This window comes from Acomys russatus, chromosome 10 (genome assembly GCF_903995435.1).
Source record: "Acomys russatus chromosome 10, mAcoRus1.1, whole genome shotgun sequence".
Taxonomy (NCBI): Eukaryota; Metazoa; Chordata; class Mammalia; order Rodentia; family Muridae; genus Acomys; species Acomys russatus.
In genome coordinates this window covers 7,890,361-7,956,935 of record NC_067146.1, presented here as the reverse complement: position 1 = coordinate 7,956,935, position 66,575 = coordinate 7,890,361, and the positions used below count along the sequence as shown (strand labels likewise).

At 44.4% G+C, this 66,575-nt stretch overlaps 1 protein-coding gene and 1 pseudogene across 1 annotated transcript; one reads left to right on the top strand and one right to left on the bottom strand.

The window, feature by feature from the left end:
* Positions 1 to 16,755: 16,755 nt before the first annotated feature.
* On the top strand, positions 16,756 to 45,098 carry Bpgm (bisphosphoglycerate mutase). Its single transcript, XM_051151755.1, has 3 exons — positions 16,756 to 16,898; positions 27,532 to 28,192; positions 44,417 to 45,098. The coding sequence occupies exons 2-3, from the start codon at positions 27,592 to 27,594 to the stop codon at positions 44,593 to 44,595; spliced, it is 780 nt and encodes a 259-aa protein (XP_051007712.1). The 5' UTR covers positions 16,756 to 16,898; positions 27,532 to 27,591; the 3' UTR covers positions 44,596 to 45,098.
* LOC127194781 (mitochondrial fission regulator 1-like) lies at positions 29,771 to 43,824 on the bottom strand (annotated as a pseudogene).
* Positions 45,099 to 66,575: the final 21,477 nt, after the last annotated feature.

Genomic DNA, 66,575 nt, shown 5'->3' with positions numbered 1-66,575 from the left:
GCACAGTTTTTTTTCAAATGTAAACATCAACCAAATATTGTTCCTTGAGTGACCTGGCAGCAGCACGAGCCATGAAGCTACCATAGAATAAGGAAATATCTCATGGTGCAGGTTCAGACCGGTGTAATTGCCTTTTCGTAACTTGGTAAGGCGCTTGAAGTCGCAGTAACTAAACTGCACCACGCCCAATCAACAATTAATCACAACGATAAGTGCCTTATAGTCACGTTTCTGGAAGTTTGTAACAAGCACGGTCAACGAGTTCCCTTACTCATCCCTAACGTCAATACAGCAGATGAGACTGAATTCTTTTCCCTCCATCGTAACACAGTGTGCTGTAGAGAGGGAGAGAGGGAGAGCAACTGAAACCACTTGTAGGCTTAAAAGAAATTACGGATTTTTTTTTTTTTTTTTTCAGAACCGACGACTCCAAGAGAAATGAAATATTTGCTTCAGGTTAACAGTGGGTTAGACCACAGTTCCACATGTTCCGATTTCTTTAGCTGGAGGCAGACTATGCTACAGTGTGTTATGAATCTGAAGTGCATGTTTCTTGAATAACTCAAGATAACTGTCTCTTGGTCAATTCACAGGTAACTGTACAAACACACCACTGTTCAGCAGGTTCCCAGAAGAACTACAGCACACACAGCGTTTGCTTACGTAGGAGTAGATTTTTGAGTTGCTTTGTTTTCAGTCTCACTTCTCATTTCCCTTACTCTTCCGCCAGCACATGTTTTACACCTGCGTTCTTCAAGCTGCAAACGTAACCTCCCATTGAACTATGACATCGGTTTCGTAACAGTTACAGTCAGCATGTTAAAGAATGAAGTTTGACATTAGAAAATACCAGGGATCCTGAGAAAGGAGTAAAGCTGGAAGTATCACAACACTTGCTCGCAAGTTCGCCTCCTTCCACCCTATGGGTTCTTGAGGTCAAGATCAAAGAAAACAATACCAATCCACTAACTTCTTAAGATTTCCAGGAAATGACAAGCTTCTTAAGAATAAAGGACCTCGCTTTGTGAGGTCCCATTTGTCAACTGTTAACGCCTTCATTTGCCGTAATCCCTATTCAGAAAGTCCTTTCCCACACCTACATCTTGTGGGGTGCTGCCTGCTTTCTTCAGGTGGATTTAGCAATTCAGGCATCAAATTGAGGTCAACTTTTGTGCAGGATGACAAATATAGGTCCAGTTTCATTCTTCGCTGTGAGAACATCCAGCTTTCTAGTACCATTTGTAGAAGATGCTATCTTTCCTCCAGTGTATGTCAAATGCCTAGAGGTTATACTTGCTGCCCTGGGTCCGCTTTTCCCCTTGGGGTATCCAAGCATCCTTGTGGACTGAAGCGAATGAAGCTTGGCCTGGACGAGTGGGTCAGGAGTGACAGCAGCCTCCTCTGGAGACAGCTTTCAGTGAATCAGCCCCTTTTTATTGGGGAGTGGAGCTATGTAAACCTTGGAGAGTGGGGAGGGGCTTTGGGATGAATATACCCTATTGACTGGGATGGAAGTGCTGGGTTCTTGTTGCACATGCACTTATAAAAATATAGGAAGTTTAACCTGAAACCTGGCCACCAGGCTATGTGACCACCTCAAGGGTGGCAGGGGAGGAGGTCATTAAGGTTTACATGTGCCAGGACATGCAGGCCCAGAGCATGGAAGAAGCAGTCCTACTCCTGCCAATGTGAGGATGAGATTTTCAGGGTTTGGACATGTCTTGACCTTCTTCTTGCTCCAGGCTGGAGCCCTGGGTTACACAGGTTTCCTGGTCCCACAGATGCTTATGCCTTGTACTCATGTTTGGGTCTTCTTCTATTTTGCTCCACTGGTCTACATGTCTGGTTTTTTTTTTTTTTTCACCAATACTATACTGTTTTTATTACTAAAGATCTGTAATGTAACTGAAGAATGGAATGGTGACCCTTCAAGTACTGTTCTCTTTGCTCAGGATTGCTCTGGCTACCTAGAGTTCTTTCTGGTTCCATGTGAGTTTGGGATTCTTTCTCTCTTTCTCTCTTTCTTTCTTTCTTTCTTTCTTTCTTTCTTTCTTTCTTTCTTCATGAAGACATTGTGGGTTGGGATTACATTGTATCTGTAAACTTGCCTTTGGAGGATTGGTAATTTTCACAATACTAATTTTACCAATTCATGAACATGGGAGGTCTTTTCATTTTCTCATGTCTTCCTCGATCTCTTTCTTTGGAGCTTGGAAGCTTTTATTGTAGAGGCATTTTTTACCCTCTTGCATAGGTCTACTCCAAGCCTGGTGGGAATGCAAACTGATGCAGTCACTCTGGAAATTGGTATGGAGACCCCAGAAGGAGCTAAAGGTAAACCTGCCATATGGCCTAGATGGCACCATTATTTGGCATCTGCCCAGAAGACGACCTATTTCACAGACACCTGCTCAACAATGTTCATTTCTGCTCTAGTCACAATAGCTGGGAAATGGAAGCAACTTAAATGTCCTGAAATGGATAATGAAAATGTGGACCATATGAATGGTGGGATACAACACACAAAAAATGAATCCATGAAGTTTGAAGGCAAATGGATGGGTATTATAATTGAGTGAGGCAACCCAGACCCAGAAATACAAATGTTGCATGTTCTCTCTTATCTGTGGTTCCTAGCTCCAAACCTTCAGATATGACTATATAGTCAGATAGCCACAGAAGCCAGGGAAATATAAAGAGACTGTGGTGGGAGAGTGAGAGGAGCCCATGCCACAGGTGGTATGAAAGGGATAATGGATTAGAGTGCTTTAATTAGGACAAGGAGAGAGAGGGCAACACGGAAGTAAAAAAAGGAGGAAGTGGTGACAGTTAACACTAAGGGTATTTGATGAAGCATTGAGGAATCATATTTTGTGTTTGCCTAGAATATATAAATATGTGTGTATGCATCTGTGTATGTGTGTCATGCCACTTGGGTTGACAATGCTTCCCACAAGAGCTACAGAGTATCTAATAAGAACCCCGTCACCTGGCATGAGAAACCTCCATTGTTGTTGTTGGCCAAGGTAGTCCAAGTAACTTCGAAAATAATATAGATTATTGCTGTTGCCCTTGGTAGCCTTTCAGAGGTTGAAGATAGGTTCCTATTGCCGAAGACACTGCACATTTTGGACACGGGACTTAGAAGATTAAAGCTGGGTATAACCCACAAGCTCCTGGAATCTAGCTTTTGTAGTACCAGAAGGTGCTTGCAAGATGCGCATGGAGGAAAGCAATCAATAGTTCAATGGGGCTGTGATGGCTATGGACCACAGCAACAACCATGGTGAGATAACCTGAAGATGCAAGAGTGGCATGAGCATCTGGCTGGTAACCAACAGTTGTCTAATTGGACTTAAGGCACAAAACTCAAAAGGAGGGAACTCATATCTAGTATTAGAAACATAGCATCTACCTGGGGCTGGTGAGATCATGGATCTTAGAGGATAACTTCCTGCTCCCACTTGGCTAGAACAGAGTACTGCATAACTGCCTTGTAAAACTTAACTTTATATCCAAAGTTAAGTGGAGCTCTCATCCTGCACCACAGAAACTCATTGCAGCAAATAAAGACCATTAGAGAAAACTGCAACTGATCAAAATGCAGAGTTCACCTGATCATGGGGAGCCTTGCCCCAACAGATACATCCATAGCATAACTTCTGCACTGAGGGTTCAGGGAACTGAAGGGGGGAGTGGCTCCAGAGAGATCGAAAGAGCCAGAGAACGAGGAAGTCAGCTGTGAAACTGCCTCCCATTAATGACAGAGAAGCCACGTTCATATCTCAACAATATGGTTGCCTAAAGAGACCGGAGTAGTGACAATACCAACACACTTGCTAACACAGAAGAGGAAAATCCCATGGAGGTCCCTCCTACCAGACAAAGAACTACAAGTAACTAATGACTTCCCTCCAGATGAGCCTCCTAACTGATTATACAGTACAAAGTAGTCAGCCCTGAAGTCAGGGGGGTATAAGGAACACCAATGGACCCAGCAGGTCCGAGATAGACAGAGACAGAGAGGGACAGAAAGAGACAGGGAGATAGAGACAGAGACAAAGTGAGACAGAAACCAAGAGAAGAAGAATTTAAAAAGAGGCCATCAATTTGAGAACGACTGGGATGGTATGAGAGGGGTTTAGGGAGGAGACATAGGAAGAGTTAGAGGGAGAAAAGGGAAGGAGACAGTGATGCAATTAGATTCTAATTAAAATAAAAAATAACTATAATTTTAAGCCAAACCAAACAAAAAGTATTCAGAATTTCTTTTTTCTTTTATGTTATCTTCCTTCCCTTCTCCCTTCCTCCTCTCTTTCTTCCTTCCTTCCTTTTTTCCTTTCTTCCTGTCTTTTTTTTTTTTTTAAACCTGTGACAGGGTCTCATGTAGTCTTGCCTGGACTGGAACTTGCTATGTACACTATGTTGACCTTTAACTCACAGAGATCCGTGTGCCTTTATTTCTTGAGCACTGGGATTACAGATGGGCACCAACATACCCAGCAGGGTTTATTTTCTTCATACTGACTTCATCAGAAGAAAAGCATCTCATTATTTGGGCCACCTCAAATTGCAATGCTCAAAATACTGTTAAGGGTCATGTAATTTTAGAAAATTTTAGACAATTTTAGAAAAAAAAAAAATTAAAACGCACCTCCAAAACTTGGGCTACAGTTTTAAGCTCATTATTCTGATGTCACACAGTGAGAATAATAAATTACTGGATTATTCCAAAGTCTCCTGTCTCCAGATTATGTTGTGTATTACCCCATAGAGACCACTGAATTAAGCCAATAAGAATTGTTTGAGTATGTGACACTGCGTGCCAAAACCACTATCCTGGACTTCATAGGCACTGCTCCCTTTCTTTCTTGTCACTTATGCATCGTTAAAAAACACACAGTGTTTTATTGCTGGACAATATAGCCTTTGTCTATTAAAACTTATACATCTGATATTTATCCACGTTGGTGTGCAGATACAGAGCTCATTGACTGAGCTAGAGCACTCTATTTCAGGATTATGCCATGCTTTCTTCATGTTTTCTCACTGATGGGCACCTGAATACTTTTTCAGTTTTGTGCTATTAAAGCTATATATGACTCCAATTGCACATAAGCAAAAACTGTCTCCACGGCACTCATGTCACCTGGGGTGAGGTGGCTAATTCACAGAGTGTGCATACCTACAACATTACTACCTATTGCAGATTCTCTTCCAGATCGGGCCCCACATCGTGGCTTCTGAGCACTGATTTGGAATCAAAAGAACCAGCAACCCTTGAAGAAACATTTGATTACAAGGCCAGAACAAAGAGCATACAAGAAACGCGTTGTGATGCCAAAACATAAGAAAACAATCCAAGAAGCAAAACCAAACAAAAACACAGGCCAACTCAAAGGACCATCTAGAAAAATGAGAGCAGTAAAATAAAGCATTCGGCCATAAACTGTAAAAGAAAATAAACACCCAAACCTAGAAAAACACAGCAACGAAATATTGAATTATAAGCCATAAAATAAAGTCATTTCCATGAGTTATCTGATAAAAAAAAAAGCTGATAAAAAAGGAAATAGGTAGGGCTTGGAAGTAGTCAGTGAAGTGCCTGCTGTGTGATTTTGGGTGGAGACGTATGGGCAGAAACAAAGTTCACATCATTTTATATAATTGTGAAGATGTTTATTAATTACAAAGAGAAAAACAATGCTTTTAAAGGAAAGAAACTTGGCAAGACCACAAGCACCAAGTGACTACAGCTGCGTGGGATGGCATCAACATCACAAACTGTGCTATGGTGTGACATAGGACCACGTCACAGCGCCCTCCGCTAACATACATAGCTTCAGTGACAAGAAAACATCAAACTCAGAACTGAGAGAAGTCTGGCAAAAATAATGTATACACTTCAAATGTATCAAGGCTGTGGGGGGAAAAATGAGAGGAACAAGTACAGGCTGCAGGGGACCAAGGACAACTAACCAACTAAATGCCAATGAGGTCCTGGATAAGATCTTGGCACACAGAAGGGCCTCCGTGGGAAGCCAGCGGCGAAACCTGAGCGAAGTTCTCAGGTAAGGCCAATTCCCTGGCCCTGAGCACTGCGGTAGGGTTCTGTAAGATATTAATGTTAAGAGACGCTAGGTGAAGACCACCTGTAAGTTCTCTCATACTCTTACTGGTTTTTTTTTTTTTTTTTTTCAGAGTATAAATTTAGTTTAAACCTCCCAATCGCTTTTACAGTTCTGAAGTTATAAAGATGATAGCTACATCGTGAGGGTAGGGATCAGAACAGCAGTTATTCCTGACGAGGCAGTTGGCTTACACAGCTCAAGGATGAGCACCACTGGGCCATGGCGGCTGCTGCTGCTGCTGCTGCTGCTGCTTCTCCTTTTCTTTGTGGGTTTTTGTTGTTGTTTGTTTATTTGTTTGTTTTGTTTTTGTTTTGGGGGACAGGGTTTCTCTGTGTAACCTTGGCTATTCTGGAATGAGCTCTGTAGACCAGGCTGGCCTCTAGCCCACAGGGATCTGCCTGCCTCTGCCTCTGCTTCTTAATACGCTCAGCGCACACAGCAAAGGAGGAGCCCAGATTACTGCTAACACCACTCATGAACATTCAATTCCAAAGAAGAGACTGGACTAGATACACGTCAGGTTTGCTCCTACTCTCCTAAACATAGACCAGAGAGCATTGGGAAGAAGAGTCAAAGGACTCTCATCTATAAAATCATTTGTATTATTATTTTTTAGGGAAGATTTTATACTATGGACCTCATTTGTTATTGATTACAGAGCTATTTATTTCTCCTTCAAGAGTCAGTTTTCATAAGTCACTGACAGTTCAGCTTCTGCTTACTTATTTATTATAATTTATTAATCTTACATCACTATTGTTATCCCCTTGCTCATATCTTCCCATGCCCACCCACCCTCCTTCTTCTGCCCTATTCCCTTCCCCTAGACCTCTGACTGGGGGGGGGGCATCCTCCCTCACCATATGACCACAGCCTATCAGGTCTCATCTAGATAGCCTGCATCCCCTTCCTCTGTGTGTCCTCAGGGCCTCCCTACCAAAGGGAAGTGATCAAATTGGGGGCACCAGAGTTCATGTCAGAGTCAGTCCCCGCTCTACCCACAACTGTGGACAATGAGCTGTCGATTGGCTAGATCTGAACGGAAGGTCCTTCGTTGGTGCATCAGTTTGTGCAGGCTCCCCTGGATCCAGATCCACTTCCAAGTATTTTATTGAGTATTTTGCATCAATGTTCATAAGAAAAATTGGTCTGAAATTCTCTTTCTTTGTTGGGTCTTTGTGTGGCTTAGGTATCAAGGTCACTGTGGCCTCATAGAAAGAGTTTGGTAATGTTCCTTCCATTTCTATTTTGTGGAATAGTTTGAAGAGAATTGGTATTAGCTCTTCTTTGAAGGTCTGATAGAATTCTGTACTGAAACCATCTGGCCCTTGGCTTTTTTGGTTGGGAGACTTTTGATGACTGCTTCTATTTCCACAGGAGATACAGGACTATTTAATTTGTTTACCTGATCTTGACTCAACTTTGGTAAGTGGAGTCTGTCAAGAAACTGTCCATTTCGTTCAGATTTTCAGATTTTGTGGCGGCGAGCAGCAGGGATTGATGAATGATGTGAAGGTACAATAGAAAGGGCACAGAAAAAGACATCAAAAGGAAGCCTGAAAAAAAAGATAAAATAAAAAAGAAAGCCTGGTTGGTTGGTAGTGACTTTTAATTCTAAAATAAGTGCTGGTGATAAGATACAAAGATTGATCCAAAGAAAAGGGGAAGAGGAGAGTTACAGACCAAGGAATACATGAAGAGAAAGCCTTACCAGGAAAGAGAACAGCCACTCATTCTAAATGGTTTTAACCAGTCTCTGAAGGATCCCTGAAAGGCTCACTGAAGCCCGAAGCCCCTGAGATTTACTGAAGAGCTACAGACATGTCTGTTGTCTGGCAAAAATATGTCTGCCACTAAATAATAAGACACTGGAAAACTTATCCTATGAAAAAGCAAATGGTGCATAAAGTACATCATTTAAATAGTTACATTATAGAGTGAATGCTGTGACTGGTAGAGATACATGATTCTGGTGAGACAGGAAGGAATAGAGATGAAACAAAGAGAGATCCTACCTCCCAGTTCTTTAAACTGAACAGGCATGATGGATCACAGCTGTAATCCCAGCACTTGGAAGTCTGAGGCAGGAAGATTGCCATGAGTTCCAGGCAGCCTGGCCTACACTGAGACCTTGTCACCAAAAAAGGAAAGGGAGAGCCAGACAGCCTAAAGAGAAAGAATAAAGTGCTGGAGGGAGGGATGACAAGGATTTATGTTTGTCCAGCACATATTTGTGTGTATGTGAGCCCAGAGATGTAATGTTTCACTCCATTGCTCTCTATCATTATATCGTCATCATCATCACCACCATCACCACCATCATCATCATCATCATCATGACGAGGTTTCTCACCATTCCTGGAGATCACTCACTCAACTAGGTTTTCTAGCCAATGAATTCCATAGATCTGTCTGACGTGGTTCCTTAGCCCTGAACTTACAGACACATATCACCACACCTGGCCTTTACAGGGGTTTTGGAAATCCAAATTCAGGCCTTCAGTTTGTATGGGAGGCACTTTACTGAGCGAGCCATCTTCCCAGCTTCAGTATTTTGTTTTAATGACAAACCCCCAAATGATGCATAATTTTAATATAAAAGGGACTGCTATGTACCTAATACCTAATCAAATACCTTCTATCTGATTCTGTTCATCATTTCAGGAAAAAATATAAATGGATATATCTTAAGCAGGCTCTTTGAGGCATGAAGTGGACTGACCACAGTAACTTTACATTTCAAAATTTGAAACCATGAATGAATACCTACCATATTGGGAATAGGGGTATTATTTCCAAAACTCTTCAATCTCATGTCATGAGATACTCACATCATCTTTACACAATGCCAATGAAAATGGTCAGTTATTGTGTGCGTTATGAATGGAAAGAAGACTGAATCTGGTCTCAGTCACATTTTATTGTCCAAACAAAAAACAAAAAACAAAAACAAAACAAAAACAAAAAACAGAAAACAAAACAACAAAAAAAGTAAACCAACTTACAAATCTGTCTAATTGAAAAGTTATGAAGCACAGTAGAATATTAGGACATGGTAAATTTCAGTTTTACATAATGTTCTCTAGTCTTAGTTAAAAGTATTATATAACTTTAAAGTAACCAAAATAATAACTAGGGATTAGTTCAATGAAGTGGGTTAAGAAACACGTTTCAGGGGTTGGGGAGATAGCCCAGTAGGCAGAGAGGTCGAGGCATGAGCGTCAGGACCCGAGTTCAGGTCCCCAGCACCACGTGAAGCTGGGCGTGGTGGCACACATCCGTAACCCTCATCCTCAGGCACGGACACGGGCAGAGCCTGGGAGCCTGCTGACTAACCAGTCTAGCAGGAATGGTGGACTCCAGGCACAGTGAGAGACCCTATTTAAAAGGATAAAAACCAAAAATAAAAATGGAGAAGCAATTGAGGAAGATACCCAGATGTCAACCTCTGCCCCCAGTATGCATGTCTGCACAGCAAGTGCAGGCCCCAACTACCACACACACCCTCTCCATGCACAACACCCTCTCCAACAGAAACAAACAAACAAACGATGTACGAAAGTACAGAGAAATATTGTTGTCTATATAGGTGAGAAAGTTAGTGCTTGGCAGGAAAGGGAAAGAGAAATGGGACCGTAAGTTGTGGGGATAACAGAGTCACGTTCTAAAGCAAGCACACCACAAGAAGCTACAGCCGCACTTGCTGCATTTTATGACACAGCAAATAGAAATCTGCTGGGCAGTGGACAGAATTACTCACTAGGTGCCCCTGGGAGAGAAAGGGAATTAGCAAATACTAGACACCTGTTATGTAGCGAATTCCTTAAATTACCCTAGGTTAACTTCCCAACAAGGCAAAGCTAAATTTTATTCCTGCTTCCCAAAAGAACCCTGAGGGTTAGAGGAGATAACTAACACATTCTCAACTAGGCAAAGGCAAGAATTTGTCCATATCTGTCTGGTGCTCCAAAGCCAGTGGTCACTACAAGTTTTTGAAGATGTAAATTACCCACTTCAAGTACACAATCATAAGTTTTGAAAAGTTTAACACAACATGTAGTCATCAGGATAATCCATCTTGGGAATACACCACCATTACCTATAAAGCTCCTCAGTGCCCATTTGTAGCTTATCTCTGTAACTTTGCCTTTTCTTAGTTTTATATAACTGGAATCATAAAACGTATTATCTCAAGGCTCTTGTATGTCACATAAATTTTTAAGAAATACAAGCAGCAGTAAAAGTTATGTCCTGTTTATTTTTTAAGAGTATTCAGCAACTCATTTATCATTTTGTAAGCAAAGGACTTGTTCTCTCCTATTCATTTTATGATGCATATCTTCAATAAACAAAAAGCATGGTTCTCAAAAATGCTGTTTCTAGTCCCATCAGCTCTATTAAACTTTTAAAGACAGAAAGATGACAGATAATACATTGAATTAAATATTTCCCTCCAGTTCACTGATAGTAAGTTATAAGGATAACTGATTAGAATATGTGTGTGAGTTTGTTGTGGGCGGGACTTCCTTGAACATCGAGCCAGACTGATTATTTATGCAGAGACTAAACTTACGTAGGGCCTTAATCCCTTCAAATGTAAGAGACACTAATGTAGTTGATTATTTCTGATTTGATGTGCTGCCTGAAATAGGGTCCTATACATTTCTGAAGGAAAACGCTAAATTTATGGAAAGCATTTGCAACAGCATTTTGTTAGATTTCTCTGCTCTTGTTTTGCTCGATATAATGCGTTTGGAGTAGAGAGCACAGGTCCTTCACTATGGGCCTTGAACAGATTTCTCCACAGGCAAGAATCTCTAGCATGGCATAGATGCACTGGCCTTCATGTATTTGCTTAGTGTTCCATTAGTAAAGTAGCCAGGCAGTGGGAGAGCACGCCTGTAATCCCAGCACTTGGGAGGCAGAGGCAGGTGGATCTCTGTGAGGTTGAGGCTAGCCTGGTCTACAAAGTGAGCCCAGGATAGCCAAGAGAAACTCTGAATAAACAAACAAAACAAACGAAGAAAGCAGGCCACTGGCCTTGTGGCTAGTTGCATCAGCTGTCAAGAATCAACATGGATCCCAGCAGCCTGAATTTTTGGGCACACCATCTTTCCTAGAGCCATCTGACTTTAAAGACTTTTCCTTTGCTCTCACTTCATAAGCAACATTTGTCTTAGAGTAACTTTCTTCTTGATTTTCCATGCCGTGGTTGCCAACATATCTGTTGTATCTGACACCGCACAGAGCAACCGTGTGGAAGAGAAGTCAGGGCACTCAGCCAGCATAGAGCCCAAACCTCACGTCAGCTTTTTGTTGTGGTGGTTGTTTTGTTTGTTTGTTTGTTGTAGGGGGAATTCAGGGTAGAGTTTCTTTGTGTAGCTTTGGCTATCTTAGACTCGCTTTGTAGACCAGGCTGGCTTCAAACTCACAGAGTTCTGCCAGGCGGGAGCTGCTGTGGCCAGCAGATGTCAGTTTTAAGTGAGCCTGAATGAACAGGCCTGGTGATGCATTAAGAACTATCACTGTTTCCTCCTGGGAAACTTACTAACAAATGAAACAGGTTATTCCCCAAATTTATTTTATAAAAATATCTGTGAGACTGTCGATAGAAACATAATGAGCTTTGTCTGCCTCATGCTGGAGTCATGGATCGGTAGGTAAAAGTTTCCTCTCAGAATACAATAGCACCAGGAGGTAGCAGAAACAGCTGTCCAAGCCAGTAGGGGGCAGTATGTTAGAATAGTGCTACCTGGCACCGCAAGCAGTCTCTCAAACGCTTACACCCAGAGAAAGAATATTTTGTGTTCAAAGAGCTTATTTAATTTTTAAATTTTATTTTTAAAAATTTTATTTTATGTGTGTGTTTGGCCTGCATGCATGGCTGCCTGGTGCCCATGGAGGTCAGGAGACGGCATCAGACCCCTTGGAAGTAGAATTATGGGAAGGGAGGAGGCCCTGGGTGGAGCTGGGGATTGAAGTCAGGACCTCTTTCAGAACCTGGTTCTGACCATGTGCTGTTAAGAGCTCAGCCATCTCTCCAGCGCCTAAAAGAGCTCTCTCGAGCTTCAGGGGATTTCATCCCAGGCTGACGTTTCCTGTCTGTTGTGATTTCTTATGGCACTCTAGACGTCTTTACAATGTGTATCTCACCATGAAACCCTCCAGCCCCTAAGGCTTCAGGGTTTCTTCCCTGACTGACATCTATGGCCCAGCACTTATTTTGACTCTGTAATCACATGCCTTTCTCTACGAGCTCAGTCCCTGAAACCTTATCTGCTAGGTCCAGCCATTTGCTGCCCTGGAAAGCCTCCAAGTGACACACAGCATTTATTTTTCTTAGAAGAAAGTGAGAAAACCAACCAGGTTGCTTTGGCAATACTTGTAAGAAATTATACTGGGTCATTTACCTTGAAACACCTTTTACAAAAAGATGTATTTTTATTTTATGTGTATGAGTGCTTGCCTGCATGTTTGTGTGTCGTGTAGGTAGCTAGTGTCTGCAGAGGCTTAAAATAATGTTAGATCCCCTGGAACTAGAATTATAGATAATCGTGAGCTCCTCGTGCAGGTGCTGGGAACCCAGTGAGAGTCCTCTGCAAGAGCAGCAAATGTTTTTCATCACTGAGCCATCTTTCTAGTGCCTGTGCCAGTGCCTGTACCTTTCAAAGCTAGAATTGGAGTTCATGCCATGCAAAGAAGACAGACATTATTGAAATAATATAATTCTTATGAGGCAATTACAATTTACTATGCCCATTATATAAGCAGATGAGAGAAAGACGTTAAACAAACTGTCCCAGATTACACAGTACAGAATAATAGTCCTTACTGGAAACCAGGCAGACTGGTTCCAGAAGGGCTCACAGCAGGCAAAGTGCATACCCTACAAGGCTGTGTATCTTTGAATCCACCATAACCCCTGTTCCCTAGTGGATCGCTATTAGGTCCCAGTAATAGGTCTGCCTTCGCTACTCATCCTGAGACAGGACACTAAGCCTCAGCTGCTTTTATACTCAAGTGATTCTTTCACCCAGCCTGCCTTTTTTCTCAGCTAAAAAATGGGGAGGGGGCGAAGGGATGGAACCAGAGGACGTTGTGTGAGCAATGAGGGCCAGAAAGGCCAACACAAGTACTCACTCACACATGGAAACTGAAGAAGCTGATGTCACAGAAGTACAGAGTAAAAATCATGGGCTTGTAAGAGGGGGTAGGATATGAAGGGGTTGAGAAACTGTGACCAAAACCGTTAGAGAGGATTAGTTCGAGGATGTACAGCAATGTCAGGTGACTATACAGTTACACATTTTATAATGAATTAGACTGAAGGAGTCCAAGAGATCCCAGCACAAAGAAATGACATGCAGAAGGATAGAAACGTCAATTACCATTGTATCACAAGCCACTGCCTATGTGTACCAAGTCATTACATTGTGCTCAATATACAAATATAATTATGCAAATTGGAAAAGGTAAATATTGAAGAAAAAAAGGGCTTGGTGTTCCCACCTTTTTGGAGGACAAGGTAGGAGGATTCTGAGTTCAACATCATCTTGAGTTATACAGCAAATACTGACTCAAAAAGCCAATTTGAAATAAACAGAATTATACAAATTTTCAGTTTTCTTTGGCGATTACATTATGGGTATATAAATAACATTTAGGGAAAAATACGTGGTAGTGACCTACCCACAAGGAGAAAGTTCTGTATGAGGAAGAGTGAAGTCACTGCTCTAGGCGAGAAGACAGGGAGTATCGTCAGGGACTATAGTACCAGCCTGGTTCCCTAAGAAAACGAAGGCGGATCCAGGGAGAATTACCAGGAGGCTGCTGAGAAACTACAAGCAGAATGTAGTGGCAGATTAGGCTATAGTATTGATAGTATATAGTACACACACACACTCAGGTCAAAGGCAGAGGACGGACATGGGCCTACTGCACTAGAGAGAGAGTTGGTGGGAGACTCCCAGCAAGCAGCACACAGGCAGCTCAAGATGTGTCCCGATATTAAGATAAGCAGACAGCCCTGCACGTGGGATATAGGACTAACTCCGAAATTTACTGGAGAAAGACAATGGTTCTGCCAAACTAGATAAAGATAGAACAGACTTAGTCAGTGGATAATGTTTTTTGTGCTTTATGGACCAGCTTAGCCCTATTTGTGAAAGACCATGGCCTCTGTGTACACTGCTACCACAAAATGATCCTTTGTTTAGGTTATTAATGGAACAATTCCCAAGATATCATATGGGCTGATACTGATTTTTCAATATTTGTAGACAATAAAGACAAAGAGGCAATAACAGGGTTAAAATAATTTACCTTTTCATTTATTTGGACGAAAATGGGACTACACCAAAAGTTGAAATAATGAAGCAAAACAGACTTGTTTGCATAATACCTATACTGTATCAGGATGAAATTCCTCATTTTAAATATTTAAATATTCATTCTTGTTATTTTTCTTTTCCTTTCCTATTTGAGACAAGGTCTCACTATATAGTCCTAGTATTCCTGAAACTCCAAATGTAGCCCAGGCCAGCTTTGAACTCACAGACTCTGCCTGCCTCTGCCTCCCAAGTACTGGGATTAAAGGCATGGAACACCTGGTCTGGCTTTCTTCTTATTTTAAAAAATTATATGTATAAATGTGCACAGTAAGTGTAGGTGCCCATGGAGTCCCTGGGCGCTGGAGTTGTAGTTGTGAGACACCAGATGTGGGTGCTAGGAACTGAACTCAGGTCCTCTGTAAGGGTAGTATACTGTTTTTCACTGTTGAGTCATCTCTTCCACCTCAGAATTAAATTCCTCACAGCTGGAATATATTGCTAGTGGGAGGTGGGGGTGCAAAAAGAATTTCACCAGAATTATAAATTAGCAGCCTCGGGGTTTTGTCCTAATCCCCTGTAAATACTTAATTACTTCTGAGCAAATCACTTAAAATTTATTTGTACAAGGAACTAGATTAGGTTTCTTTCTAAGGTCCTGTGAAGTAAGGTATTAGCCTAATATTTTTGAAGGTCATCTTTGCCTTAAATGGGTTTATGATAAACTTTGTGAGCACAAACTCACTCTGACAATGTTCCCAAGGAAAACAGTTCGTGGAATGATCGGAACACAGGGTCCAGGATATGATATTGTTATCTAGATAACCATAACAATCTTGCCATGACAACGGTGACTCCTGACATTGCTAGCTTCTGTGAATAAGTGTCACAAAGACCAAGTTTACTCCTAACATTTGCTCCTTAATTCCTACTTAAGAGAGTCACTGATACAGTTGTTTCTCTTTTATAAAAATACATGATTCTGGTGACTAATTCTAAAAGACAAGTTAAAGTTTTATATAACAAGCTAGCATAATTGGGTATTCATAACATCAAAATAAATCAAATGAGCAGGCAACCTTAGGCTTAGAGTACCCCTAAATTTCAAATGCTGCATGACCGTTTCTTATGATTGCTTTTGAAAGGGGGCTGTTACCCTTCCTGAGGAGAAAGCTTTGCTACTACAGGGCAGTGGAAATGCTCTCTGCTTCACCTGTCCTCATCTGCATGATGAAAAGAACAGGTTGGCAAGTGTGTAAGATTAGGAAGCTGCCTCCTCCAGCTGCTCCGAACCTGAAGGCTAGTTAAACGTCACGCACATTACAACTATCAGTAGAGATGGCTGATCGCCTGCTGGGAGCTACCTAAGGCTTTCAATCTGTTCTTCCAGAAATGAATGTCTGTTCTTTGAAAACCCTGGTACAAATGGCGAAATGGGCCATACAACTTGCTACAAGTAGACCTTAATGCCACCAGTTCATCATGTGTCACATTAGTTTAATCTGTGACAAGATTATCTTCCTAAATGTATGGATGGTCACAAACTTATTGGACTTGTTTATAGTAGGTAGAGCAGCTTTTAGAACTCAAGAGGGGGTTATTTCCCTATGCGGCACTTGCTTCAAACCTTGAGGAGTTCAAGCCTGCTTAGCCGCCTCGAGCTCTGGAGCCAACTCCGAGTGACAAGCTGGCATTTCCACTCTTCAGAAAGTGGCTTTCCAAGTTTACAGTTCTCCCCAGTTCCGTCCCATTCTCCAGGTCTCTTTCTTTTAGGATATTCTATTATTCGTTTCTCTTCCCTTCATAATGTTAGGATAAAGTAAGAATGAAATACCATCTGTAAATAGGGCACTTGAAAGGCTTTATTTTTAATCTCTATTTACGACGCTTACGCGTGGCAAACGAGTTTCCGTAAGGATCTACCGGGTTCAGCCAAAGTAGAATCTGAAATTTTCCGCGGACGAGAAGGAATATCACCTCGTCTCCTCCACGGTTCCGCCGACCCGAGGTGTTTCCCTGAGACACTTTAGACCCTATGGGAAACTTCAAATAGTTCTGGCGGTACCGCAGGCATCAAATCTCTCAATTGCCTGAGGCGCTCTTGGGTTTGGATCTCTACGGCTAAAGCCCGCCCACCCATACCGAATCTACCATCTTATTGGTTTATCTGGGCGTCCGTCTCCTCATTAAACCAATCATAACATCCCTTTTTACCCAAGGGATTAGGGAAACCGGAAAGAAACCCCGGCGGGTCTCGGTGAGAGGGCGGGACCATAGATGAGTGACAGCTCTGTTCTCCAATACACAGCGCCATTGGTTCTGCCCTTTCTGGCTTCTGGGCTAGAAAAGAGCTTCGATACCTGCTGTAGTGATGAACCCTCGCTGGTGTCGGCAACCCGGCGTCGCTGATGAGCGGCAGCTGCTGGTGACTTCCCTGCAGGTGAGTGGTTTCGTTGTAGATTGTTACAGTTGTGAGAATTTCCTTTCTAAGTGGCGTGGTGTTTTATCGTCGGAAGACCGGTTCCTATCGTACCCGGCTTTACTATCTGGTGGGAATCTGTTGCCCGCTCCATCCCCTCAGGCTGCGACCCTCACGGGTCCCTCTCCCAGGTTTCAGTCGTCCCTTTCTCAGGATCCATCTCTTTAGGACAGTGAGTTCTGTGAGCTGGAGGATAAACCCCGCGGTGGAGTGATGGTGGCTTAAGGAATGCTGAACGCTATCTTAAATGCGGTGTGGGAAATTGCCTTTGCTAGTAGAGACCCTGGAAGGAATCAGAGTTTTACACTGTAGGTAGGGTGAAGGCAGACCTGATCCGAAAAGTGTAAGTTAATAAGGGAGGTGGGGAGAAACGCATGGAAGGCAAAGAGGGCTCATAGGCAGTGATTCAGGAACCGAATTATAGGCTCAGGGGAAAACTAAAAACACACCAGCACCACCAACCACCACGGTGCCCAGAAAGCTAATTCCTTTTGTTCTAAGGAATAAGAGCAAGCATTTCACTACAGTAAGTCAGAAGAAATGCGTCATTGTAATGAAGTTTACCATTAGACTTTTCACAATGACCCCCCTCCCTCCATTCTAAATTATGAAGGATTTCTAGCTTGTGAGTGGTCCTGGACTATTAACTAAAATTCGGACACCTTCTGACGGAAATAAAAAGTAAGCATTAGCAGGTGCTCACATTTATCTAAGAAAGGAAGTCATGTCAATTTGTCTGTATAACTGTCACCCCTGAGTCCAGAGATGGGGTTTTACTCAACTTCCTGTTGCTGTAGTTCATCACACACTATGAATGCTCCCAGGACGGAGTTGGAGTTTTGTTAGAGATTTAAAATGTAATTCCAAGAATGGCATAGTGAGTGAACAGTGAATTAGAAGCCACAACACTGGCTTTAGTCCAGGAGTTGTTACTATGTGAGTGACCTTAAATCATTTCAGTGCTGACTCTTTAATTTTCATATCTTTTTTAAAAAGATTTATTTTTATGTGTGAGTGTTTTGCCTGAATGTATGCATGTGGACTGCGTGTGTGCCTAGTATCCATGGAGACCAGAAGAGGGTGTTTTGGACCCCTTGAAACTGGAGCAAATGCCTGTAAGCCATCATGTTGGTGTTGGGAAAGGAACCTGGTTCTCTGGAAGAGCAAGTGCTCCTAACCATTGAGCCATCTCTCCAGCTCAATTTTCACTTTTTTTTTTTTTTTTTTTTTTTAAAGAAGAAGTTACATTTCTGAGGCCCATACCCTTATTAACGTCTACCTAAAAGTAAAGATAATTAGACAATTTTGTACTACCAAGTCCACAAGGAAAATCTCACTGTATTGAATTCTGTATCAAATAAAAGTGCAAGCGGCAAAGACATGTTCTTTTGTGCCCATATTTAAGGTGAACCAAACCAAGAAGATAATTGGTTTTTTTAAAAAAAAAAAAAAAAGTTTTAAAAAGAGGAGTATAGAAGTATAAGATAGAAAAAAAATTTTTAGTCTCATTACTTTGAGGCAACCACTATTAGTGTTTGGGTATTTTGTTTTTAGTTTCTTTTTCTTTTTACCTCTTATAGTTTATTGAGGTTAATAGGGTTGTTTCGCTTTAAGTAGTGATTGACATGGCTAAATTCATCATCCGTGCATCCAACTTCGTGTGTCTAGAGAACAGAGGACACAAAGTGCTTCGCTGGTGGCTTCTTGAACATTCTTGGAATTGAAATCAAGTATGAGGTGATGTTTGGAGGAAGAGAATAAAGGTATTAATATCTGGGCGTGATGCCCTGCTCCCGTAACCCCAGGATTTAGGAGGTTGAGGCAAGAGGATTGCTGCAAAACTACGGCCACATAGTGTGAGACCCTCGATCAAAAGATAGCAGTGACAAAAGCCTTTCAGTAAAAAGATGTGATGAAACTACTTTACAGAATATAAACCTAACGTTGACCCCTTTACTAATACATTTGGGTTGCAGACTATAGTAGTAATTGGTGTGTTGCTAGGACTACGCAGTCCGTTCCACATTCACGTCACCCGCGTTTGATTGCAGTTTTCTTTCTTCTGTTTTAAGTTTCTCCTTTGTAACCTTTCCCTCATGTTACTTTACTCCTAGATTTCATGTATAGTCACACCGTCAGCCCACTAGAAGGCAGTCTGTGCCAGTCTCCATGAGTTAGCTAAAGCCTAGTCCCCTCTACCTCCCACTGTTTGGTAGAGCACTTCACCATAGTTCATCTACTATTCCCTAAGAGAGTAGTGGCTTTGCTTTTCTTATGGGCATGGAACCTGGGATCCAAAGAATTTAATATGTTCATGATTAAACTGTCAGTAAGCTGCTAAGCTGGGCTTCTGCGCAGGCCTCTTGGCTCTGTACTTTTGGGATTTGATGGACACAGTTTGTGTTGACAAATCTACCACCCTAGGGAAGTAGCCGGGGACAGAAAAGGAGAATCTTGAGTGGGTGTTGCACACGCTGGTGATTCCAAGCAGGCTGGAACAGGTACTGCAGCTCAGGCAAAGTCACATCTCCTTGTTACACTTGGTAACTCTTTCATGTAGCAGGGGCTCTGCCTGCTGTAATTTGGAATCCTCTCTCTCTCTCTCTCTCTCTCTCTCTCTCTCTCTCTCTCTCTCTGTGTGTGTGTGTGTGTGTGTGTGTGTGTGCGCGCGCGCACGCGTGTGCATGCATGCGTGTGATGTTAGTATGTTAGTAGATGTAAAGTTGAAGGATGAGAGTGTTTTAGTGTCTGAGAGACAACTGTGAGTGGCCGCATCTGTGCAGAGGTGTTCTTTGAGCTGCACATACAAAGAGAAAAGTTACCATATCAACCTTTAGGAAAATAATAGGTCATAAAATATTAAGTGCTTTTAGGACTCAGTTTGAAGTTTTAATATTGAGCATGAGTCTGGGAAAGGCATGTGTAGAGGGATTTTAATACAGAACATGGCTGCTTTGGCAAGAAATCACACCCAAAGACCTTCCAGGTCTGTGTGATCTGGCTGGAATATAGACACACCTTTAATCCCAGCACCCAGGAGATAGAGGTGTGAAAGATCTCTGAGTTCTAGTCAGTGCTGTTCGGGAGTTTGGTTAGATCAGTGAGTTGAGAGGCAGTGCAGTGGAGTTGAGATCCTGGCAGTTCAGTTTGTGGGATTCAGAGGCAGCTTTACCAGTACATTTTTACAGAGACAGGTTGAAGAAAGAACAAACTAGACACAGATGAAGACAGAATGAGCCAGAAGATTAGACCACATTGCTAGAGTTAGTGTGAGGCCAAGCAGAGGAAAAAGTCAGAAGCTGAGAGAAGCTGGTTGGAATCAGCTTGGAGAGGAGTTTTGAGTCAGAACAGCCGACTTGAACCAGCCAGCCAGTGTTCAGAGAGAACCAGAAAGGGTGAGCCTATTCAGCAGTAAGTCTCAGAGGCCAAAACATTCTAGGCCTAGATTCTAGACTAGAAGCTTCCAGGACTAGGCCTACGTCAGCAGATGGAGGCAGTACCCCTCCGAGATGACAATCAGGTGAATAAAAATTACTTTAACAAGCATGTTTTGTTAAGATACTTGAAACTCTAAGGAATTAAATCATGGGTTTCATTTGCCTCAAGAACTGTTCCTTTTTAATTGATCAGAGACATTGGTCTCTTTCTCTTTGTCCCCAAATATAGCCAGCTCCTCTTGCATTAAGTTGGATCCCTCACGCAGTGGGAAATAACGGCTGCCGAGAGCTTCGCAGTGAAGATCTCGACTAAGGATCTGGGTTTTGTATAGTTAATTCTTAAGAGTCAGCTTTGGAACTTAATGACTCTGGCCCCATGGCCCTTATGAGATATTACTTCACACATCATTGCTATTTTTAAAAGGGAAGTTGTGGATTCTGTTTTGCACTGCGATTTATCCATCTCGTCATGAGTTATGTTTGGTACGGCAGTCTCAGGTGTACATGACTTTTGAACACTTGAGGGAAGGAGGAAGCCAAGTCCTAGTAGCGTTAATTTGTAAACCGAATGGGGAAAGAATATGAAAATTGTGTGGCTTGATGGTGGGCAGAGGCCGGAATCAGGAGCCAGGTGGATGCTGAAAGTCCTCTGAGGTTCTGAAACAGTCGTGTTTCCTCAGTAAGTCGGCTTTGCATGGCCATCACTCACCTGTCAGCGCACCTCTCTGTTTCTACCTTGTCAAATGCATCTAATTTTGAAACACAGCTTCATGGTAGCATTTGTAGAAAAAAAAAACCCTTTTGTTTTATAATCTAGATGGAATTTCAACATGCATATGAAATATATGTATATGAAATTTCAACATACAACATAATGAAAGGCCTTCATTATAACTGGTGAAAAATGTCTTCTGGCCCATTGTTTTTCTATAGCCCACAAGATAGAAATGGGTGGGGCTTTTTTGCATTTTAAATTGCTTAAATTAATCTATTAGTGACCATATATCACATGAAAATAATATAGCATTCTAATTATGATGCCATCATCAAATTGCGTCACTTATGTATTGCATACAGATGCTTGCAGCCACAGACATAGAATTATACAACTGAACATAGTTATATGTACAGATATACAATCTGTAGAGCCACAAAAAAGTTTCACTGCTTGTATTTTCACAGGAAATATTTCCAACATCTTGGCATCTTAGCTAAGCTGTGGTTTCTTTCTCACTTTATCTTTATTTCTTTTTAACAGCCATCTTCCTGGTCCAGGTTGTCACTACATGTTACCAGCGTTACTGCAAAACCTTTCACAGCTAATATTTTATACTTCTCTGTAAGTGGAAATGCTGCTTGGTCCTCAAGTGCATGCTGTTAAGCCTTTAATGGTGTCTCCATAGTTACAGAAGAGTCTGCATTCGTTGGCACACAGCCCTTCTGAAGCTGCCATTCACTTTTATCTTTCTGGAGTAGTCTCCGCCTACTTCCTGATTATACCCTATACAGAGTGACCATATAATTTTCCAAATGGGACACTTAGGTGTGAAAGGGGCCTTCGTAATAACTGCTGGGAAAGGAAAAAGCATAAAGCAATACTGCTTTAGGCAAATCAGAATGAATAGTAGTCTACTTACAGCTTCAGCCATTTTGAATGGACCTACTGTTTTCTCTCTCTGCACCTGTTCCTGATTTTTACCTTAGGCTAGAACTCCATTTCTTCTTTTTTTTTTTTTTTTTTTTTTAATCAGTCTAAATTTAAATATCTTTCCAATTCACCCTAAATAACGCTATGTCTATGAAGGCGAGGCCATTTCTCCCTTCCTACTCTTCCTATTGTATGAGTGAAGAGCGTCTCATGATGTTAAGGACTTTCGCTTCTTAGTGACACACAGACATGTCCATACAAGTCAGCATCCCTCACTGGTGTTTTGAAGACATAATCCATGCTGGCCCTGTCTTCCTCACAGGCCTGCCATTGTGCTGTGCCCCAGCAGCATTTCTGCACATTTGCAGAATGAGTGAGTTGACTGGGCTGGGAAGGTTTAGGGGGATTGAGCTTTCAGTTTATGAATCATTCATTTTAATGTGTTGAAGGTAGTGGAAAGATAATTGGGGTTTCAAGATTTGAGGTCAGAGCCTTGGGTTTGAGGATGCCAGTGTAACAGAGTGGCTCAGGACACTGGTGTATCCTTGGGGCCAAACTGAGACCGAATTGTAGTTCTGTCATTTACAACCCGTGTTACCCTAGGCAAGTTCTTTCCTTCAGTTCTGCATCTGTAAAGTGGGGACAATAGAAAGTACTCCATGAACAGTGGTTGAAGGTTTGAACACGCACTCTGAATCAACTGCTGTGGTTAAGACTACTGCCACTGCCGCTGCCACCACCGCCACCATCACTGCTGCCACCACGACCGTGGCCACCATCATAGCATAGGTGAAGTAGGATAAAATGGAAATCCAAGACCAGAAAGTAAAAGTAGGAGAGCTGCAGGAAACGCAGTACGGAAATGCTAGCATATGTTTGTCCTGAGGTCGTAATTGGCTTCCGAAAAGAGTCTGAGCAGCATGGGCCCTGAGAGAAGCTGGTCTCCTTGTAGAAGTGACTATTCGTTGCCTTTTGAGAAATCACTACAGTAGAGTAGATGAGGCACACATTCATAGTTAGAGGACTAAGAAAATAATGTCTAGGACCGGGGAAATGGCACAGTCTTATGTAAATTTGGAAACCTGAATTGGATTTCCAGGAGCTATATAAAAAGTTAGGCTTGGGGGCACATACTTATTATACTCCTAGCCCTGGGGAGATTGGGACAGGAGAGTCCCTGAGGGCTCCTAGTCAGCTAGTCATTTAATTTATAAGATTTGGGTTAACATGAAGTCATGTATCTGATGATGATGATAATGTGAAAAGAAATAGAGATAAACACCTGGCCAGCAGCCTCTTGCCTGTATATACACGCATATGTGCACATACACACACATATAAAGTGCGCGCGCGCGCACACACACACACACACACACACACACACACACACACACACGAAACCATAAATAATAATAATAAGAAGAAGAAAATGTCTGGAAGAAGGAAAAGCAGTGGGGAGAAAGGAAAGGAACAATGGACAAGAATCATGTAACGGATGCGTTGGTTTAGTAAACTTTTTCTTCAAGCACACTCTACCTGAAAAGGAAGGAGCTGGGACTGGAGAGATGGCTCAGCAGTTAAGGGCACTGCTGCTCTTCCAGAGGACGCAGGTTCAATTCTCATCAGCCACATGTCATCCCACAACTGTCTGTGACTCCAGTCCTGACTCCCTCTTCTGGCCTCTGTAGCCACCAGACATCCTGTGTGTGGCACACAGACAGACAGTCCAACAAAACACCCACACACTAGCTAAACAACAAAAGGAAAGAAACACTAAGAACTAATAACCCAGTAACGTATGCAGCCTTTTTTGGTAGTAAGCTACTGATTGGAAATTAGTGCCTAATTTCAATGTCAGTAACTTGCTGAGACATAAAAAGAATAGCCATAGGAAGTGACTACAGAGTGGAAAGCTTTACCCAAAACAAAACAAAGCAAAAACAAAACAACAACAACAAAAAAGCTTGAGGTTTTAAGGAAAGGAGTATGAGTTGGGCATGAGAGAGGTATATTCTTAGTTTCAAAGGTAGTTCTTTATAAGTTGTGGTACTGCTTGGCCTATCTCTAGCAGTAACAAGCTAAGCTTTTTTCTGTGTTCGTGCATCTCAGTTCATTTTCTGAAATGGTTGCTTAGACCTGAAGGGACAAGTTGTGACTGGAGATGATTCTGTGAAGTGAAATCCATTGAGCCTAGATTCCCACACTAAGACTGCAGCGTGTACACACACACACATACACACACACATACACGCGCACACACGAACACACACAAGCACATGTTCTCTCTCTCTCTCTCTCTCTCTCTCTCTCTCTCTCTCTCTCTCTCTCTCTCTCCCTCTCTCTCTCTCTCTCTCTGCCCTGTGCTGAGGAAGGAGGAGCATGGGTTATAGAAAAGCCCCAGTTTTTTTTTTCAAGAGTTGCTTCCATTAGGCACTTACATGCCTCAGAAGTCACCGTTCTGCTGGCTACTGCCTGTGGTCCAGTGGCGCCTTCTTCATGTGTCAGTCTGACACATGAAGATGCTTGAGTGTGCAGCCCCTGCCTTGAACCTGTCAAACTGACACGTGTCTCATGTTTATTGCTAAACATTTGGCAGGCCAGCTTCAACAGATGCTTAAGAGTTGCAAACTCAACAGTGCCTTTGCACATCTTCATCGGCTGGTTACAGAGGAAATTAGTTGATAGCACCAAATAAGAGAGTAGGAGGGTTAAGCTACCTGAGATAGATGCTCGAAGTTGGTCTGTAACCTGTGTTCCCCTCCGGGATGTCAGACTGAAGGAAAATGCATAGTTTTGTGGCTGTTCCACTATAGATAATTTTCAGTAAAAGAAAATCAGAATTATTTTTCAAAAAACACAGAAGCAGTTGCATCAGATTAAGAGACCGGGAAGCTTGGTGATCAGATCTGAGTACTGGTGATGCCATCACTACTTGTTTGCTTCCCCTGAGAAGTGCTTTTGCTTATAGAGTTTGTCCACCACACCTGTGCCTGTCTTGGTTTCTTTTCCATCGCTGTGATAAAATACTCTGACAGACAATTGAAGGAGAAGGGGTTTACTTGGGTCAGTTCCAGGTTCCAGGCCATCATGTCAAGCTGTTCCAGGCAGCAGGGATGTGAAGGTAGTCACTCTCCACCCACTGGCAGGAGCGGAGGGCAGTACTCATGCCCGGGACTGATGTTCCATTCCCTTTCAAACAGTCATGGGTCTCAGTCAGGGAGCTCCCCAGCCACAGTGGGCGAGTCTTCCTAACCTCTGTTCCCCAGTCAGGACCATCCCTCAGGCAGCGATGCTCAGAAGCCTCTCCCCTAAGTGACAAGGGAAAATTCCTCCACTCACCATTTATCCTGCAGGCTTCTTACTTCTGCCGGATAGATGATGGCTGGCTTCTCATTTCTTACCCACAAAACAAAACACATAATTTGTGAGACTGGGTGTGGTTTTCAGTCGTCTTGAAGCTTCTATTACTTGGCTGACAGAGGCTCTTGAAAGCAGGAATATAAAAATGCCCTTCTTGGGGCTAGAGAGATGGTCCAGCATCTAAGAGCACGGGCTGCTCTTCTAGAGGACCTGGTGTTGATTCTTGGCACCTGCATGGTGGCTCACACCGTCTGTAACTCTAGGGATCTCTCACTCTGCCCTGGCCTTTGAGGGTACCGGGCACAGACGTACATGCTGACAAAACAGACTGACAGACAGACACACACACACACACACACACACACACACATGCAGTTTTCATCTTTATGCACAACTCTAACTCTGTACCATACCCATCCACATGAGTTCATTGCTTGGTGTTTCCTGGGTGAAGTGGGAACCTCATCACTGTGATTATCCCCTGGGGATAAAGAGTCACCAGTGAGGTGGCAGATCGCTGTGAGTTCGAGGCCAGCCTGGTCTACAAAGCAAGTCCAGGACAGCCAGAGCTACACAGAGAAACCCAATCTCTAAAAGCCAGAAAAGAAAGGAAGGAAGGAAGGAAAAGAAAAAAGAGTCACTTGTCAAAGCGCTGCCTAGGTGACTTCCGTCCTCGATGCCCCTCTGAGGCAAGAGGGTAGGCATTTTTCCATCTTCCTGCAGTTTCCCAGCTTGGTGAGGCACTTCCACACGAGCCTTGGTTCTTCTAGGCACTGGGTGCACCCGTTATCCATATGCACAAACATCAAACATGAAGCTCAGCAAGAAAGAGAATTAACTCTAATTCTTGTAGCCTTTCAGCTATTTTCAAACCACCTCCACCACCACCACCGCCACCACCACCACCACCACCACCCCATCCCCGAAGCCTTATTTGATTGGGGCTTTCCCCCTTCAGAATCTCTAGGAATTACTCAAAAAGAGTACAATCAAGACAGACTGCTCCAAACGCTGTCACTGGCTGTTCTATAACTGCATAAGTCATGGCTTCGGCAGGACAGACAGATCTCCAGTTACTGGTGGTTGGCAAGAGCAGCAGAAGCCAGGCCCTGGTGGTCATGTCCTCTTTGCTCCCCAGTGTGGAAAAAGACACTGGGGTAGAGATGGGCAGGGCCAGCTGAGCAATGTGTGGCCAGTGGCCCGTTCGTCTAGAGGGGACAGAGTAGGCCCTGAGACTTTTGGGGCAATAGCAACAGCATACGGGAGTTGGGAGCTTGGAATATCTTTTAGGTTGCTTTATAGACTCTCCTCACAGTATGTGGCTGATGTGAGAATTCTGCAGTCTGAGGGAGGAGGAGGAGGCAAGGCTTTCTTATCAGTGTGGTTCCCTGCACCCCCACAGACTTGTTTCTGTTAATCTGCTCCTGCAGGCAGCATCTATTTCTCAGCTGCTTACAGTTGATAGCTTGTTTTGCATCCGGATTTATTCCTGCCAATGGCAGGTGAAAAATTACTTCAGTGAGGTGCCACACTTGCTCTTGTTAAGGCTACTTTATAGCATTTATAATTCTGCTTGAATGTTGAATTCAGGCGTCTCTCCATACCCTAGATTTGTAAGCCTGTAGCATCAGAGAGCTGGTTGCCTCCTGTCAGAGAGATGTGTGACCTAGATGTAGCGCTTCATTGGGTTAACATGTTCTGTAATGCCCATAATGAGGTAGAATGGAAAAACACCGAGAACCCCAAGAGAGAAGGATGCTTTGGTGTAGAGTCAGGGGCTAGAATCTGGCCTTCCCAGCTGCTGGTCACTCTCCTTGTGATCTATACCTCATTCTGTCCTCTTTTTAATAAGCATAAGGTATCTGCTTGTTGAGTAGAAACACACTATTAGAAAGGAGTGTTGTCGTTTTATGTCATACAATTAACATACTATCTAGGCATCAGAAAAGTTAAGTCAACAAGGTTGTCTGTAATTATCTGAAGAGTGTTCCTGTACGTGTCGTTGTGAATGAACACCAGCTGTTTGACGTCAAAACTGTTCAAAGGAATTTCACTTTATCTTAGAAACCGGCTGCTGTATAATTGTTCTCTGTTACTGTAGGCATTTGAATAAGGAATATAATTTGTAGCTTTTGTCTTTTCTTTCTAGCTATTCGGCTGTCCTTGGACATTATCCCACTGAGAACAGCAGGGAAGTGTAGCCACCAGCATGTCCAAGCACAAACTTATTATACTGAGACACGGCGAGGGTGAGTGGAACAAGCAGAACCGCTTTTGTAGCTGGGTGGACCAGAAACTTAACAGTGACGGACTGGAGGAAGCGCGCAACTGTGGGAAGCAGCTCAAAGCGCTGAACTTTGAGTTTGACCTCGTCTTCACCTCCATCCTCAACCGGTCCATTCACACAGCCTGGCTGATCCTGGAAGAGCTGGGGCAGGAGTGGGTCCCTGTGGAGAGCTCCTGGCGCTTGAACGAGCGTCACTATGGGGCCCTGATTGGCCTCAACAGAGAGAAGATGGCTCTGAATCACGGTGAAGAGCAGGTGAGGCTCTGGCGGAGAAGCTACAACGTGACCCCGCCTCCTATCGAGGAGTCTCATCCCTACTTCCATGAGATCTACAGTGACCGGAGGTATAAAGTGTGCGATGTGCCCTTGGAGCAACTGCCGCGGTCCGAGAGCTTGAAGGATGTCCTGGAAAGACTTCTTCCCTACTGGAAGGAAAGGATTGCCCCGGAAATACTAAAGGGCAAGACCATCCTGATATCTGCTCACGGGAACAGCAGCAGAGCCCTCCTGAAACATCTCGAAGGTACCGACTGGCTTCCTGTCCTGCCTCAGAGCTTCCTAAGTATTGCGGTTGGGTCTCGCTCTAGAAATTGAGGTGTAGTGTGCTGCCCCACAACACCCTTCCCTCTTTACACCCCTCAGCACTTCATATTTAAGGAGCCCTGGCAAGTTTTGGTGTTCACAGTGGCTGTGTCAGTGTCCGTCAGTCACTTGGGGAAGTTCAGTGTGACAGTCGTGGGTCATTCCCTCAGAGTTTCAGAACCGAGGTACGGTTAAGGCCTTGTGTCTCTTAGCAGTGCCTGGTGATAGCCGCTGCTTTAGGGGCTCTGCACTTTGAGGAGCTCTCATCTGAAGGGTCATGTGGCTTCTGTTGTAAAATGAAAACAGGATAAGAAAGGGAGCGAGTATGCTAGAGATCGTTAAAGAGAGGAACAGTGTGAGCTGCAGTCAGTCAAGGGGTCAGAGAGGGTTGCACAGCTTAGGCCAGTGGAGACTGCCGACGCCGCTGCCCTCCTAGTAGAGGCTCTGAAAAAGAAGTTTGCCTATCGGTAGCGACACAGTAGCCAAGGTGAGGTTGAAAGAGGAATTCAAAAGCCCGAGTCTGAGGCCACCTCGAGCTGGCTCTGTTTAGACCACATATACTGAAGCAATTGTACAGTGAACGCCAAAAACTACAGGAGTTGGTTTATAGAGCAAACTGGGTTTTGGTTGTTTGAGACAGGGCTTTTTTGTGTAACAGACCTGGCTGTCCTGGACTCGCTTTGTAGACCAGGCTGGCCTCGAACTCACAGAGATCCACCTGCCCCTCCGTCCCTGAGTGCTGGGATTAAAGGTGTGCATCACTGTGCCCGGCTAATAAATCATCTTTTTGAGGCCACTCATTAAACTGAAAAGAAAGATGATACAGTCTGCTTTTATTTAAGAAATGATTTAATTCGATAATTTGATTGGGTGGCAGTGAGGTTTAAGTGGCCTTCCTGATCTTCACTTCCCTCTAAAAGAAAGGAGTACAGAGACTCCGCAATAAACATCTGCTGCTGCTTGTGAAACTCAGTTCCAGGAAAAAAAAAAAAAAGAGTGAGAACATATGTACATCCTGTTCAAGGCATTCCTATCTCCAATACTGTGCTCTAATAACAGGGTACAAGGCTGTTCCACCAAGGACCAGGAAACCCTCAACGAAGAGGAGGGTGACTGTGTTCTCACTGATGCCATTTACTAGGAGTTTTTACATACTGCGCTGTAACCACATGTGGCCATATAAAGCCTTTGCACAGAACTGAAAATGCACAGCAACATCCAAATAGCCTGTCTGTGTTCAAGGCTGGAAGGTGAACCCTGACGACCTATTAAAAGCATGCCGTAATACATGTATGTTCCGGAGAGCTCCAGAAATGACCAGCTCCTAAGAGCCAAACCAACTTCTGGTGCGTTCATACTTCTCACTCCTCTGAGTAGGCTAAGAAGGAGACCAGTGAGTACTACAGTCAGGAATGTACTAAATACTGGTGATTTCTACTAGCCAGACTCAGCTCTTCAAGATAGCAGGGGAACCAGTAGTCTTTCTGAACTCATTGTCCATGAGGAGTCTGGAGCAGTCTCAACTAAAGCCTTCATTTTCTCTGTAGACTTCGGGGGTACGTGGGCCTAACAGGGCCAGCTCTGAGGTGGCCTCTGACTCTGGCTTTAGAATTTCTCTTTCAACCTCACCTTGACTATTGTGCGGATATTGATAAGCAGACATCTTTTTCAGAACCTCAGCTACGAGGGCAGCAGGGTCAGGAGTATCCACTGGCCTAAGCTTTACATCTTTCTCTGACCTCTCATGTCTTTAAGGATCACTCCCATATTTGGCATGTCCGGCTTCCTTAGTTGGCACTTAGCCAAAGTCTTTGCAGCATTTAGTCTTTGCTCGCTTTGCTCTTTAATTAGATCAAGAGAACACATGCTTTGGAGGAGCACCAAAAGATGGGAAGGAGAAGGGGCTGTAGGGGTGGAGGAGGAGATGGTGTTGCTATAGTAACAGATGTGGAAGACTCTAAGCAGCCTGTGCTAGGACTCTGCTGCTCCTGCAGGGTCACAATCTTGGCCGTCTGAGCTCTAAGGTGCAGAGACCTTCCCCAAAACCTCCTCCCTGGTCAGTGTCATCTTGAGACAAGTTTGGTAAGGAAACGTGCCTGCTTGGGGGCTTCTCAGAACAAGGAAGGTCGTCCTCAAGGGGAGGCTTGGACCCGATCTGGGCTCTGAGTCTTGTTGAACACTCTCCTCCTTTGGCTACCCATCCAGCATCAGCAAACGATGCCACTGCATCCTCTCCTGAGTGGGTGGGCGGGACTCCATTCTGTTGCATGGCTGGTAGCTGAAACTCAACTCTTGGACACTAAATTAGAGATAATTTGTTACCAATTTTCCTTATGATGCTTTGAGATGAACCATATGGTTTTCCAGACCAAAGTACTGACAACAAACCAACTCCAACGTGATGAAACACCATCCTCATCAGGCACTTAATTCAGTCCAGTGTGGAGATGGCTGAGTCTTCCCACCCTGCAGATCAGGTCCTTTAGGCCCATAGAGCACACAGCTGCACAGCAGCCCTCACCTTCCCCAGCTGCTCAGCCTCCCAGGTCGGCTGTCCCAGGACCTTATATGTTGGCTAGGTTTTCAGACCCAGGTTTCCTGAACAGCTTTTTTGTTCCAGCTTTCCAGTCTAGGCTTCGTCATTGCTCATGAGAATGTTAGTGGGGTGTGTGTGTGGGGGGGGGGGGGGGGGGAAACAATTGGCTTATTTATACATCTCTGCTAAGAGCTCAGAGACACCAGGAGCCTCAGTTTATTTCAGCCACTTGATGTTGTGCTGTGAAATGGGGTGTTGAGGACTCTGGGCTCACCATCCTGGGGTGCTAGAGACTGAGGGTAGCATTTCTCACTCTTGCTCTCCTTTCAGTAACCCCCACTGCTACTCCTTTGTTTTGTACAAGGTCTTCCCTGTCTTGTCACTGGCCACAACTTGCTGTCTTAGAATCCCTTGCTTCACCATCCCTTCCAGCTGCGCTACTGTCCCATAAGAGGCCACAAAGGCAAAGAGGTTGAAGCTGTGTGTGAAATAAGTGACCACAAAGTGCTGTGATTTTAGTGTGAACATCTTACCACATGTTTAAATTCCTCGATGCTTATGACGTTATCTAGACTCCATTTATTACTTGTGACCCTGACACCCACCAGTCATGCAGAGACCTATGATCTACAGACTTCAGTAGCTGTTACTAAATTTATTGAATAAACAGTGGCTATCTTTTTGTGTCCATGTAGCTTATTTATATATAAAAGCTTCTATTCTTAATTGCTCAGAAAAATCAAAATGTGATTAAATTATATAACTGTATCATTAACAGACATACTATAACTTACTGTTTAAAGAGTTGAGGGGCCTATGAAAACATCAGATTGAAATTTAAAATTCCAATATTTCTGACAGAATTTATATTCTATGCAACCCCTTCTACAAGGAGGGGACTTAGGTCGTGTTGTGCCCAGGCCTCCTTACCCAAATAAAAATGCTGCTGTCTCCCTTAGCTAGATGATCCCTTAAAATAAAAAGTTTCCTGCTGTTTAGTACCATTTGTTCCTCCCCTGTATACAGGGTTAGATATCTTTAAGATATTTCTGTAGCCCTAGATGCCCACTCCACCCTCCACCACTGTCGGGCGCATTGATAATGTACTGTTTGTTAATGATCTTTGTAAGGGAGCTAGGGAAAAGGTCTTACTATTGGTGGTGGGAAAGGCAATCGCCATGGTAGAGGTGAAGAGGAAATGTCTATGGAAGGTGAGGTTGGAGAGTAAAATAACTGTCTACATGCTGGATGGTGGTGGCACACGCCTTTAATCTCAGCACTTGAGAAACAGGGGCAGGCAGATCTCTGAGTTTGAGGTCACCCTGGTCTACAGAGCTAGTTCCAGAGCAGCCAGAACTACATAGAGAAACCCTGTCTCGAAAAAACAAACAAAGAAAAAAACCAAAACAAAACAAAAACTTTTCTACAACTAAGGGAAAACGTTAAGGTAGTAATGATTTATTGAAAAAAATTACCTAATTAAACAGTGTACCTGCTTTGGAAAAGAACTCGGTGTCCCCCGCGTATGGTCCAGTTGCCCGACTCCTACACTCACACTGTGTTCGTGTCCCAGTGTAGCCTAAAGGAAGTGCCAGAGTAGGATGCTTAAAACAACACACTCATTTTATGAGTCCAAACGTCCCAAGTTTTAAGGCACAAGAGGGGTTTTCCTTCATGTCCAGCTCTGCAGCTCCAGATGCTGGTGATTGCTGCCCATCTTTGGTACTCCCTGGGTCTGCAGACCACTGTTCCTGTCTTCTTCCCTTGTGTTCTTCCTGTGGGATTTAGGGGTTCTTCTCCAAACTCTATGCTGTAGAGATACCAATACTCTTGAGTTAGGGTCTGCCCCACTGACCTCATTTTAACTTGATTATTTCTGTTAAAGACCTATTTTTCAAGTAAGGCCACATTCTGAGGTCCTGGAGGTTGAATCCTCAACATACCCCCCCCCCAGGAATATAGTTCAACCCATATTAACACCCAAGAGAAATGAAAATTTCCACACCAAAACTTGTATGCAAACTTTAATAACATCATGTTCATAATAGCCAAAAAGTAGATCAACTCAAATATCCAACTAACAAATGGGCAAATTAGATGTCTAAGCCACACCGTAGTCTATTTGGGAGTGAGGAGGAACGAAGTGCTGTGTCTGCTGTGAAGGACGGATGCTGAGATCATTACGTTATGGGAAAGCCAGCCACAAGGACCAACAGTATAGGATTCTTTATAAAATGTCCAGAATTGGGGGCTGGGGACAAGGCTTGGCAGTTAAGAGCACTTCCTGCTCTCCAGAGGACCCAAGCTCATCTCCCAGTACCTGTAACTCTAGTTCTAAGGGATCTGATGCCACCTTTTAGCTTCTGAGGGCACCCACACCCACACGTGTGACACATAACCATGCAGCCACACATACATACACAGAAAGTTAACCTTTCCAAAAAAAATGTTCAGAACAGGTATGAAGCCAGAGACAGAACATAGACTACAATCCATCCTGCCAGGCCTGGGGTGCCTGGAGTCTGACAGTGAGTGGGAATTAAATTGGTATTGAGTTGCTTACTGGGTGACGAAAATATTCTAAGATTGATTGTAACGATGGCTGCATAACTCTCTGTGTATGAAAAGCTATTAAAATATACACTTTAAACGGGTAGCTTATATGTGAATTATATTTTATTAAGCTATAAAAAGTGTAATTAAAAATATAAAGGGTATGCTATTCAGGTTAGTGAAGAATCGTTCAGGGCAAGTATATGGAAGTGATAGTGACACAGATATGCATAGATAGTGATTATAAAATAGAAAGGCAAAAACTCAGCTTTGACCATGGGGACATAAAAAGACTTCCGGGGCTTTCTGAAGAAAGAGCAAGCTTTAGGCCATCCACTGCTTCCTGTACTTCGGAATGCCTTCCTAAAAGTTGGCTAACTAGGATCCAGTGACCTTTCAGAGGTTAACAAAATTGAGATAACCTTGTTATAACTTGAGTCCTTATCACTGTAGATAAACTTGAGAGAATGTTTTCATTTTGTGATGCTGATTTAAGACAGCGGAGAAGAAAGGGAAGTGTGCACCCCAAACTCCGGGGGCTGGAACATGCCTGCAGGGAAAGAGAACCGGGCACGGAGGAGCTAGAGAATAGAAACGGTGGGTTTGGTGCAAGGAGGATGGCGGCTTTCTGTTGGGAGAATGGCACAGAAGCCAGAAGATGCCAGTAGCCACCAGTCCATAACCAAAGAGACAGCGTAGTGGATATGTTGATTGAGACCTGACCACAGCAAAACACAAAGGGAGCTTTTGGCTTTGGCTCTCACTCGTCCTTTGAGAACATGTCCGTCCCCCCGTTTTTGGCTTGGCTCAGTCCCTGCTGGAACCACTGTTAAGATTCATGGAGTTCTTCGATGTTACCACACCTCCTGGTTGTGTACTGCCTGCCTAACGTGGAAGAGGTTATCTCACGCGGGTGAAATGGGCTGGGCTTGAGTTTAGGATTACTTCATAAAGCAGTTATCTATTGTTTGGGAGTGCTCAAAACGCTTGCCCCCACTTGTTTTCTCTTATAATCTATGTTGAGGTTTAAGCCAAATGTTCACACAGCTTCTAAACTGTGGATCTGAAACCCATATGGAGTTGAATCATGACCCGGGACCCTGTAACAAGGCGAGGCTACGGAAACTCAAGCAACACTAAAGGGTTTCTGAGCGCACAACAGTAACAAAGTTAATGACTCTGGGGTGTCACGTTCCGTGGCTTCACCGTAGCCCTGGTGTTGAATACACAGGGAAGAGTTGAGCCTCAGGACCTTCCCAGGGTCTGAAGAAGTGGTGTCGTAGTGTTTCTTCCATACCATCTGCTATTTGGTGAGATTTCAGCTTTCTAAAATCCATTGTGTACACACTCACTTGCCAGCACAGGACCGCCAGCCTTAGTCCTGTTGTCTCATGTGTCGACTCTTCAGGGGGCGAAGTTTATAGGGCGTCCTGTGCTGTTTGATAAATTCTTAACCTAAAATATTCCACTGCCTCTAGACTAAAAGCTCCAGAAAGTTGAATAAATCTCCCCTAGTTTGGGGGGCACATCAACTCATAGGAATCGACACTTGGAATATGTGTGTTTATTATGAAATTTTACCACATTGCCAATTTTCTGTAGTTGTCTACACCACAAAATCCATTTCTTATGTTTAGTATACTAATTATCTTGATGTAACTACTATCACCATTTACTTATAGAGATAGCTCAGACAATGAACTAGAGAGTCACTTTCTATACGGATGCTTTCTTTAAACTTAATGACTAGCCTGAATTCATTAGTTCAGTTGTCTTTAAATGGGCGGTGGTGGCGCACGCCTTTAATCCTAGCACTTGGGAGGCAGAGGCTGGTGGATCGCTGTGAGTTCAAGGCCAGCCTGGACGGCAAAGTGAGTCTAGGCCAGCTAAGGCTACACAGAGAAACCCAGTCTTGAAAAACAAAACAAAACAAAAAGCATACTTTCTGTAAACACAAAAGTTGCAAATTTGCTTACATTGATTTAAAAGGTCAAAATTATTATAGAATATCTGATTCCAATTCATGCTTTCCATAGGTATAAATATTTATATGAAAACTTCCCCTATAAAATTGAATCTTTCAAGAAACTGAGAAATTTTCCTCTGTGCTGTACTTAAACCACTTGACAAACGGCATGCTGCCGATTATCAGCCTACTTTCTTAGTTGCTTAAGAGCTAACTGAGAGGTGGGGATAGTGTGACTCCAGTTATAGATGTAACTGTACCATTGTTCGTCAGTCAGAAGGATCTGCACAGCGTTCACCGCCCTCTCATCTGCAGGGGTAGCATCTGCGCACTGCAGCTGTGAAGTGTTGATTCTCCGGATGCTGTTTGCTTCTCATTATTTGGTGCTATGCTCTTAATGCAGTCAGAGCCTGCCTGTGCTTAGAGGGCAGGTCCCAGAGTAGTGTAAAACCCAGGAAGGCCACAGATGACATGGCCAGGACGACCATAATCTTAAATCAGAAATGTCAACTCTGCCCCAAATCCAATTTACTCAGCTTCTAAACAGGATTGCAAACAGGATTTTTTTTTTCATTTCATTTTATTTTTTTCTGAGAAATGACTCTTCCTTTAGTGTAGGCAGCAGAGTCAAGAGCATCTCTAGCTGGTAAGCAATTTCTTAAAGAGGTAATTTTATGCAAGGAAGAGAGTACCATGTGGTCTGTGAGTGGCACTCCCTGCTGCAGTGCACAGAGGGGCCTTTTTGGTGCTCCTGCTCTCTGCCCAGCACGGTCCTAGACATTGTACATAGATCTCGTTTCATGTAGAAGCCTGAATGTGGCTTTTAGCTCCTGGAAAGCCGTAGCTCAGTATTGAATTCTATTCTGTTGTCTGCTGTCTCTGTATTTATTTCATGGGCTCAATCACAGATCAGAAAGTTACTCCACTTACTGAACTGCTTTAAATAAAGCAAGCAAGCTTTTTATACCCCAGCATCTTGCATGAATTTGTTACATTATGCGAAGTAAACAAACAAACAAACAAACAAACAAAACTACTTGCCTGAGAATGCTGTGTACTGCGTCACCCCATGCACATGGCATGTGGAAGGAAACCAAGCTATGGGGACCAAGCAGGGATGGGCAGCAGAAGGCAGGCTGCATGAGTGCAGGGGGACTCGGGGGCAGGGGATGCCAGGCCTGTGGGCATCATCACTGCAGGTGTTTCTACTTCCATATGCAAAACTTAACAGATCTGAATGTAAACGTTTTAGGGTTAACTTAGTGAAAATGGTGCCTCAGAAAAGACCAGTGTGATCGGTTAATGAGGAGCCCCTAATTGGGACTTTAGTTTTTGTTTCACAAAGTGATCATCTGAATGTGATTGTTAGTAAAACTAGGTGAGCATTGCTTAGCACCCCTCCCTGTGCCTTTGGAAGCTCACTTGGGCTTTGTTGAGGCTTTTTCAGTCCTCTAGAGCTGCCTGGTGCTGACTCTCTTCAGCATCCAAGCACAGGCTACCCTCTAGAGTCCTCCTTCATGAGGCTACACATAAGGTTCTGGAAGAGTTTGTTTACATTTTTGTTTTTGTGGTGCTGGGATTGACCCCAGGGTCTCACACCTACCAGACAGGTGCCCTGCCACTGAGCTATACCCTAGGCCAACCATACATTTTGTTCGTCTTGCTAATGTTGAGCCCTTCCAATAATGGCTTTTCAATCCCAGACCTATGACCCCTTATTTGCCACCATATTCTATAGCCTTATGCTTTAATCTGCGCGCGCGCACACACACACACACACACACACACCCTGCTTCTGACATCATTTAGTCTAGAAGTAGGTTATAAGCCTCTTGGAGTTAATATGTGTGAACGATACAGTTGAAGACAACTGCTATCGGTTGGAAGTTAACTAACATTCTTACCCCTAAGGATCTCCAGTTTAGGAGCCATGTGGCATGCTCTGTGACAGGTTTCCTGACTGATGAGCCTGGCCTGTACCCTGCCAGATGTTTTTATATAGTATCCCGACTTGTAAATTGCTTGTAACCTTGATATTGTTTAAAAATTTTTTTTCCCCGAGACAGGGTTTCTCTGTGTAGCCTTGGCTGTCCTGGACTCATTTTGTAGACCAGGACGGCCTCTAACTTACAGTGGTCTGCCTGCCTCTGCCTCCTGAGTGCTAGGATTTTAATCTGAGAATACTTCATACTTTCAGAAGACAAAGCAAAGCATGGGATATTATATGGTAAGAAAATTCTTCTCAGGACTACTTAACTGGTTTTCGGAAGCATATGTAGTTGCCTACACGTTTGTCAGTAAGTCCAGGTTAAAGAGCAGCGCCCCCACTCTCCCTTCACCTTACCCCCACCCCTGTCCCCTGACAGGCTCAGATAAGCTGCTCACAAAGCTGCAAGAAATTCCAACACAGGCAGGAGAGCTAAAAGCGTCCTGTTCTGCACAGTTCCAGACAGGCGTGTGTTTCTTTTTCTTGTGGTTGGCACAGTCACTTCCTGTTTGTTTCCTGCTGGTCCATGCTGAAGGAAAAGCTGGGTACCAAACTGATTGTTGGATGTGGTCTGCGCCTTGCCGGGAGACGTGCATTGTTTAGTCTGGGTTTAAGCACAGGATTAGGCAGTCACTAGACTGGGATAAGAAAGAGTGGCAGGCAAGACCTTTGTGTAAGACTTGGACTTTGTCCCTGGAGAACTGTATGCAGCAGCACACGCAGCCAGGCAAAGACACGGTGACAGGAAATGAGAGAAATGAGAGGAAAGGTCAGCTGGAGTGGCTGGCGATGGCGACCGAGGTGCTCGTCACCTTTGGCATTTAGTGTGATATTTTCAGAATCATGGAGTTCAAGCCCTCTTTCCTGGGAGACAAATAGTTATTTAGTGGGAGAGTTGAGCTTTCTTTTATGTAAGCCTATAAGAGCTATAGTAGCCTTTATTTTTAAATATAAGATTTTAACTATAAAATTTAAAGGTAAGTATCTTTCTCTCTCACTTTATTTTAAATCACTAGCTGCTACTCTGCCATCCAGTTACAGTATTTAGTACTTCATTTTGTTTGGTTCCTCCAGTCTTATCCTTAAGCTTTATGTATATGGAACTACATTTTTAAAGGCTTAAAATTAAATTTAGTCCTATGGTCACCTGTAAAGTCCCTTCTTTCAGCCCTCATCGACAATAGAAGAGTACAAGATTGTTATTCCACCAGTCCAGCAGGGGACAGGACGGAGTGGGAGTGGGTGGCTCTCACAGTTGACTGTGAACTGCTTGACTGGAGCTGGGTCTCTTGTTTTTGTTTAAATCCCTGAAATATGGGCTTTCCTTTTGTCCTGTAGCAAACCTTTCTGTGTCCCCCAGTGAATGCTGTTTCTCCTATTTCCTGCTGCTAAAAAGATTTGTGAGCATTTTAGAGAAAAGCCAAAGAACACACACAACACATTAAATGTGGGCCGCTTGCTTGATTAGCACTAGGTATAAACGGCATTTTGTTCCAGGCTAAGAACTCTTTAAACCCGCCCCATCCCCCATGCACCCTTTTTCTTGTTCAGCTCAGAGTGGGAACAGTCTTTAATCAGGACTTCAACGTCAGGACTTCAACAGCAAAGACTAGATTTACCTTGAAAGCCAAGAAAGTTAGAATTCATTCAGCTCAACTGTATCCCCAGTGGCCAGTGATTCCAGTCCCACTCCTGGTCCAAGGGCTAGAGTCCACAGGCTGAGTGAGACACGCAGGCCCATCCTGCTGTGGATCTTATGTAGTATTCCTTCTACTCTTTCAGAAATATCACCACAAAGGCATGTCTCACAAGACCTTCCTTGGACTGCTCTCATGCAAGAGCTTTATGCTGTGTCATCTTTAACCTTTATTCCTTATAGTCTCCAGTCTCATGTAAAAAAGTGCATTCTTGGTAAATCTGGTTGTGACGTACCAGGTGTATCTGGTGGGCCATATATCTATATATTTTCTGCCTCCTGGCAGACAATCCTGAAAGCGCTGCTCACAGACTGTGCAGATACTGTGTTCTTTTTGTAGTTTTTTGTTTTGTTTTGTTTTGCTTTGCTTTGTTTTGTTTTGTTTTTTTGAAACAGGGTTTCTCTGTGTAGCCTTGGCTGACCTGGACTCACTTTGTAGACCAGGCTGGCCTCGAACTCATATAGATCCGCGTGCCTCTGCCTCCCTGAGTGCTGGGATTACAGGCATGCGCCACCATGCCTGGTTCACTGATTGTATTTGAAGAGCCAGAGTCACAGGAACGGGTAGGGCCAAGAGCTCATTCTCAAAGGACTCCTAATCCTGGTAGAAGCCAGGACTTGTTGAAGCTTCTCCCAGAAGGCAGTGAGCGGAGCATTTCAGTCGAAGTACAGTGCATCCCCCGTGTTCTCATCCATTACAGTGACTTAGAGTGGGTGATTGTAGGGGCAAATTGACTTTCTGAAGTTACTCCTGCATGGAGAAAATAAGTTATTTAAATTTCCCCTCTTTGGTTTGTATTTACTCACTTGGTTTCCTCCTCAACTTTCGTAATTTCACATTTGAAGTGCTTCAGTCATTTCAACTAGATACAATGAATTCCGAGAAGCTCCCGCACAGAGATTCAAGAATTAAAGATGGTGTAGCTATCAAGGCTGTAGTCCCTGCCCTCCAGAGACCGGGGTAGAGGAGCTCAAGTTCAAGGCAAGCCTGTGCTACGTAGTTAAGTGCTGAAGACACCTGAGACTGTGTCAGGGACTGTGGTGGGGAACAGGGAGAAAGTGGTGCCATTGCCAAGAAAAAACGGTTACAGACTCTATTAAATGTGAGCTAGAGGTTGGGAGTGTAGCTCAGTGGGTGTGGTGCTTAGCTATAGTGCATGGAGCCCTGCCACTTGCCCCCCCAACACCACATTAACACTGGCTGTGCTGGTGCCGGCTTGTCGTCACGGCACTTGGGAGGTGGAGGTGCAGCTACACATTGTAACTTCTGCTTGACGTCCCAGTGGGTGAATTTTAAAGAGTATGGTATATTGTATCTTCTATGTTAGTTCAGTTTGGTTTCCTGCCGTTTGGCTGCATTGTCCTAACTTTGTAAGTTTGGTCTACTTAGCTCTCTTAGGATGAGACATTTAGTATACGCCACATTTAGTAATGAGTAATGGCTTCCCTGTGGGTTTTCTTATGTTGCTGTTTTTAAATGTCAGCTGCTTAAGTCTCATTGACTGATTATTAACCAGTCTAAGTATTTTAAGCATTTGTAAGTAATTACTTTACTACGTGAATAGCTTGAGGCATTATTAAAATAGACTGTTAACTTCATTGGAAACGTTTCAATTTTATTATTTTTTTTAAAGCCATCTTTGTTAGTGACATGCCGAGTCTGGAGGACTCACAAGTGTGAGTCATTAACTAAGCAAGCCTTGGGCAAGGACTTGGCTTGCTGGATCCAGTTGCGTCTAAGTCAAACCACTGAGTCCCATGAGGTAGTCCCCAGCTACCTGCTGCAAACCTAGCACTTGTCTCCCGGATGACACAGGTGACCTCTAACCCCAGCCCGTGTGCTGCTCCCTGTGCTTGGCAATTTAAAGTCAGACAAACGTCCTCTTCCCCTTTTCCAGTGAGGATGCTGGGACTGGTGTCCAGTTCATACCTCGCCTTTCACCAGAGCTGAGCAAAACCAAAAGCATTCTTTCCCCCTGGGTGTTAGAAACAACAGTGGACAAGGCGCACGAGCAGGGTTTGAGAACTGGGTATAAGAATGGCTCGTTTTCACAGCTCTAACAGCCTTGTGATATGAGCAGGCTTACTTGGCCTTTTGGGGCCTGCTTAGTGTGTTTAACAGCTTTCCTGAGCTATAGGCACATGTATCTGATCCCCAGAGTGGTTATTAGTGCATAGTTGTTCTTAAGTGGCCATAGAGGGCGGTTCCAGACAGCCCTGCAGTTACCACAATCTGTAGCTAGCCGGTCAAGTCCCTTACAGGAAATGACGTGGCATCTGTATACAGCTTATGTTCGTTCTCCCATACTCCTCAGATTACTTGTGCTCTACTCTGATGTGTGGGGAATGACAGGGAAAAGCTTTAGATTGGTACAGCCGCATCTGTTTCCAGACCTTTTCCATTGGTGACAGCTTGAAGCTGGATGTGAGGGTCCAGTGGGTGTGGTTTATATAGAAGGAATATGTGTGGATTAGATAAATCTCTATAAACCCATCTTTTCAGCTGCTGGTTAGAAAATGAAGCGTGGCCCGTGCCTGGTAGCTGAGTGGAAACAGTACCTAACGGCCTCATGTTTCTCGTGCCTCTAAGGCAGTGGTTCTCAGCCTTCCTAATGCGTAGTTCATTTAGTACAGTTCCTCATTGTGTGACCCTCAGTCATAAACTTATTTTCATTTGCTACCTCATAACTGTAAATTTTCTACTGTTATGAACTCCAAATATCCAAGATGAAGGATATCGGATATGTGACCCTTCCCCCGCAAGGGGTCACAGTCCACAGGTTGAGAACCACTGCTCTAAGATGTCTTCATTTTTCTTGCCTATTAAGAATAAAATAAAGGGATTTGGGTGCTGAGAGAGTCTATGGTCTCTCCTTTTATAATAAAGTAGTTCACTGTTGGTAAAAGCCTGCCAAGGGAGTACTGTTTGTATGAAAAGGCCTTTAGTTACTGGGGGGTTGGGCAAGTTGAGCTCCAGGGCCTCCAGAGCTTCTCCCGGGGCGGCCGCTGCACTTTGTCACTGATGCAGTCAGAGTTCTCGTAGAATCTAGGGCAAGTCGTCGCTCTGCTGAACAGCCAGGTGCCAGGGTTGAGTGTGGCTGCTCTTGCCAGCTTCTGCTTGCGGTGGTAATCTTGTGTAAAATGGCTGTGAGGCAGGGGCTCGGCGGGTCTCAGCAGTCTCTTTAAAATCTGTCTAGAATGCATAGAAGGCAAAGCACAAACACGCTGCACCTTTTCCTGTATTATTCTCCTTTAAGCCACGTCTTCTGCCCCACAACCCTTTAATGACGCAAGGTTGGAGAGAGAGACTATGAACGAGTGAATATGACTATCTGATTCTGAATGTTGAACTTGAGATAAAGCAATGTTGGACGGCCAGGAAGGCTGCTTCCCTACGTCCACTGCATCTGTGTCGGAGCTCTGGGGCAGCGTGCTTGGGAGAAACCCGGCTTTCTAAGGTTAGGCATCTCCGCACTGTTCCGCAGCTGTGCCCATGGGCGTAGTTTGTGCATGGCAGTCATTAGATAGCTCTGCTGGGCCTAGACATGAAACAAGAATAAAGAGTTACTCCATCGGTAAGGGCCCCGGGCCGTGAAGCCATGAATCTGTGCTGCGGAATGGTGATTAATGACTAATTAGAATAGCAAGGCACATGTGTAACTAGCTAGTAATAATTTATTCTGTCACCGCTAAGGGAAGGCAGACCCTCGCCCTCTGCTCAGAACTGCGGCACCTAGATCCTTGCCATAAGTGCAAAGAGAAACATGGCTAGAGCTTACAAGTCCACAGAGCACGGCTTTTCTTCTTAAAGACGGGGTTTTAAGTAGATAATTTGAGTGCGTTCAGCCGCCTTTTAATTTGTTCATCTCCAGCTCTTTTTCACCTTACTTTGTGTATTTTGAACTTGGCTTTCGGTCGGTACAGGTTCCTGGGTGTGAATCCAGGCCCTGCCGTTTACTCCGTGTGTGGTCGTGAGTTGTTCACTTGAGTTCTTTGTGCTGCGCCTCGTTCCTTGAAGAAAATGACAGCACGTCTCCTTATAGGTGGCAGTGATGGCTGCGTGAGTTCTTTGCACATAGCATCTAAGGTGCTTAGAAAAGGACTGCCCTGGAGTGTGCTGCCAGGGTTTTAGATTTGTGAGTTAAAAGTAGTTGTGATACAATTTTTACAGCCATAGTCACTACTGCCATTTCTACTCCTTCAGTCAGAGGTGGATTATCTATAATTTTCATATATTAAAAAGTATGGAATGACCTGCTCAATACACACACACACACACACACACACACACACACACACACACACACACACACACACACACACACACCTCTCCCGCCCTCAGCAGCTGGGATGAGAGAGAGGCCGTGTTTGCAGGCATCCTGTAAAGTCCTGCTGTAACTCCTCCAGGCTGTGCTTCCTGGGGGAAATGCTGCTTCTCTGGGTTTAGCCCAGACTCCTCCAGTGTTGGAAAACCAGCCACATTTTCTAACCAAGTGAATTAGATTCGGTGCTTAATGAAAAGCCCTCATTTTAGGACTAGCATTCGGAAGACAGTTTTCTGTTTTGTTTTGTTTTGTTTTTTAAATTTTTTTATTAATTTATTCTTGTTACATCTCAATGGTTATCCCATCCCTTGTATCCTCCCATTCTTCCCTCCCTCCCATTTTCCCCTTATTCCCTCTGACTGTTCCTGAGGGGGATTACCTCCCCTGTATATGCTCATAGGGTATCAAGTCTCTTCTTGGTAACCTGCTATCCTTCCTCTGAGTGCCACCAGGTCTCCCCCTCCAGGGGACATGGTCAAATATGAGTCACCAGAGTACCTCTCCACTCATACCCCACTCTCCACTCAACTGTGGAGAATGTTCTGTCAATTGGCTAGATCTGGGACAGAGGGGAGGACATCCTATTGGGACTCTAGATGAGAGAAGCATGGGAGAATAGCAAAGTTTTTTTTTTAATATTTATTTATTTATTATGTATACAGTGTTCTGCCTGCGTGTATACCTGCAGGCCAGAAGATGGCATCAGGTCACATTATAGATGGTTGTGAGCCTCATGTGGTTGCTGGGAATTGAACTCAGGATCAGGACCTTTGGGGGAGCAGTCAATGCCCTTAACCTCTGAGCCATCTCTCCAGCCCCCAGTTTTCTGTTTTCTTTTCTTCAGTTTTAGGTAAGAAACAGCCAGGAACAAGTTGCCCCATGAGGAACACACAGTTCTCAGACCTAGCACTCTGTCTTAGCTTTCTTTTCTGTTAAGTTGCGTGGTGTTCTGGGACTCTAGGTGGGATCCCTCGAGGGGTTGGCATGCATGGTTTGGGGCCCATGGTTAATGTAAGACAAGTTCAATGTGCAGTGTAATGTTAAATAGAACTTCTGTAAAGTTTGCCTACGTAACAGCCTGCTCTTCTCTCCTGCCCAACAGGTATCTCAGATGATGACATTATCAACATCACTCTTCCTACCGGAGTCCCGATTCTGCTGGAGCTGGATGAGAGCCTGCGTGCTGTTGGGCCTCACCAGTTCCTGGGGGACCAGGAGGCCATCCAGGCAGCCATTAAGAAAGTAGACGATCAAGGAAAAGTGAAACAAAGCAAAAAATAAAGCTCTTCCCCAGTGTGGCCAGACGTCAGCGCAGGGCGGCATGCAGTGTGTTGCGGTGCGGGCTCCTCCTTTCCCTGTTGTCCCGGTTGTCCCTCCTTTCCCAAGGCTAGGCTGTGTGGTAGAGTGCGTGTACATGACTAGGTAATTTATCATGGCCCAGATGTGACCTTCAGATGCTGAAGACCTTGGTCTTAAGCCTAAATTAACTTTTCTGCTACTCCTGTTTGAATTAAGTTTTAAAGTAGTAGCCAGCGAGGCTTGACCAAGGTTGTTTGATGAAGTTTGGAGCCAGGAGAGTAAATCACTTAACAAGTTGTTTCTGCGTCATCAGTGAGGGGTACTGTTCCAGCGAGCAGCTCTCCTTTTTGTACTCAGTAAAACTCTCTGAGATGAGTAAAGACTACTAGGTAGCACTTGAGCAGTTTAGACCAGAAGCCCCTAGAACGGGCAGTCACCCATGGGTCCCAGGGAAGGCAACCAAGTGCCACAGTAGCACAAGGCCCTTTGATCAGCTCAGTGCTATCCTATCCGCCATCAGTAGAAGTTACCTTCTGCCATTAGACCGACTGGGATACGCACAGCTGTGGCAGCTTTTGTTTCATTTTTAGTTTTTGAACTTTAACCTCTGGGCACTTAACAGTTAGTTTAAAATAAAGTTTTATGACTGCAAACCATGTGCAAAGTGTCTCAGGTGTGTGGTAAACTGTAGGCCGGCTTGTGAACCTGTTCTTGACGCTGTCTCCTGTAATAACACCCCAAGGCTGACACTTGGTTCGACCCAGGGCACCCCTGAATTGAAGGCTCAGTTGGGGAAGGAGATTACAGTGCGTGTGATTTTATTCGCCATAGCAGGGTGACAGGCGTGTGGGAGCGTCTCCTGTACATCTGTTGTTCCTCAGCTGGGTACAAAAGGTTGTGGTGTGTCTCTTGGCTTAGGTGGGCTATGAGCAGAAGCCACATGTGTCCAGGGGCTGTGTGTCACTCATTTCTTCAGGCCATTGCCTCACTGAAAGCAAGTCACGGATGTTTCAGTGATGGTCGTGTACACATTTTGCAGTCACAGTAGTTACCATAGATTTTTTAAAAAACCATTTTTCATGCATTTCCAGGGGCAGATTAGTTTACTTGCATTTGGCCTTTGACAGAACCAATTCTGAATTGTTTTGCTGCTGCTTGTTTTTTGGTCTTTGTTTTTGTTTTGTTTTGTTTTGTTTGATTTGGTTTTTTTTTTTTTTGTTTGTTTGTTTGTTTTCATTATCTTTAGGGATTGGCAGAAAAGATGGCTGAGGTGGTAAGCAAGACATTTGGAATCTTAGAGACTTCTATAGGTGACTTTTGCCAATAGTTACTGTTTTTGAAATATGACTGAAATATATGTGAGCAGAAGAGACATTTCTGGGGACCTCACATGAAATGACTTTAGCAACTGCAGTGCCTCAGCCTCAGGACCGGCTGGTGAAGCTGTTCTTGGCCTTGTCAACGTGCGCCTGAGATTTCCGGAAGTGGGCCTAACTCACATCCTGTTCTTGGTCTCTTTCTGAAACTGGGACAGACAGCAACACTTTCCTTCTAAAGCATAGAAAGACAGCCCCTCTATAAGTCATTGTGGGCTCCGCGGGGGCCAGCTTGACAGGTCTTCTCCGCTGTGTCCAGTGTGGTAAGATGAGCAAAGGCCAGCGCAGCAGCACCTTCAGCGTGTCACAGGTGAGCATCCCAAGGCGCTGCAGACGTGTCTACTCAAAAGAGTTCTGTTTTGAAGAGAGAAAAATGAATGGTTTTGCTCTGAGTAATGTTGTGCCTGAAATAACAGCACACCCACTGACAGGATGCTTTCTAATGTGTTTTGCCACACCACAGAAAGTCAGCACCGTGATCCACGTCCAAGTTGATTTCTGCCCCCAGTCAGCAGGTTGTTTCTCATCTTAGACGCTTGCCCACTCTTGTTGAAATGCAGTGTCTTCTGTTTGGTCCCATTGCCTATCCGAGGAGAGGTGTCAGATCACGCATCCACCTTCCCCATAGACACTTTATTGTGCACTTTTAGTGCTTTATTTTCCTAGCACTGTTCTGATATTGACAAAATGACCTTGCATTGCAAGACAGAAGACTCTTCATCCACAGTGTCAGTTTTGGTCATTTGTATCCTATAGCAACACAGATTCGTCACAAAGTTCAGCTCCTCATAGGAAAAAGGCTTTCCTTCTCTTAGAATCACCCTGCCATTTCTTCAACAGGGCAGGTCATGTTCGTATTTTCTATCTTATCTTTTGTATGATTGGCTTGCTGCCAATTTGGGGCTCACTTATTTAATGCACTTGTTGCATTAAAGTGCCTCATCTTACAGGCTAGGGTTTTCACTATGAAAGAAATTTAAACCACCGAGTCCAAGGCAAGTGTGGACCAACAGCAGCAACAAAGATCACTTTAATTATCCAATCTCTAGTGGCAAGTTATTTGACAGAACTCAAGGCTGTGCTTCTGTAGCTGACAGTTGTGTTTATTCAAAAGTGCTGTGGTCGAGTGAAATTTAACCCCCACATTCCTGTTAATGGGTTTTGGAGGTAGAGCCATTAAGTAATTAGGATTAAATGAAGTCGCAAGAGTGGAACCTCATGGTGGCTTTATCTCCAGAGAGACCTGAGGTGTTGTTCCTGCTCCAGCTGTCCATGCAGTGCTCTCTGCTGCCTTAAGATAGGCCTCACCAGATCCTAGCACCGTGCTGTTGGCCCTTCTAGTCTCCAGAGCCACGAGCTAAATTAACCTCTCTTTACAAGCAGGAAATACAGTAACAGAAATGAAAACAGGGTGGGCTAGCTAGTTCATCTTTTAAGAGCTTAGAACCATAAGTTGAGCCCAAAATTCTTTGACAAGTCTGTGTCTGTCTGTCTGTCTGTCTGTCTGTCTGCCTGCCTGCCTGCCTGCCTGCCTGCCTGCCTGCCTACCTGCCTGCCTGCCTGCCTGTCTGTCTTGAGACAGGATCTCTCTCTGGTCTGGAGCTCAAGAAGCAGGCTAGGTTGGCTGGCCATTTCCTCACCTCCTCAGAACTGGGATTACAAATGTGTACCATCATGCCTGGTTTGTTTTTTAAACATAGGTTCTGTGGCTCAAACTCATCACGTTAGTGGTATCTCCCCGGTTCCTACTTTGACAAAGTTTTAAAAGCAAGCTACAGAGCAGTACCACTTACTGTGTACACGTGACACAACCACAACTTAATCTCTTATTTGAATTGGGGCTGACCATTTATTATACATTGTCAATACCCTGAAAATCTTTTCATAACAAAAATGTTATATCCATATAAGTAGAGAGCATAAGTAACATAGAGAGCACTCATGTGGTCATCACATGACTACTGTGTCAACTTACAGCCACTAACACGGTCCTCCTCACTGCTTTCCTATATTCCCCACTGACTATGTTGAAACAAAAACAACAAGGACAATCCATTGAAGAAGACAAAGAGCTTTAGTCTTCTCGGGTAAAATGAAAGTTGCCTGCGCTTGTTCCTTCTTGGTGCTCTACAAAACCAAAAAGCAGCTCTGGCAAAGTATTGCAACTAAGTTTTAACCTATATGTGGTCTGTATTATTTCTGGTTACTGTCGAGAGGCCTTTTTAAAAGCCTATTAGATGTGGCTTCCGGAGGACCGTGTGGGTACCTCCAACACGAAATGTGTTTAGAGGTAATGTTGCGGCGACTCTGCTTCGCTCGCTATGCGTGATTTGTGTGGAACGCTGTGATTTCCTCCAGATGACGTTGTGGAGACTGATGCACCCCTGCACTGACTCTGTAGCATTAGAGGTGAGTAAAGTTACCAATATTGTAACTGATGTCCTCATGGGAGAAGAGACACAAGACGGAAGAAGGTGAAGATGGTCCCTTTGCTACTGTTTGAACTGGAGACGTCGTGTGTTTTCCCCAGCTGCCGCCAGCCCTGCCAGCTTGCATCCTCTGAAAGGGCCTAGCAGACATAACCCACTAATCCTTAGCATACCTACGTCCCTTTGATCTTGGTTCCTAAGTACTTTTACACACAACTGGGGAATGTTTTAAGGAACTGGTTCCAGATCTGAAACAGACGAAGCACGGGATGAGCCTGCAGCATCTCCACCAGGCAGGAGAGAGAGATGCGCCCTAGACGGCTGGGATAGAAAAGGCGGCTTGAAGGTACAAATTTGGGACAATTTAAGAAAAGTAATTTAAAAACAGCAATGGTAATGGGTAATAGGACATTGAATTTTAAAAATAACCAATAAAAATCATAGATTGAGAGAGGAACACAATGCTACAAGTTCCTAAAATGTAATAATAATTGACAGGAGAAAACACTTGATACACACAGCTCTGTGCTGAGTTCAGTCCTTAAACTGGCTTAGCTGCGTGGAGTGACAGGATAAAGGCAGCCTGTCTCTGTCTTGAACTCTCGGTCGTTGGTAGATAAGGGAAATAGAAAACTTCACATTCATTATATACAGTGCAAATTATATACTCAGGCTGGTGGGATGGCTCTGAAGGTGAGGCCTGCCGAGCCTGAGGATGTGGTGGGCAGAGAGGACCAGCTCCCCAAAGCTAGCTCTGACTCCCACATGCATGTTGTAGTACTTAGATGCACACACACTAAGGAAATATAATGATAATTACATCGTTCTGCACTTTTTTTCCCCCCTTTGAAACTACAGCTGTGTGTATCAGACCAAGTCAGCTCGTCTGGTGATGTAACACAGCAGCCACATGACTTCAATTGACATCACCTTTCAGTTGAATCACAATGGAATTTCTCTTCTGACTCAGACATTTCTATTTTTCCCTCCTTGGTATCTTGGAGCGGCATGACTTTGTGATGCTACTCCATGCCTCCTAAAGTCCCCTTAACAGCTACCCCCCGCCCCCCGTTTCCCTGCAGCGGGCACCTCTCAGATGTTTCTTGTATCCCTCAGCTCAGTGTCACAGTCGGCTTGAATCTGAGTGGCTAGGAAACAGCCATCATTCCTGCTGCCCTGTGCACCCAGCTGCAGGGACTCCCGAGGGTCAGTGGCCCGAAACGCACCCATGGCGTTGTCAGCACCACCGAATGCCAGCACTAAAGGTTTCCCTTCTATTTACAGCACAGCTGGACATCGAGATCTGTGTTCTTCAGCTTTCTCTCACTGACAAACAGCCAGAGGGAAAGAACTTAAGGTTTCTTTCGTGCAGAGGTTTCAGTCCATGGTCACCTGTCCTTGTTGTCCCCAGGTGTGGTGGGCAGACGCATGTGGGAAAGCAGAGGTAGCCAGGGAGGAGGGTGGAGCGAGGTCAGGCAATGTGCATGTGCACACTTCAAAGGCAGGCCACCAGTGACCAGGCTCAAAGCAAGCTCACACCCCACAATTTCTATTTCTCAATAGTCCACTCAGATCTTTTTTTATTGCTTTAGAACTATTCGGATTTTATTTAATTTTATGTTATAAAAAGAGAAATCCCAAATTCACCCCACCCTTCGTTCCTTTCCTCCAAATGCCTATTAGCTCCACTGCTATTCCCAACATTGTGCGTGTGTGCACATGTGTGCATGTGTTTGTTCGCGCGTGTGCGCGCATGTGCATGCATCTGTGTACGAGTGCCTGTGTGCGTGTGTGTGCATGCATGTGTGTACGTGTGTGTGTGTGAGTCCACATGGTGCTGCCATCACGGGTGGGGTGTGGGATAATGTACTGGAGCATGGGTGCCCTCTCAGGGACTGCACCTCTGAAGAAAACAGACTCTTCCTCCTCAAAGAGAGATTTCATGACCATGCTCAGACTTTTTGGCTTAATTATATGCATATTGTCCTATCTGCTGTGTGTTCATGTGTGCGACAGACCTCTTATGTGCAGAAAACACTGCCTCTTTTGCAGTTAATCACGGCCTCTGCTCTTACAAGCCTTCCATCTTCTCTTTGTGGTGATCTGAGAGGAGAGAAGGCACCACATACCTGGCTAGACAGTGCAGGGAGGAATCAAGCTGGGTCAGACCTGGACTTTTTGTCCCTAATGGCTAGCTTTCATATTGGTAGAAGGTGCTATGCTCACTACTTGGGGATGAGCCCTGCAAACTACAGCGACATTTGGCTTGGTAAGATATGCACACTGGTGCATTAATGGTACTAATGTTATTAAAGTAACTCACCAACTTCTGACAAGCGTTAAGGCCCACTCTAGAAGATGTATCCCATGTCCGGTACCATTAACTGTGTCAAGACCCCATGGCTCGGTAGATCATATGCTCTAGGAGAGAACATACTAACAAGTAGTATGTTAAATGTATATAGTAGTAAACTGCGCCCACTTTTACTACGTATCTTTTACACACAAATTGGTGCATCACTCAACGCTCATTAAATAAGCTCCTTTTTGCAATAGATGGCTATTAACGCAGAACCCACAGTTAGTCAATGTACATAATAAGAGACACACACTTTATAGAGGTACATGCATGCCACATTGCACGTCACTGGGGACTGGGTTCTGTCCTTTTACCTTGTGAGTCCCAGGGATCAAACTGGGGTTATCAGACTTCAAACAATTCATTAGGCTTAGCGGCAAATACCTTTACCTGCTGAGATATCTTACAGGCCCTCAATGCATTCATTTGTTTAGATCAGAATCCTCACAATCCAATTACTTCCCCCAAAGCCCCATCTTTTACAAACAAAGCAAAACAAAACAACTTGACTATTCTCTTTTTTCTCTTTTAATAAAAATATAATTACATGATTTACCTCTCCCTTTTTCTCCCTCCAGCCCCTCCCATGCCCTCTCTCTTTAACACCTCCCATGCCCACTGCCTTTATTCCCACTCAAAATTGAATTAGTGTAACGTGTGTGTGTGTGTGTGTGTGTAATGCATAGGTTTATACAACCTGTTGAGTTTGTTTACTGTTGCTGACCACTTGGTATTGTGTAATCAGTTAGGGGACTCACTCTCCCTCTCTCAGTAGTCGTTAGTTACCTGGAGGCTTTGGGCCCCATTGCCTGGGACCCCTTGTTAGCATGTACATTGGTATTGTCATTGTCCACCAAAGCCCCAAGTTAACAGAGGGGAGTTGTGGCAGGGGCGGGGAGAGGGGGCAGATTTTACACCCAAACTGTAACATTAAGTCTCCTCACTTTGAAAAATGAAGTTTAAAATGAAAATGAATTTTCTTGAAGAGATGTGCTAAGATTCGACACATCTCAGGATGTGACACCACTGTACATCCCAAGTACCAAAGAACAAGTACCCCGAAAAAGAAGCTCTTCACTAGCAACCCTGTTGACTCTAGCCAGGAAGTTAGGTGACTACTGTCCTCAGGAGGACATTTTTATAAATTGAGTAGTAGTGACCAGCACTCAGTTGAGAAGGGGACATCTGCCCAGTCGCCTTGCTTGGCATCTACTTGAGAGGAAACTTCGCTGGAAACCGTATTGGACTAGGTGGGTGTCAGATGGAGCTGGAGTTTGTATCAGTCAAAGGTATTGCATATAGTCTACTATTTCACAGTGATAAAATTATGAAGCTGATGAGACTGGGCCTTGGCAAATGTAAGCACCGTGCCAGAGAGTGAAAACTAGCACAGAGCTCTGCACCCATAATTGAGGCTCTTGATCCATTCTGACAGATTCTGTGACCACCCAGAGTCCCCCTGGCAGCGTTTAGTCATAGGTTCACTGTCAGAGGTAGGTCTGACATACTTTAATGGTAGTTAGGGCTTGCTGTCTCTGTGCCCCAAGGTTGCTATATAACCTTGCCTAAGGAATTTCCTGTTTGACCGATAAAGGGCCATCGCACCTGGGCAGGACAAGTGGGATAGGCGTGGCTAAGGTTCCGGGGCTTTAGGAAACAGAGAATCTTGGGAAAGAGGAGGAGGAGAAGAGAGGAAGGAGGAGGCTGGCACCATGAGTTAAGTGGAGGAGAAGCACATGGCCAGCGTGGATGGAGATTTGTCCCAGATGATGATAATTAGCAAGTAATTGAGACTATGGATGGGAGGTATCTAGATAGAAATTATTAGAAGCAGATGGCATGGGATTGGGTCAGGGTTTGGGATACCTGTCCCAATATGGGAGGTAGGTTAGGGGTTAATATCTGCCCTGCCCCAGGTTAACTAAGGCTATTCTAAAATATAACAGGTGTCTGTGTCTTGATAAATGGCTAGAGGGTTAGAAAATATCACCATAATAATAATTATAGGCCTGATAATAAACATTATTTGGCCTACTGTTAACCACCACAGTCCACTAGTTGGTGTCTTTGCTTCTGAAATATCCTGGATCCTGACTGATAGCAGGGCGAAGATGCAACCTGAGGACAGTTTGATAGTTTTTATTTCAGCACATGGACACTTGGGGTCAGTATTTATTCACAAATGCTTCTGGGTTTGGCTTTCACCCTACCTTTGGCAATCTACTACACTGGTCACGTACAGGGAGGCCTGGAATTGCTCTGTGGGATTTCTTTTTGTGTTGATGTAACTAGGGAGCCCCACCTATGTATGTAACCATAAACACAAATAAAAACACTGAATCTCCATGAAACTTCAGCCTGGGAAAGAGGCAGTTTTGAATCTAATATGTAAAATGATACCCAAGTCCTTCCTGATTTCTGGAGACTTGTCTGACAACGTTGGTCATATCAGGATGTTGAGCCAGCATCCTGGCCACCACCTCTGGCTCTTTCTTGATTAATTAATCGTCTCCACTTACAGTTTCATTTCTTCTCCACACCCATTGCTGTTGCTTAAATAAAGCCCTCATCTCCCCCAGAGGTATTTTAGCAGTGTTCCTGTCACTTCTCCTCCCTCAACTTTTCCTACTCCTCTTCAGCAGACAAGTGTCAGGGTGAAACTTCCCAAGTCTTGCCCTGCGGGGCCTCATGCAGTCTCCCAGAAGGGCTAGCGGCCTTCCAGGCTCTTCCTGCCCTCACTCGCCTCTCCTCGGCTCGTTTGCTGCCTCACGTCTGCTCATCCTTCAGGACTGATTGGGCAGAAGTTCAAACGAGTTTTCCATTTGTAAAGTGGATGAGCACTCACCCCGTGGGAGAGATCCAACCCCTGACACCACTAAGGATACACTGCTATGCTTGCCGACAGGAGTCAAACAGAGTTGACCTCTGGGAGGCTCCACCCAGCAGTACCTTGAAACAGATGCTGAGACTCATAGCCAAACATTGGGTTTGGTATAGGGAACCTTGTGGAAAAATGGGAGTGGGGGGAGCGGAAAAGGACTTAGAGGTGACAGGAGCTTCACAAAAGACCAACAGAGCCAACTAGCCAGGGCCCAGAGGGGCTTGCTGAGACGGAAGCACCAACCAAGGGCCATGCATAGACTGGCCATAGGCCTCCTACACATATGGAGCTGATGGGCAGCTCTGGCTTCATGTGGGTCCCCTAGTAAGGGGAGCGGGGCCTCTTTCTGACATGGACTCTCTTGCCAGCTTTTCAATTACTTCCCCCTCTGGGCAGTGGTGGCACACACCTTTAATCCCAGCACTCGGGAAGCAGAGGCAGACCTTTGTGAATTTGAGGTCAGCCTGGTCTACAAAGAGAGCCCAGGACATCCTCAACATGTCTCAACAACAAAACAAAACAAAACAAAAATGGGGTCAATTACTTTCCCCTGGGCAGCCCTGCCTTGCCAGGCCATGGAAGAGGACGCAGTCCTGATGAGCTGGGGTGGATGGGAAGGGGGGTGCTCCCCTCATCTGAGGAATAGAGAAAGGGGAGGGGAGAGAGGGAGGGAGGGTGGAACTGGGAGGTGAGGCGGCATGGGGCTACAACCAGGATGCAAAGTGAATTTTTAAAAGTGTAAACACAGAATGAAATGATGTGTGTGAGAAACTTTAATAAATGCAAAATGTTGATGCATACTAAAAAATTTATTATGTGTATTTGAAATAGTTCACTTTACTACACCTTGGTACCAACAAAACATGGGTTTATATATATTTTTTAAAATGAGGTTAGGCAGCCCTGTGGTTCACTCTCACAAGAGCACACTTGCTCGATTGTCTCTTTGGCTAGCCAGGGAAGTGAGTGAATTCATGTCTGGGTACCAAAGTCACACACACACTTGACCTCTAGAATCTCCTCCAGTGTCAGTTTGGTTTTTAAGGTTTTTCTTATAACCAGCCCTTAATCGTTAACCTGTCTAGACTCTAGTGGGCTGCCCTCTTTGCCCTGGCTGCTGGTACACAGGAAAGCAAAAGAGGCCTAATATATAATATATATAATCAGCTCAGAGATTTCCCCTCAGGCAACTGCTACAATGCCACAGAAGCAGGTTATTTACGGAGACCTGCCATGTTGTCATTCAAATCACAGAGTATACATAACAATATAAATATTTTGTGAGTGGAAGGAATTCTCCAGTTTTGTGATCACAAGAACTATTTCATTTATTTCACATGGATACATTCTTAATTTGTATTCCATATTGCATTATTTTATTTATCATAAACATGTCCCCATGTTTCAGGGCTCTGTGAAGCAAACCCCACAACTGAATGCTGTTCTGTTGTGTGGATAGAACATAAAATATCCTGAGGCAGTACTTGCAATTTTTCTATAATAAATAACATTTAAGAATATAAATTAAGCTAACATACTGTTAAATATTTCTATGCCTTAAAAGATAAAACTTCGTAATAAGATTTTAAGATATGTAAGGAGCAGAGGCAGGTGGACCTCTGTGAGTTCAAGGACAGTTTGATCTACAGAGCAAGTTCCAGGACAGCCAAATCTACACAGAGAAACCTTGTCTTGACAAACAACAAAACAAAAAGATATGTAAAGCTATTTTATATTGCTGTAAATCACAAAACATCAACATACACGTGGCTGAAGAAGCAGCATAGGCGGTAACTCCAAGGGATAATGAGTTTTTAAGAACAAAATAACTCTGGTCGTTCAATCCCTCACATAACAAAAGCAAAACAAACATACAGAAACAGATAATAGAATCCAGAGAGATGGCTCCTGGAGTAAAAGTCCGTGCCTTGCAAGCCTGATGACCTGAGTTCAATTCCTGGAATCTACACAAAGAAGGAAGGAGAAAAATCTGTTCCACAAAGTTGTTCTCTGAGCTCCACCAGCCCCTTTGTACTGTGTTTGTGTTTAGTGGAGAGAGAGAGAGAGAGAGAGAGAGAGAGAGAGAGAGAGAGAGAGAGAGAGAGAGAGAGAGAGAGAGAGAGACCCACCCAAGACTTGCAAATGTCTTTCCAGTCTCACTGGACACTGTGTGGAGCCAGAGAGCTGAGATTTTCCTTTATGTGATATTTAAACTGATGCTTTCCTAAGTGGCTAAATGTGAGTTTGCTTTTGTTCTTTTCTCGAATTATCTGTCTTGAAATTGTGGAGAGTCCAGAGGACGCATGTTAAAGTCTGAAATGCTGAAATACGTAGAAGTAGACATACAAAATGTTTGATAATCAGGAAGGGAAAAAAACAAGAGTAAAACCATGATCTCTTCAGCATGGAGGGTTAAAGGCCCGAAGCTTCAGCCTCAGGCCAGCGTTGGACCCTGAGAGATGCTCAACACTGTGCTAGCTGCTCTACACTGACCAGGGTGGTAGGTTCCTCGCACTCTTGGGATAGCCAGAGAGTGAAGCCTGGACACGCAGCTGACAGCAAGACTTGGATCAGACTATGGGATTGCTCCAGCAAGGATTCAGTGCCCTAGATACTGGGCACAGACAGTGTCCTCCTGCTGGCCGTGCTGGACACTGGGCACCAGGCATGGACACTGCCCTCCTTCTGGCCATGCTGGACACTGGGCGCCAGGCACAGACACTGCCCTCCTGCTCCCCATTCTGGGTTCTGATTTTAGAAATTTACCGCTGCTAACCACTTGGCAGTGATTACAAAAATGGCCACGCATCCCTTTCTCCTGTGCACATCCATCTCCCTTCTCATGGAACTTTGTCCTCTCAGACGTCAAGGGGCTCAGTCACAAAACCACCTCCTTTCTCTTTCTTCACCTGCGTGGATGCCAATAGCAAGGCTGCGGGCAAGGGTAGAGTGCTCTTCCACTGTGAGGGCCACAAACCGCTCAGCAGCTGCTGCACACACAGGCCCTTTGTACAGTCTGACTGCTCAGGCTCCTCTGACTCCCTGCTGCTATTAGCTTTTCCCAGCTACTTTTTTTTTTTTTTTTTTTAAGTTAAAAGGTAAATTCCATAGCAAGAGATACTGGGAGTACAGGTTGATGAGGATGCTTGGTTCCAAATTGATGAGATGAATTTGCTCATGGGCAGGCTTAGCCCTCAGAGGTGATGCTGTGGTGGGAAAAAAATAAATAAACATAAAATAAATTTTAAAAATGCTGGCTCTGCCCACTTCCTTCTCTTTATTCTGACTTAAATGTCTGCCTTGCCCAAGGCTCATGCTGAGACCTGGACCTCAGTAACTCCAAGACACACACCCTTTTCAGAAATCTGTAATTTCATCATTTCTTGACCAAATGAATTTAGCCACAGAGAGACACAAACTTTCCATTGGGGTTTATTTTCTGCTCTATTTTGGTGAGTATGATTTCCCCCTCTCTCTTGCTTTTGAAACCCTACTCATTACAAGAAATATAGGTTTTTCCAAAACTGAATTTTAAAGTAAACATATTATTAAGCACACAATCTTGCCTTTCTAGTTCTGGTTTATAGGTTTGGAGACTGAGATTCAGAAAAGTCTATGCCTTAGAAAGTGAGAATCAAGTTGTCCCCTTACTTCCAACAGCCAGAACCTGCTCCAGAATGCCAGGAGCTTCAGCACCCAAGCCAGGCAACCCAGGGCTTCTGGCGGTGGCTGCAGCAGAACACTAGCAAATTTGGAATTGTTTCTTGTACAAATGAATAATTTATAACAATTAAGAAGTATGGCGTTAATGAAAAGCAATTAACCCAGAAGCAAGTTTTGTAACCAGTGCTAGTCGATTTTTTAAAAAGAGGAGAATGGGGAGCTATTATTAAATGTGGAATAAGCTAATATGTGCACATGCACATGCATGCACACACACACACACACACACACACACACACACACACACATGCACGCATGCACCAGAAGACGGGAGGAATGCAGGAGCCCTGAGGCAGAAGAAGAACAAGCTAAAGAGGGTAGACATGTGCAGGGGGGACAGGAGAAAGGGGCGAGGGAAGATGGCACCGAGATGCTCTGACACGTTGAGGCAGGCTCTGAGCTTTGCTGAGGGGGAGGGAGAAAATGAGAACTATAGGCTCTAGTTACACACACACACACACACATACACACACACGCCAATGTCCTGAGCTTACCCCTTCCCACACACAGGGAGGAATCTTGTGCTATTCTCCTTATGAAGCAAGAAATGAAGACCGAGCTGACTGTTCACTTCCTACAGTACTTGAGACCACAGGGGAATTGGCAGAGACTGGGGCGCAGTTAAGATCCAGTCAAATGGGAAGAGGTGGAGTGGAAGGTGGCACCACAATCACTTTCGTGTCCGTTTTGACCAAGCAGAATTCTGGTAAAATGCACGGAGGGGATTTTGGAGCCGGGCGTGGTGACTTATGCTAATTCCGGCACCCAGAGGTTGAGGCAGAAAGTCACATCCACAGCCTGGGATATACAGTGAGACCTCAGCTCATCATCCCTGGCCACTCATAGGTCCAGATTAAGAGGGGTTTCTGCTTTTCAAAATAACAAAAGAGGATTCAGTCCTAAAACTACCTAAGGATGCCTCAGTTTAACACCTGGTACCATTTCGACATCTTCTCCAACCTTAGGAAGACCATTTTCCCTTTCACTAACTCAGCCACCCAAAGTTGCTTTAATCAGGTACGAAAATCTTTCTGAAATAGTTAGAGATAAAATTTTATAAAGGTCTATTACCTATCTATTTATCTATCTATCATCTATTTGTGTGTGTGTAAATGTGTGTGCACGTGCATATATGTACCAGCATGTATGTATATGTACAAATACATGTGGTGCCTGCAGAAGCCAGAGAAGGTGTTGCACCACGTGGAATTGGAATTACAGGTGGTCATGAGCTGTCTGTCATATGGGTGTTGGGAACTGAACCGTCATCCACTGCATCTCTCCAAACCCTAGAGATAAAACTTTAACAGCAAATAAATAAATAAAAGTGTCATGAACACAATGAATGAGTGATCATCTGAAGCATGGAAAGAATTGCTGGTGACAGAGTCCTCCTCAGTGTGACGAAGAGGGGGATGCTGAAGAGGAGAGACCTGGAAAACCAAGCTGTTAGCTAGTGGTTTCTACAAGCATTTGGCCTTGCTTATCTTGACTTGGGGTAGAAAGGACAGAACAAGATATTGCCAGGCTGGGTGTGGTAACACCTTTGTTTCCTGGACTGTTGGAGACAGATAGTCATGGGTTTGCTCTTGTGAGCATTTTGGTGCTTGCTTTGTCAATGCCTGCCAGGCCCCAGTGTATCTCTTAGAATCATTCATTGGGGGACATATGTTTCTGGGGCAATTTACAGTACAGTAAAATGAGGTGAAATGTGCTTGGATACAAAGTGCCCAGGGTCTGGGCTCTGTCGCTGAAGAACTGTTGGAAGAGCTGTTTCATCGCTGAGGTGTAATGACTCAAAAGTAGTGGCTCTAGCCAGGCCTGAGGCACACATCTATGATTCCAGGTTTTTAGGACACTGAGGCAGGAGCGTCACAAACGCAAGGCATTCCCAGGCTCCAGAATGAGTTCAAGGCGAGCCTAAGCAACTTAGTGAGACCCTGTTCAAGATTTAAAAAATAAGTAAAGGGGCCAGAGAGGTGGCTCAGAGGTCAAGAGCACTGGCTGCTCTTCCGAAGGTCCAGAATTCAATTCCCAGCAACCACATGGTGGCTCACTACAACCTGTAATGAGATCTGATGCCTTCTTGTGGTGGGTGGGTGCACATACAGGCAGAATACTGTATTAATTAATTAATTAATTTTAAAAAATAGGTAAAGACAATGAGACAGGTTAACTACTGGCAACACCCAGCCTAACTCAAAGAGGATGATGAGCATCAAAGAACCTCCTTATGGAGATGGCTTCAAATGTGGCAAACAAGCCACTGGGCAAAATGACCTCATTTCTACCACAGAGAGAATTCTGCCTAAAAGAAGGCAAGCTTGGATACAGGCAGCCAAACTCTGACAAGTCAGGCTAAGCAAGTCCTCAATAGTTCTGTCTCACAAATATGTCTGTCAGATATATTGGGCCAGAAAGCTGAAGAAGATGCTACAACATTATAGAGAATTCTGGGCGACTATTCAGGTAGAAAACTGTCTCTATCATCTTCTCATTTTGGAAGCTGCTAACCTGCACTCCTTGTATACTCAGGTAATAAAGTTTATTCCATCTCAAGTCTCTGAAAGAGCTGAAGACCAGGTAGCTTAGTTTTACAATGAAGCTTAGTTGTTTAGGGCTTAAGATGGTTTTAGGTCAAGATAGATGTTATAAGTTGATAATGACAAATGTGATGGAGATTGATTTATATTCAGAATTTTAGACGCACCAGGATAGAAAGATGTTTTCTTCAAGGCTGTCAAATTCGTATAGCCAAAACACTAAGAATGTAACATTTATATAATTTCTGATTATGTCATGGTTCTTCTTGCTATATAGGTAGTCTATTATACATGTGTGTGTGTGTAATAATATAAATTTATATGTAAAAAGTTTAAAAAAGTAAAAATGGAGCAAGGAGTTAGCCCAGTGGTAGAAATCTTGGCTAGGATGTATAGATCCTCCATTCAGTCTCCAGAACTATAACACACACACACACACACACACACACACACACACACACACACACACACACACACACGCCACCACGCCCTCTGTTTCCCTCAACACGAGCTTCACGGGCATTACTCACAGGCTTCTGAGGCTACTGGGTTGCTGTGGACCAGACCTGAGTCCCAAGCATGGGAGCCAGGGCTGTTGCCAGAGGGAAAATTTCTCTCCTGGCTGCATTAGCTGCTGGAGGGCACAGGAACTCGGGCATCCTCATTAAGAACCCTCTGGCTTGGAACAGCTCTTACTCAGTACAACCCCATAATTTCCTGACTTCTTAATTGGACCTCCTTTGTTACCCTAGGCTACCTCGGCACCCCTCCCCCATCTCATGGAATTTTGACAACAAATTCAGGCTCTGATATTTCTACTGTATGTCACAGTAGGCTCAAGTATAAGAAAAATGCCACCTCCTGAATCACCTGGGTAGACGTGTGTCATCCCTTCACAGACTACTCCTGCCACACAGGAAAGGTGGAGAGGAATATCTGTCAACTCTGAGGATGCTTGCTGGCTTCTCTTAACATACAGTTTGGGAGGTATTTTGTATGTGTCAATCAACCTTGCTGTGTTCCTGCCCTCTCTGTTGGCGGTTAGCATTTATTGAGAACCTACCCTATGGGAAGGTAGGTTGGTTATTAATCACCAGAGAAAATAAGTGACATAAATTGAGAGCTAACAAAACTAGTTTTCTCCTTCTCCTTGCCTTGTGAGACTCAATCACGCAAAGCCACATCACACACAAGAGAGAAGCCTACAGACCTTCAGATGCCAGAGTGGGTGAGGCAAAGTCAGCTAAGGATTTCTGAGAAGAGGCAAAGGAGGAGTATAGACACTATTTTTATACACTATTTTATTTGGGGTCCCTTAAGCCTCTACTTCCCCTAGGTAGGAGAGAAAGAAAGTTCAAAGGGGAAGGGGACGTAGACCTCTTTGGACTTAATGCTGGCTGTTGAGGGTCATTGGGTTCTTCAGGAAAATACCAATTTTAGCTGTCAGGATATCCAGCAGTCCAGCAACAGCAAATGGCAAATGCAGCAGGATGAACAAGCAGCCTTCCTCCTCCTTCATCCGTCTCCTTGAAGGCCTGCCTCTCTGGACTCTGCTATTTATACTTTCCCAGAGTCCTCAGAATTCCACTGTGTCCAGCTGGCACAGACTACATCCCACTTAAGGCTGGTATCAGCTGTGGATAAACTAAGGCAGTCACACATCCTACACATGGGATTAAAACAAAAACATGTTTACATAACATAACAGTTTTTAAAGAAATCAAAACTTCCACTACAGAGTCGAAAGCCCCTAAACTCCCTGTATGTTTTCTTACCCAGAAACACAAGTCATGGTGTGGACCAGGCACAGGCATTGCAGCCTTTCCTAGGAGAGACAGCCATCGGAATGGGAAGGACTAGGTCTGGGAGACCCAGGGGCCAGCACCAGTCTACTCTAAACTTGTCAGCAAGTTCTAGATGGGTGTAAACCTTGTGGTCTGAATTCCCTGACCAGAACAGTCCCTTCTCGCCTTCAGCCCTTTGTGTGTGTGTGTGTGTGTGTGTGTGTGTGTGTGTGTGTGTGTGTGTGTACAGAGAGTGTGTGAGTCAGTCTACATAGGCCTGGCTGTCTTGGAACTCACTGTGTAGACGAGGCTGGCTTCAGAGAGATCTGCCTGTTCTTGCTTCCTGATTGCTGAGACTGAAGATGCATGCCACCATGCCTGGCTTAATAACTAGAACATAAGCTTCAAAACGAGGCTTAACAGAAAGAGAGGTGCTCATGGGAAAGTAAGACACACTGGGAACATGGGTGTGGGGGTCTGAAAAATGAACACCGAAGATAAGACACCCAAGTATCAGCCCAGGCTCCTAGAGGAAGAGCCGTGCCCATCAGCCTTTCCAACAAGCTAAACTAAAAGGCTGTAGAAGAGTCACAAAGCCATTAGATCGACTGACTTCCCTTTATTCTCTACCTACATGTTAGTCTGTCCCCAGGTCATTCTGGAATCTTCCATGTTGATGACTGAAAATCATGGGTGATTATCAATTATGCATGCATTTATATGGGTATGGAATTTGTGCTGTGTAAGCTCTGCTTGAGCATACATACATACATATACACATGTGAACATATTAGTGTATACAGTATGTACTGTTATCAATGCCACTTTATAAATGGGGAAGGTAAGGCACAAAGCAGTCACGCAAATGGTACAGCTTAGCTTCAAATCTAAGTAGTGTGGCTCTGTATCCCAAAAACACGATGCTTCACCAATTCTGTGTTATAAAAACATTAACAGCAGAGGCTCAGTAACACACCAGAATTTCTCAGACATTCTGAATGAGGAGCCTGGAGCCCTCAGGAGAAAGCCCACAAACAAGGAAAAGGGTGGTATGATGTTGGGGTACCTGGAATGCAGGGCATAGCTACTGTTTATATGAAATGTATCTATTTCTTACTTAAAGTCCACAGCTACAGCTACAAAGAAACATTAACATTTGCAGCGAGAGAGACAGAGGGAGAGAGAGAGAGAGAGAGAGAGAGAGACAGAGAGAGAGAGAGAGAGGAGAGGAGAGAAAGGAAAGGAAAAGAAAAGAAAAGAAAAGAAAAGAAAAGAAAGGAAAGGAAAAGAAAAGAAAAGAAAGCATCTATAGGAATCTGGAAATAATATCCCCTAACTCAGGGGACTAATGGCATTGGTTTAAAAAGGACTGACTTTAAAGCTGGTATGTGAATTTACTGGGGCCATTGGCAGGGATGCTAACAATTTATGGAATGCATTTTTGGGAAGGATTAGGGGGAAACATGTTGTGTCTTACAAACCCAGAGTTAAGAATACAGCTCTAAGGGGTGAGCGTTAAGTATCACGTGCTCGGTATGCAGAGGCTGTTTTTTTTTTTTTTTTTTTTAGGGAAATGGTTTGCCTTCTCTCTCTCTTTCTTTCTTTCTTTCTTTCTTTCTTTCTTTCTTTCTTTCTTTCTTTCTCTTTTTCCCTCCAGATCTTACCCTAAGGATCAAATTCAGGCCATACCGGATATGCCCAAATCATTTCCATCTGCTGCCCAGGGCGACCCAGGAGGCCTGGCCTTGAGGAGCTCCCAGTGAGAGCTGTTTGTGAAGGGGCCACGGTAGAACCACGTCATCCCTTTCTGTGCAGCCTGGTCCCGAGGTCCCAGCAGGCCCTGGCTGCCTTCTGCCTGATGAGTTTTAAAAATGAACTGCTTTTCATTTTAGCCACAGATTAAAATAAGGAAAGAGAAGCCCTTTATTGCCATCCTGCTCCCTCCTCTCCCCTCCCTCCCCAGTATATAAAATGTCCTCCCCACAGAGCGGAGCCTTAGCGCGGATGGGTAAACCGAGTTGCAGAGGTTGACTGACGTGTCCTGGATTAGCCATAGATCTCTCAATCCAAAGCAAAAGGCTAGGTAGCTATAGGAGTGGTAAGCCAAAACAACCCCAGGCCTTGTCACAGCAGCAACGACAACAATCATTTTGAAGGAATCCTTTGGTGGCTATTTCTAGAATCGCAGCTGTGAGCTCTCCTGCCCAGATTTTGGCGCAGCTCCTAACCCGGAAGTTTCCCCAGCTCTCTGCTCACCTTCTTCGCATTGACCAGACAGAATGAATGCGCCTGATGGAAAGCGTTCTCAGCTGCTCCTGATGGTCACGCAGTTGTTATTTCTAGGTTGCAAATCAGAGATAAGGGCACGCTCAGCCCTCCATATTACAGGCTCCAAAGCCGCTGATCTAACCAACCTCGGAGCAAGTGTAGGTGCAGGAAAACTGGGTCTGAGCTGAACGCATGCAGACTCTTCACTCCTTCGTCCCCTAAACACACAGCGCAGCTCCTGTGCACACCAGCTTCCAGCTTCCATTGCATTAGGGGATATGAACAACTTGATACTCACACGTTTCAAAGCTTGAGCCAAAAGACATGTAGGTTACAGGTAAATGTTACCCTTTTGAATATGGAATTTGTGTATCCCATGATTTTCATACCTTGCAGGGAGTCTTGGCACCAATTTCCAAAGAAGGTGTGTGTTTATGAAGATGGCAGTGTCTAAACTGAAAGGAACCAGGACATAGGACCAGCAGCAGCCCAAGGCTCTGGGCAGGACATAAATTGCACCTGGCCTCTGCTGAGTGGGATCGCATAGGACCTACTCTTCTGCATCCCATAATAGTTGTGAGCCAGACCTCTATACCCAACTTGCAATTTTTATTTTAATATAAAAATTTAATACTATGAAAAACTTTATTTTCTCTCTGAGGCAGGGACTCACAATGTAGCCCAGGTTGCCTCACTATTCTCCTGTCTGTGCTATATTTCTTCATTTTAAGAGACACCCAAGTCTTCTAGGCTGGCCTTGAACTCACTATCCAGCTGAGGTGACCTTGGACTTCTAATCCTACTGCCTCTACCTCCACACCTTGTGATTAAAAGTGTTCAGAACCAGAGTTTATGTGGTGCTGAAAGTCAAAATCAGGGATTTGCACAGCCACCCCTAGGCCCTTTGTGTTATTTTTGGTGATATGTTGCCATCATTTTCAATTATTTGGTTTTGGTACTTAAATTGAGAGATTATAGTGACACCCAAGTTTTTCATGCCACATAAAACAATCTTTTCAATGCTGCCCATACTTGCAATCATCTGGAAACCAAACCACTTCAAAAATGTTTACTGGGTAGATGGGTGAGCTGGTGAGAGCCCTTGCTGCTCTTGCAGAGGGCCAGGTCCACTTGCCAGCACCCACATGCTATCTGTACCTTCTGTCACTCCAGTTCTAGGGGACCCAATGACCCTCTTCTGACCTCTGCAGGGACCAGGCATACCCACATATGTGCACATATGTACATGCATGCAAAGCATTCATACGAAAAGAAAATTTAAAAGTATTTACCAAGCACCTCTTATATGGCTTATGTTGGGGAAATTGCCAAGTCCCAGGCCTCCATGGCAGCTTTTTAAACCTTCTACTTTGAAACAATTTTTCAAGTTCAAGAAGTTCGCTAAAATCCACGCAGAGGGTTGCTGTGCACCCTGCTCCCCCATTTTCTCCCAGTGAGGACCATGCAGAACCAAGGAATTGTACCACAACTTAAAAATTCTTCTAGTTTTATGGATTAAAAAAAAAAAAAAAACCTACTCAGAAAGGCTGATAAGTTGGCCAAAGGCTCACACAGATGGGGGAGAGCATTCAGTGACCACCAGGGCCACAGCCTTCACCCCACTGGGGCGGGCAAGAGGTGGCAGCTAATGTCAAGGCTTTGTTTGAATGTAGCTCCTGTTGTTCATGAGCTGAATGACGCACGTCAAGTTCCTTAAACTCTCAGACATGGGTCTCACCTGAGCAATAGAGCTAAAGGCGGTGCCGACCTTGAGGGACTGATTGCTCTGGGGGCAGCAAGAAGGTGTGTACGAGATGTGTGGTGCAATGTCCGGCATAGATCAGGAGCCCACGTGTGCTGGCTCCGTCCTCCGCTCCCAGCATGGGTCTAGGTGGTTTTTATATGTTAGGCTTATCTTTATAGCAAGCCTAGAGATATAATTTGTATTTTCATCATGTGGAAACTGAGGCCCAAGGATGGCTGTCAGAAGCAGCACAGGAGTCAGGGCTGGAACTCAACAGTAGGCCATCTGGGCTAGGACAGGGTCTCCAGCCCTCAGGTGTACGAGCAGAGCCGTTGCCATGGCTGCAGCAGAAGGCCTTTCACCTGTGTGCTCCGGTCGCTGGAGCTGCTTCCCCGAGCCTCTCCTTGTGGGTCATGGGTCATGTGAGTGAGCTGCAGTCTAGACCCGGAAGTGGTTACAGACTATTATCACCTGTCCCCCAGTAGTCCTGCAGGGAAACAGTATTGCAGTGATTCCACCAAGCTCAGCAGCAGCCAGCATGGGGAGACCCACTTTCCCTCACCAGAGACGCCTTCCATTACCACACCTCTTGTTTTGAGCCCTCCTTGCTTCAGAAGAGTCTCCCTGTCGAGCGATTTGCTAATCAGTTGATCCACGCTTCCATATCTTAAAACAACTGCTCAAAGATACTCGCTGATCTTACCAATTGCAGAGTCTGAGTGTCAGGGCGAGCCCGCGCCATCACCCTGGGCTAAATGGAATGGTGGCGCAAAGCGAACAGCAGTGAGTAGGCATTTTCATGAGGCTGTGCCTGCTTAGCAGGCAGAGCCGGGGCCTCAGTGTGCCTTTAAGAAA

Bases quoted from the DNA above. Each gene is read 5' to 3' on its own strand.
- Bpgm (XM_051151755.1), top strand. From the start codon at position 27,592: ATGTCCAAGCACAAACTTATTATACTGAGACACGGCGAGGGTGAGTGG. The intron at 28,193-44,416 runs GTACCGACTGGC...CCTGCCCAACAG, and splicing joins CCTCCTGAAACATCTCGAAG to GTATCTCAGATGATGACATT.